Source organism: Hibiscus syriacus, unplaced genomic scaffold (assembly GCF_006381635.1).
Source record: "Hibiscus syriacus cultivar Baekdansim isolate YM2019G1 unplaced genomic scaffold, ASM638163v2 tig00113725_pilon, whole genome shotgun sequence".
NCBI classification, from domain to species: Eukaryota; Viridiplantae; Streptophyta; class Magnoliopsida; order Malvales; family Malvaceae; genus Hibiscus; species Hibiscus syriacus.
Genome location: NW_024063471.1, coordinates 19,956,553 through 20,028,641, shown reverse-complemented (window position 1 = coordinate 20,028,641; position 72,089 = coordinate 19,956,553). Strand labels below are relative to the sequence as shown.

Below are 72,089 nucleotides of genomic sequence, written 5' to 3'. Positions count from 1 at the left end.
TGTAATATGTATCCCGAATTAGTAGTGCCTCTAAATCTTTACGGTGAAACTACTGAAGAAAGTTCCAAATCATGGGTAGGATAGTTATGCTCATGTGGCGAGATGCATAGGCCACAACCTTCCCTTCTTGCATTACAACATACCCTAACCCATTTAATGAAGCATCATTAAACACGATCTAATCCTTACAAGATTTAGGTTGGATCAAAGCGGGTTCCTCGATTATGATAGCCTTCAATCGGTCAAAGCATTTTTTTGCTTATCATCCCACACAAACAAAAACCCCTTTCTAAAGCAACTTAGTCATGACATTTTTTATCATAAAGAACTCCTTGATGAAATGACGATAATACCCAGCAAGGCCTAAGAAGCTACGTACCTCTGACATATTCCTTGGTAGTTCCCACTCAACTACAACCTGAATCTCTTGGGGATCTACTATAACGTCGTCTCTAGCTAGTATGTGGCCTAGAAAGCTAACTTCCGACAACCAAAACTTGCATTTGTTAAACTTGGCATAAATTTGACGCTCTCTAGGCGTTTTCAATATAATCTGAAGATAACGGGTATGTTTTTTTTTCTGATTATAAATGCACAAGAATGTCTTCAATGAAAATTACTACGAAGTGGTCGAGGTACGGATAGAAAACATGGTTCATTAAGTCCATGAATATTACCAGACATTAGTGAGCCCAACTGACATTACTAGGAATTTATAGTGTCCATAACGAGTCTTAAAAGTTGTCTTTGCTATTTGGCATCCATTACTTTCAACTGGTAATATCTGAACCTCAAATCTATAATAGAAAACATGTATGCTCCTCTGAGCTAGTCAAATAGGTCATCAATCCTTGGGAGGGGATTTATTTTTTCACAATTAGCTTGTTTAATTGTCTATAATCAATACATAACCTCAATGATATATCATTTTTCTTCAAAAATAGGATCGACGCACCCCAAAGAGAGATGTTCGATCGAATAAAGACCTTTTCTATGAGTGCTTAAAGTTGGAATTTATACTTTCTCAACTCTATCGGAGCCATTCGATAAATAGCAATGGACATCGATGTTGATCCTAAAAAAACTTCTGTTATGAATTATAATTATTGGTCTGGCTGCAACCCTGACAACTTTTCTAAAAACACATTCCTAAAATCATATACGACTCAATTATCTCCTATTACTGGTCTTTGAATTTTTTAGTCAACTACGTGTGCTAAGAAAGCCTAAAAACCCTAATCTAACAACTTTCGAGCGGTCAACGAAGAAATAATATGGGATGTACACTTGAATTCCTTACCCAACATTACGACTTTGCTCTTATCAACCTTTCCCCACAGTCTAAGGTATGGCTTGACCTTCAGGTGTTTACAGCGTAGGATCCACAAGACCCATGAGAATCTATGAATCTCTTGGCTGAAGCCTGATGTCACGTAGCCTACTCAGATGCCCTTTGACTCTACCCTGTAGAACTATGCATCACCCTAGCTCTCATTCTCTGAACCTTTTCAATTGGTTTAGCTTGGCGAGTGAGCTTAGTGAAAACTCCCAGGGGATTGGCTGCCAGCTGAGTGTGAATATTTAGATGAATGCCCTCCTTGAACCTATGACACCTCAAATCCTCAGTAACTACCAACTCTTACATATATTGGCTCAAGCGAAGAAAGTCCCTCTCATACACCATTACTGATCTGCCACCCTGAGTCAATTGGGAGAATTGTATCCTCAAATAATCAGTGTGGGCCTCTCTAATATACTTTGTCAGAACACAGACAGGAAGTACTCCCAGGTGGGAGGCTCGAGTTCCAAGGCTAACTCCTCTGTCTCCCACTAATCAATGGCATCACCCTTTAGCAGAGCAGTGATGCACTCTGAGTTTCCATCAAGGGTGAGATGAAGCTAAAGAAGGGTATGCAGTGTCCCTCTCAACCACTGGTATGTAGCTATGGGGTCATCCTCCTCATAACCATAAAAATATGTCATCTTATACCAGCAAAGCCTCTTGAATGATGACTCTTGCAAAGGTGCAACAAGAGGAGCAGGTGTCGTAGATGGAGCGGCAGAGGCTCTCAAGATGGCACACACTATGTGGCTCAAGTCCTGGGTCAGGTCGTAGAAGAAGGTCACCTTATCGACCTCCATGTATTTTGGAACTTCAAATTCCACCGAGTCTGACACAAACTCATCACCTAGGTCATCCCATAGTAATTTGCGACTCATATCCCTTTCTTCGTTACTAAGAGCAGTATCGTCGGTTATTAATCTAAAATTCAGAGAAAATAAGTTAGTATCGGCATTCTAGAATTTTAAGTACTCTTGACACTTTAGAGGCATGTACTGATGAGTTTTTTATTTAGTTAATATTTTATTATTAATTAAACCGTGTTATCTCTTTAATAGTGCTAATGTTGGTTATTTACGTTAGATTATGTGTAGAACTCTACTTTCCAGAAAACAACAATTAAAGAGAGAATTAAAACAGGTTTATCCTATTTTCTGGGAGTATTCAGTACCAACTCCAATCAGAAGACTAATCTAGGTGCCAACTCTAATTAAATAATCCAGTCAGCAAGATCAAATGAGAAAAGCAAGGCTAACCACAATTCTTTAGGATTTAAAAGTTGTAATTAAATTCAAACACTTTAGATATTATTATTTTAATTAGGATTTTAATTCTTTATTATTAGGAATTTTATTTTACTAGTAATTAGGAATTAAGTATCTTAATGTACTTAAGAGTTAGTATTTTATTTTCATTGGGTTATCTCAAAGCTATAAATACCCTCTAGGGTTGAAGCTAGAGCTGGGTATACGGGCTAAGGCCCGCGGGCTACCCATTTAACCCATGATACGTGCAGGCTTCGGGCCTCAAAAATTGAAGACCATTTAAATTACTGGCTTTTTAGCCCGGACCGTTAAACCCGGAGGTTTAATGGGTATAACCGCGGGCTACCCGCGAAACCCGCTAAAGCCCGCTTAATTTAAAATTCATAATATTTTAGATAAAATAAACTTAGAGAATTTTATAAAAAAAATATATTACCTATAAATATGATGTTACTTATAACTATTGTAGTTCTTAAATTTATTAGGGCGTTAGTTATAATTTTACCGATGCTTGATATTTTTTTCATTTAGATATACATCATTATCATTTGGTATTTAAAGATTTATTTTATTTAATTTTAACCTTTATTTTTTTTCATGAAGTATGTTATCCATTTTGTTCTTTAATTATAAAAAGTCACGTGATATTCTAATAATATATCACATGACACGTAATATTTGGATTAAAAATAAGAAAGAAAAGTAAAAGAAAAAATTGAAAACATACTTTTCAACTTTTAAAGACTTTTACAAAATAAATATATTTTAACAAATTAATGACTTATATTTTATCAATTTTAGTATAATTGTATCTTTCAAATTTACTCTTATACTGTAAGTATTTTATATATTTTCATATTATATTTTAGTCTTTCTCTAAATATCCATAAAATACAATTATTAGGACCACTTGACAACTTTCTTGTTAGATTTGTATAATGTTTGACTTTGTTGAATTTTTATGTTTAAATTTATGCTTTCAGAATTCAGACACTTCTGTGTCTTCATATTATAGCCTTGAATAATCGTGTTTTATAAAAGTGTAATGTGGTTATTGTTTTATTTGTTTTTCAATTTGGTGATATAAGTGAATATTGTTTTTTTAATTTGAGTTTAAGTAATTATATCATTATATATATATATGTATTAATGATTAAAAAATTTTAAAAAAAATATTATTTTATAATCATTTTCGGCTATTTAAAATAAAAATTAAATATTATTTATTATTTTGACGGTGCTACCTTCCTTTTCAAGTTGCTCGATCATTTTTAAAGGTGTAGTAAGTTAAAACATTATTTTTTATTGCATTTAAAACATTTATAATTATTTTTATTAAACGGGCCGCAGGTTAAATGGACGGGCCGCGGGCCTTAAAATTCAAAACCGTTTATGAATGCAGGCTTTTTAGCCCGCTCCGTTTAAGCCCGCACCGTCAAAACCCGCGGGCTAAACGGGCGGGTAGCCCGTATACCCACCTCTAGTTGAAGCTTAAGAGATGTAAAAGTTTAGAATTCAGTATAGTATTGATTTTGACTATTTTTAGGGTTTAGTTCAATAAAATAATTTTTCTTCATCTTTTCTATCTTCCACGCACCAAGTATGAATTCTATCATACTTGGCTAAACTTTTACTTAGTTGATAGCTAAAATACGAACCAATCTGATCTCGTGAGAATTGCAGAAGTGCTTCATATCTTCATATATCTTTCTTGATTTTTGGCAGATAATGAGAGGAAATCGACCTTTCTTTAAACATATCAACATCTTCAATTCAAAGTGCACAATTGGCTTGATCGATGTTTTGAGTTACAGTTATGGAGGATAATCAACTTTTAGTAAATTCAATTCCCTAAGAACAAACTAAGTAGCGGTCCACAAAGGGACATCAAGATCGAGTTTGATTCCCATTGAGACATCATAATACGAGCACATGTTTTTCTAGTTCTTAAACATGCATTGGCATTAACATCGATAGTCGCTATTAATCCAAAAAATGGATAAATTCCAAGGATTGAATTTGAAAAATTGGTTCACCTGAGAGAAGAGTAAGTTACAAGGGTTGGGCCTTGTAGACTATAATCGACAAGTATCCGAAGTAAAACCTATTTCAATGATCGAGACGGATTGAGGCAAAGCGAAGCTGGAGGCTATCTCTCATCTTAATCAATTCTCTACAATTTACTTTTCTTATTTTTATTTGCTTTTACTTTAGTTTCATTTTATTTAGTTTACTTGATTATTCTAAACCCTCCATCTTTTAATTATTTGTTTTACAGATTTCTAGGTTTAAGATCAAATCAAATCAAAATTATAAATTTATGAATCCTTACTTATTTTAGAAAAATCGCTTATTTATTTGACAACTACGACGTTTTTCATGTACTCACTGACTCTTATTGACTCTAACCCGTTGGTCCTAGGAATGACTAAACCTGACACTTTAATACCATTAAATATAACGCTCTAATCTCGTCCAACCCGAACTCCGATGGATTGAATATCACACGGGACTATCGAAGTGGCTAACCCAAAAATTTTTTCTTTTTCAAAGTGATATTTTACATGATTAAATCGAATCCATAAAATAGACATGAGTTTAGACGATCAATATGACGTTTACAAAAATATGAGCTCGACTGTTAAAATTCAAAATACATAACCATAAGAAATAGAGTTTACGAATCAAATACAAATAAGGTCTCTGTGAAGTACATGCCAACTACAAAGTATCTGAGACTACTTTGATCAGAACAATCCATGCTGAAAGTCACTTTTGGAAATAACTCCTCAATCCGTTCTCTTAAGAACCTACGGACAGAAACACATTTCAAATGGTGAGCTCACAACTTTAGTGACACACAAATAAGTTTAACGTACTATATGCATTCATCACATGGGAATGCGAACGAGCATAAGAATGAACATGCAATCAATCCAACAAATGAAAAAAATGGGCATCATGGTGTAGTCGGAGGGTCACATAGCATCTCGGAACTCACATCCCTCAATCCTACCTAAGGTACCCTAGATAAGATTCAGGTCACTTAGCATCAAAATCTTCATCTAGAAATTCCATCTTGCCCAGTACCTAGGATGCTTCCAGGGTCGCATAGTATCAGAGCCTATGTCTTGCTAGTCTACTCCTCACGGTACTTGGAACGCCTGTGAGGTCGCTTAGCATCGAAGTCTATGTCCAACTAGAATTTAAACTACATAAGCACTAACTTTACACATTCGAATGACTAACCATACAAGATGATCATCATATATCTAAAGAAGTCCAGGTGTCCTTATCGATTCATAAATGTTAGACAAAAGCTAGTTTTATGTCATCTTCATGTATACCATTCTCAATATATATATATGAGGTTATTAATGGTTCTCACTTTTAGTCGTATTAAAGAAGTCTCAATGATCCTTAACACCCTTTCCAAAACTTTTGACATTTAATCGGGTTTCCTATCCAAACCATGATGATAATACTGGTATTTGCCGTTCAATATCAATACTAACCTTAGGGTATCGATACTAACCCGATTATTGATACCAATAATGTATTTGATGTTCTAAAAAATTACTCGGTATCAATACTTAGACCTAGAGTATCGATACTTTGATAGGAGGGTATTGATACTACCCTGAGTACCAATATCAAATTTGAGTTTGATGTTTTGGAAAATATCCTCGGTATCGATACTCTTACTGGAAATATCGATAATCTACCTATAGTATCGATAATACCATGAGTATCAATACCAAAATGGATACTGGAATCTAAATGACTATATCAGTATAGATACTAAGCCCATAGCATCGATACTCGTAGGACAATATCAATACCTCATATAAGGGTATCGATACTCTCAACTTAAAACACCTTTGTTTTAAGCTACACAAAGAATAATATTGGTATTGTTCGTCCAATACGGATACTCGAGCCTAGAAAACACATATTTTTCATAAAAATACAACCCCCAACACATGTACCATGCTTCTTTCGCCTTAAAAACGTCTAAATCCATGATCATATGAAATTTACAAAACATGCTCAAAAACTCATATAAGAAAACAATCACAATAATGACCTACATACGATATAAGGGAGTCATAAGTATGTTACCTTGATCCTAATCTTAACACCTTGAGTTTACCCAAGAACAAGTTTCTCATTTCCTTTGCCCTTGGTGCTTTCCCCTACTTCTTTCACTAATAAAAAAAAAGTAAAATGAGTTACTAACTCATCAAAGGGCTTAAGAATATTATAAACATGATTCCTAATCTTTAAAAACAGATAAGGGACACTTAGGAAACCTAAAATCCTTAAAACTCCCATTTATGGTTTTCCATGGAGAAAACTTAAACAAATGAGTTTGGGAAGAAGCTAGCGATTGAGGGTTTTATTTCTTACCTTAGCTTTTTGGATTAGGAAGGAAAACTTCATAAGGTTATCACATTTATCCAACCACAAGAAAATAGATGGATAATGGAGTTTAAATTGGAAAATGAAGAAGACAAAGAATGAATAAAAAGAGGTATGAGAAATTATGCCAATGTGACCTCATTGTAATAAAAGGATTTTAGCTTTGTTTAAGTTTAAGGGTTATTTGCTCTACTAGTCCTGCTCCATTCATGCCCAAATCAAAAACACCATTTTTATGCCTTAATGGGCTGAAGCCCAAACTAAAACAAGTCAAGTCTTAACCAAACACTTCTAAATGGTCTTTTGGCCTATTTAAATCCTACCCAAGTTTACCCATAACTACTAAAAAGGTTACAATTTTCTCTTAAGAAGACAACCAATAATCGATTTTTTGCCTCACTCTCAAATGTCCCCAGCATAGTTGTCAAGCTGTCGCAATGGTCCTTCGGGTGGCCCCAGGGTCACATCTCAACTTGAATCATATGGTGGAGTCACCATTGATCATTTTTAAATTAGGTGGATCGAACACCTCGAACTTAGCATTTACCATATTTGTGTTTTACATGTGATTTGTGAGATTCAGAAGTCGTTTACAATAAAGGAAGGATGAGCACCTTCGAATTGTCTTTTTAGTATCACTTGATTACCTGATTGTCTTAATTGCAAAAATTAGAATTTAAATCAGAATTTAAGTTTTCAAACCAAATTACTTACCCTTAATGAACTTTGAAATTTAACTGGGTTCCTTAAAAGAATAAATTTAACATTAGAGGAAAAAAGATAAAATAATAAAAAGGTGATTGAATGCTACAAAACAAAATTCATTAATATATCAATTTAAATAAAAAAATACAAAATAATAATTAAAATGTGCAAGTAAACATTAATAAAATTTATTTAGGGCCAAATTAAAAATTAAATTAAATCAAGGGTCCAAATTATAAGAAATTCAAAATAAAGCAAAAAAGAACAAAAACGACTTACACTACAAAAGTAGAGGATGACATAAAGGGTTTAAAAATATTATATTTAAACTCTCAATCCTTCTATAAATAGGCCAACTTTCTCCTTTTTCTTCATTTGTAACATTCCCTTAAAAAAAATAAACCAAAAACACTCTCAAAAGAGCTCCCTACTTTCCCTTTTTCCATATAGAAAACCGACCAAGAAAACTCCCCCAACCGTAGTACCGACCAACATTCCAGGCACCACACGCGGTGGAGAAAATCCTAAAAATTACCCCAAATCACTGTTATCGCTACCCCAAGCCCGAATCCAACCTCTAAATACCCATGCAACAGACCAAATAATTTATATCTAACAAAACCATTTTGCTTTCTCATCTTCTCCGACAATCGCTTGGATTCCCAATGACCAATAGCTTCCACCAAGCTTCTTTTGGAGACAAAAAGCTAAGTTTTCTCCCTTTTTCTCTCTATACTTTAAGTATTGATTATTTTTAGTGGTTTTTCGAAAGCTTCGCCCTTATCCCTTATTCTTATTTTGTTGGAGCTTTATATGAGGCTCAAAGTAGGTTTCTTTCCATTTCTTCATCCCCAAAATTGATAGAGTCCAAGGAGACATCTTTTCATTTTTTGTTTTGATTCGTTGTATTTTTTTTTTTTTGAGTTTCCTTTTTTGTTTTGATTGAGACTTAATTTGTCTCATCCTTTGGCTTGATTGGGTTTATTATACCGATTCCATGTTGATTGGGTTCGATGTTTCCTTTTTTACCTTTGATTGCACTTGATTGCCATTTTGTGTTGACTATTGTCATTTGATTTGGGAAAATTTCCTAAAAGAAATATGAAAATGCCTTTTGTTTGACGCGTAGCAGCACATATAATTGTTTTCATCGATGCGTAGTCTTCACATGTCGTTCTTTGTGGATCGACGATGTTTGGGTTCTTCTAATGTATTTGTGGTCGTTAAATCAAATGACCATATCTAACGACCCTCAATTGGTTTCACATATGGATAAATCTACTAGGCTTTTGCAACCCTAACCATCTTCGAATATGGCCGTTGATCTTTGTTATGAAACCCTAACACGTTCAGGCCTTCTTTACTAGGCTTGGTAGAGCGGCCTACTAGGTTAGACAAGCTGACCTGCTGGCTCTCCTCTACTAGGTCAGTCACACGGGTCTTTGAATATATATATATATATAATGCATACTATATATTATGTATATAATTGAAAACTATATAATATATATATACTACATATATTTTCAAAAACTATATATATTTTTAAATATACTATATTATATATATATTATAAATTATATTCTATAATGCAACATCCTCAATACCGGGTTAGTGACTAAATTGCAAAATTTCAGAATCTTGTGATTAAAGTTGAATAGTTGAATAGTTCAATTATTTATTTGGAATATTTCCTGAAAGTTGTTAGTAATTATCAAAGGAATTAAAGGGAAAAATAGTTATTTGACAAGAAAGATATTTTCCCCCTTGATAAGAATGAATCACGTGGAGGGAGAGTTATCTGGAAACTCTCTTTTTCTTATTGCTTTATTCTTCCCCCGTGTGCTCAAGCTCAAGCCAAGCAAAGGTGAGTTTTCTGATTATTTGTTGATTTAAAGTCTGGGTTTTGATCATTAGGTGATACTTAATCTTAAGGAAAGCTTAAGTTATCTTATAATCAAAAGATGAAGAAGTTATGAAAGATTAAAGAGAATAGGTTTCAAAGTGAATTTCTGAAAAAGAGTTAATAAAGGAACTTTGATATGGAATTTTGAGGTTAAGGATGTATTGAATGAGTATAAATTAGTTTAAGTACATGTACTTGAGTTAAGAATAGAAAAGGGAATGAAACATGAAGAATTTAAGCTGAAAATGATGAATTTTTGGGCTTAAAATACAATTTCTGTGCAAGGTGCATCGGTACACATTCAATATGTACTGATACACTCTTAAATGAAGAAACATCGAATGTAATAAATGTATCGATACACAGGTAGTGTACCGATACACCAGTGAAGGGATGTACCGATACACTATAGTGTGTATCGATACACTTCAAAGGAAAAATGGAAATAGATCTTTCCTTTAGTTTAAGAAATGAAAGATTAGAGTATGTTGTTTGAAATACTGATAAGTATTAATACATGATTGTGTAGACATCGATTGAAAGAAAAGTTCAGATGGGTCGTCAGAGTAAGATTCAAGAGAGAACAAGAGTTGGTATTGGCAAGTAGCTAAGATGAGTACATGATAATAAGTGTAAGTTATGCTATGGAATTAAGACTTGCGATAAGTCTATTTCCTATATTATAATGCATGAATTTATTATTATAAGCATGTGAATGACAAGATTCATATGTATGCATGATTATGTGTTGATATGTTCTTATATGAAATGATATGATTACGGGAATAAGAGTAGGTTGACATGGATGCATGTGATATGAATTATATAAGTATATTAAATGGGGATAAACAATATGATTATGAATTAGGCTAAAACATGATTGTGAGATAATTTAAGTGAACTTGTATAATAAAATTACATGATTAACTAAGAAGTGAAATAAGATAAATAGCATTTACTGTAGAATACTATGAGAATAGTATATAAATTAAGAGACATAGACATAAGTGATTATGTGAAAGTGTAAACTAAGTTATATTGAAAGTTTACATGATTAAAGGAAACTAGGATATGAGATAAATGGTAAAGATTTATGAAGTTATATGAGTTAGTATATTAAGTAAATATATTAAGCTAGTATATTAATGATGTGAATAAAGGATAGATGTTAATATGTTATGATATATATATATGAGTTAGGAGAATATTATATGATTTATACAAGGATAAGTTAGGAAACTACATGTGAAATGAAATGAGTACATGTGTATATGTGATGTAATGTGTGATTATATGAAAGTATGTACATGAATACATGTATAAGTTTATATGTTATTCCATGTGATATATGTTATATGATATGGACTTATATGATTACGTGAGAAAGAATATATGTCTATGAGAAGACATAAGAACAAGGTATAAGCTATGTGACATATGAATATGAATTATATGAAAATGTTCTACGTGTAAGTGAACTATGTGTTGATATGAATATGTGATAATTATAAAAGATAATGCCCATGTTATGTGTCATGAGATCTAGGGGTATAGTTGGCATGCCAAGAGTCGAGGGTCTACGTGGTCCTTCGAGACAATTCTACGTGGTCCTTCGGGACATATATGTATTCTTTAGAACATGTATGAGGTATTTTGAGACACCTACTTGATCATTGGTATATATATATGATTCTTAAGGAATTTCTATGTGGTCCTTATGAACAATTTTATATGGCACTTCAGTGTATTTATACAAGTTGTGGTGACAGCATTTGTGCACAATCTCAATGCACTCACATACCTTAAGTTCTCAAAAGTATACATGGGCTAATAAATTAATAATATAAATATATTGTATGTGATATGTGTATGTGTGATATCTTATGAAAAATGGATTACAAGGATCATAGATGTTGTGTGTGATTTTTTGTGAAATGATATGTGTGTTATATAATGTACAAAAATAAGAATGTGAATAATAACATATGTGCAAGTGGATAATTGTTTCATGACAGAATATATGTTGTTGTGTGTGTATTGTTTAATTGAGAATGATTAAAGAAAAATATGACTGATAATGGAATGAGGTAATGATGGAAGTGATGAGTTACGTATATGAATATATATTTAATTATATGAAATGTTATATGGTTTTGTACGATATGATAGTATTGATTGTACATGCATTGTTATAAGCAAGAGTTTATATAAGATGTTTTATATGTCTCACTAAGTCAATGACTTAGCGTGTGAGTGTTTCACACGTAGGTTTCGACGATCTTATAAAGTGATGAAAAGCAAGACATGTCAGTTTCTCCTTACTGAAGGTCAGATCAGAAGAGAATTGAATAGTATGTATTTTGTAATACTGATTGTGGTTGGCATGTAAATAAAGATTTGAATTCGATATGTTCTAATCGGTTTTGTAAAATCATATGATTGAGTTTTGTAATGTTTTAAACTTAATTATGTAAATGGTAACTTATAGTGATGAAAGTCTACATTTTTATAAGTTTATACATGTTCTACCGAAATTACTGTAGCAGGGTATAGATACCCTGTAACATTCTGTAATTTTTTTAGCATCGGTACTGTTCATTATTGTTCACATTGTATCGGTACTATTTGCATAGTATTGATACTATTTGCACAGTATCGGTACTATTCATACAGTATAATACTATTCATAAAAACATTTTTGTGACTTAAATTTGTTATAATGAAACATAATTCAACAGTGTATTATCGTATTTTCTTAATATAAGTTCAAATGTTCTATTATTTTATAAGAATGTTGTTTGAAAAAGTCAATGTAACATCTCGAACTCGTATCCGGGTCAGGTACGGGTGAGGGTGTTATATTTAATATATATATTATAGTATAAATATTATAATATATAATATAAATCCCATATTATAATATATACCATAATTACTATATTATATATAATATATAATAGATACTATATAATATATATATATATATATATATATATATATATAAACTAATATATAATACAATATAATATATATATATATATATATAGAAAGTCTCGAAATAAACCCTAGACGAAAATGGGTGTCTATAACCTAGATGAACAGATAATGGATTGCAATGTGCCTGATGGAGAATCTTACTATGCAACTGCACACTTGTGGGTACACACAATCGACCCTTAAAGAAATCACCTTGACTTGTCGGACCCCTTTTCATAGCTCAAAACTTGGTGCCTCTCCATGGTGGACTCGCTCTGCTCAAGCCTTTAAAGGGTAGTTATCACTCTGCAACCTTTTAACTTCACTCACGAACTTGGGTTCAATTCTTAACTGACCTAAAAAATCATCATCACTCATCAAACTCAAGCGTGCCAATAAGAAATAAATTCATACATCGATTTTCTGCTCAAGGCATCTGTAATTACATTTGTTTTCGTTGGGTGATAATTAATCACACAATCATAGTCTTTTAGGCACTCGACTCACTTGTGTTGTCTCAAGTTCAACTCCTTTTGTGTAAGAAAGTAGTTAAGGCTCTTCATATTAGTAAAGATGTAGCATTTTTCTCTGAACAAATAATGTCTTCAAATCTTCAATGCAAAGACCACTACAAAAAGCTCTAGTTCATGGGTGTCATAGTTATGCTCATGTGGCTTGATCTAACATGATGTATAAGCCATAACTTCACCTTTTTGCATAAGAATAAATCCTAATCCATTTAACAATGCATCACTGAACATGGTGAAATCCTTACTCAATTCAAGCTAAGTCAAAATAGGGGAATTAGTTAAGATAGCCTTCAACTGATCGAAGCTCTTTTGCACTTCTCCTCTTACATGAAAGGAACTCATTTCTGAAGCAATTTATTCATAGAGGAAACTATCATCAAGAAACGCTTAACGAATCACCAATAGTACCCGACAAGACCCAAGAAACTATGTTCTTCAAACAAATTCTTTGGCGACTCCCACTTAATTATTAATTGAATTTTATTAGGGTCTGATATAACTACTTTTCCACTCGGCAAGAATTTGAGTGTCGTATTTGATGAAAATTAAAAATATTTGGAAAAGGTTAGAGTCTCCATCGACCTTCGGGGTTAGGTATATCCAAGAAAACTTCTTTTTTAAATAATTTTAATAAAAATTAAAAAAGATGTGAGTGGTTTACGTTTTAAGAGATTCTAGGTATGTGAGTCTATTATGCTCGGGGAAGGATTAGCACCCGAAATTTGTATCATCAATTATATTATTATCCATATTATTAGAAATTTAAGAATTTGAATTTATAATCCTTTTATTCTCAAAATATTTTAAAAAGAATTTTAGAAAAAATATTAATATTATTTATTTTTGATTAATAAAGAAAGTAACTTCCTAGTTATGTTAAGAGAATTATTTCTTGTGTTTTAGTCGGAATATTAGAAGATTATTTGGTTTCTAATAAATTTGAAAAAAACTAAAAAAAATATCCATTATTATTTCTAATTAATGAAGAAAATAACTCCCTAGTTATGTTAAAAGAATTATTTCTTATGTTTTAATTGAAATAATATTGGTATTTTGAATATTTAAAAAAATTAAGGGAAAATATGACACAATTTATTTATTTTTAGTTAACTAATAAAGTGACTCCCTAGTTAAGTTATGTTAAGGGAATCATTTCTTATATTTTAGTTATAAATGTTTTAAAGAATGTCATTTGAAAAATTTAAAAAAAATAATAAAGACCTAAATAAACTAGAGATTAAATAATTAATCGGACAATTGAGGAAGGATGAGTTGATATATTTTATTAATTAATGGGACCTGATTTAATTTTAAGCAACCACTTAAAAAAAGATTTATTTATTTACTAATATTAAAATTGAATATCCAATTATTTTAGGAACGATCTTTTCAGTATTAGAAAATAAACAAATATTTTCAAATTAATCTCAATTATGTGCTTATAATGAGTTTCTAAAATTTTTAAAAGTATTTGGACTATATTAGAAGTAATTAAACTTAGAAGGATCAAATTTATTATAAATTAGTGATTAATATTAAAGAACCTAACCTTAAGGTCTTTGATCTAATCTATAAATTTAATCTAAGGATCTAATTAATGAAGTTCTAGAACTAAAGTTTAATTCTTAGCTTATGTTAAAATTAAGAACTAAATTAAAAGAATTCTAAAATTAAAAGGGTCTAATTAAGTTCTAAAAACTATATCTAAGGGTTTTAATTTAGAATTACACACATGACTAAATTAGAAAAACTAAAAACTAATGCACACATTCAATAAATAAACACATTAATGAGCAAATTGAAAGAAATCGAGACTGAATTGAATTGAATTGAAATGAAATCTAAAAGTGCTTGAATTACAATTTGATGATGACCACAAAAAAAGAAAGGAAATGCAAGAGACCACTAACAAAACACATTTCTCCATATATTCCATCTAGTATAAAAGCCACTTTTTTAGACAACCCCCATTTTTCACACAAAAAAATCTCATTTCTCTCCTAACTCTCTCAATCGTCCCTCTCTCTTTTTTTCTTCTTCTTCCAATGTTCTTTCTTGTTCATCTCATATTCAACCACAAGAACCCTTTTGATCCATCATAAACACCAAAAATATGAAAATTCATGTTTTTAGAAGATCAAACACTCTGAAAGCTCAAGAACATCAAACTTGTTCTTCACATCTTTCCCCTTTTTAATCCAAACTAACACCAGAAATGAAAACCCCTCATTTTTTTAGATCTAAAACAAAAACACCATTCTTTTCAACCTTCCTGAAATCTAAAAACTAAAATTCCAATAACATCCCCAAAATCATATATGTTCTTCCTCTAACCTAAAACTAAAACCTTGATTCAATACATTAGAACCCAAAATCCTCCCACCTAAGCTTCCCAAAAAATACCAACGAGCTTCACCGACCACCGCCGATCCTCCACCGACCACCACCGATAGTGACCTCAATTTTCCCACTTTCGAACAAAAATAAAAACTAAAAAACAAGTAAAATCACCTTTCAATTGTACTTTCGATGAATTTCCGAACTCTGACAATCTCCTCAACCTCCGGTGACGCCTCCGTCGATGAGTTTCTCTCACTTTCTTGCTCATTTTTCTTCCTCAAAGTGCTTACAATGATTCTATTATGATTCTTGCTTGAATGATCAAAGCTTGTTGAGAACATATTATGTGTTGAATCTCTTGATGATAGTTTATTTATAGTAACTAGAATGGCTCCAAGTTAGTTAATTCCCGCTTAAAAGATTGTTCTAACAGATTCTTTTAACAAACTTCAATTTTGGAGATGCTAGAAGCCTCCTTCTCATTTAATGATTTTTCTTTTATTTTTTATTATTTTTTCGGTTCAAAACGACGATTGACGTTTAGATAAGGAAACGGTAAGGTGGTGCGTGAGCTTCAGGCGCTCATTGACGATAACCACGTGCCTGCCACACTTCGACGACGATGACAACCTTTTGATGATGATGTGGCACTCTCCTGATCCTTGGATCTAAGTATGATCAATGGTTCATACTAGTTTTTGTTTCTCCACGTAGATTTCCACCTAATTAATCCTTAAAAGATGAGTCAATTAATATTTGTCTCATTTCAAAATACAAATCAAGAAGTTTTTCCCTCCCAATCAAGATGAGGTGGCGGCACAAAAGGACAAAACCTTATGGTCTTTTTTTATTTTTACAACATAGTGGACTTGTGTATTGGGCTTAGGGAATCAAATTGTAATGGGCATTTGTATAACGGGTCTTTATATGTTATAAAGTATTGGGTTTTCTTGTAAATTTACTCTATTACTAATGTACACGAACTCTATTAATTATTATAGACTATACTTATTTCTAAAATTGGGCTTATATTATACTATATTATTTAATAGACTAGTAAAATCTAATAAAACTATATTATATTACATAGGCAATGAAAACTTTATTTAATAAAAAAAACTATATACAACTTGTATTTAAAATATACTATTATACAAGAAAACTATATGATAAGAAAATCAAAATTACATATTATTTGTGTCTATAAAACTATACTATATTATTTACAAAAACTACTATATATAATAATATATTATATTTAATAATAGCCCACTAATAACGTCACCACCCGGATAAAATGGGTGATGACAAGGTCAACCCAAATGTTGTCTACTGACACAACATGACCTAAAAAGGAAACCTCTGAAAATCAAAACTCACACTTCCTAAACTTGGCATACAACTATCACTCCTAAAATGTTTTTAGTACGTTACGAAGATGTTGGTTATGCTCTTCCTCCGATCATTGGTAGATGAGGATGTCATTTACGAAAACCACCACGAACTGGTCTAGGTATGGTCGGAACACGCGATTCATTAATTCCATAAAAGTCTTCATGGAATTGGTGAAATCAAAGTGCATTATTAGTAATTCATAATGCTCATACCGAGTCTTAAAAGTCATCTACGCTATATCAGTAACTTTAACCTTCATCTAATAGTATCTTAACCTCAAGTCAATCATAGAGAACACACAAGCTCCCTTAAGTTGGTCAAAAAGCTCATTGATCCTTGGGAGGGTATAATAGTTCTTAATAGTCAAAATTTTCAACTATCATTAATCGATGCATAATCTCATTGACCCCATATTTCTTCTTGACAAAAAGTATCGGGGCTCCCAATGGGAATATGCTTGGTCGGATGAAACCCTTCTTTAGCAACTATTGGATTTGGGTCTTTAACTTTTTGAGCTCTTTTGGTGCCATGTGGTTGGGAGCTATGGACACTAGAGATGTAACCAACAACACTTCAATGCCAAACTCTAACTCCCGGTCTGGTGGTAACCCTAACAACTCTTCTGGAAACACATCAAAAAATTATTTCACGGTACGAATATCTCTGATTGTTCGAAATAAAACCCTAGTGTCGACAATATAAGACAAGAAGGCTTCACAAACCTGATCGATCATTCTTTGAGCCTTTTTGGCCGAAATAATCTTTGATGCACAACCCGTCCTTTTGCTACTCATCACCACCTCAGTACTGTCAACCATTCTGAACTTGATTTGTCTGGTTTTTCATCTCAAGATAGCAGTATGCTTGGATAACTAGTCTATTCCCAAGATCATATCAAATTCCTGAGATGACAACTGCATTAAATCAGCTAAAAATTTATAACCTTTGATCTCTACTAGACACTGACAGTAAACCTTGTCCACAAGGACGTATAATCCTAGGGGACTAGATACTCATACTCCAATCTCTAACTCATCAGTTGGGATTTTTCTTTCTCGGACATTGTCATAACAAATATAAGAGTTTGTGGATCCCAGATTTACTAGAACGGTAACTGGAATGGAAAATACTATAAATGTACCTTAGATCACATATGATGCGCCATACTCTTCCTAAGATCTAACTATATATTGTCTTGAGGCTACTCTAGGCTCACACTCAACAACTGGCCTAGCTATACACTCTAAGCCTTAGGGAAATATCATATAAAATAAACCAATGAACAATAGTTGAAACAACCTTTCGACCCTCACTGACGTATCTCAAGATGCCTCCTACCATAAGATGAGCAAACTGGATAGGATGGGGTTTTTACAGATCCTGTTGAGTTCATCAATCGACGAAATAGGCCAAAAAGGGGGTGAATTAGCAATAAAATTTCGGTGGAAGATTTTGCAGAAAATTGAAAATATTTGCACATCAATTTAGAGTGGTTCGCCTTACTCAACCAAAGTCTACGTCCACTACCTTAGCTATCCACACTAAGGATTTTCCACAAATTCACTAATTTGTCTTTCTTCTGAGGACAAAGAGTAACCTTACAAATCCCTCAAGAATTATACCCCAAATTCTTGAGAAAACTCTCTCCCAAACAGAACAATAGAAATTTTGTAAACTTACAAGAAAATCCTCACAAGGAAAGATGTTTGCACAATTCTATAACAAAGAAAGAACACTGAAGAATAATACAATTGAGCACAATAAGTGTTCTTGAAAGCAAAAATGAATATTGAATGGAATAGGCTTGAAAATGCTCAAACTTGAGGTTTGATGCTTTCTCTTTGATTCTCTCTTGATTCTTGATAATTATGTTGATCAATGGCTTCTAAGCTTGTTTAAATACTCCTCGGATCATTTCTGAATGTTGGGGATCATTAGTTGAGTTAATAGAGTCGTTAGTGTGTGAAAACAATTAATAAAATAGTTGGGAGCGTATGGTGCATCGATGCATAGGCCTTGTGCATCGGTACACTATGTGTAAAATTTAAATATTTCGATCGTTGGAAGACTTAGTGCATCGATACACTAGGGTGTGCATCGGTGCACAATTTTGCTTCGATGTGTCAAAAATAGCCAGGGTGCATCGATGCACAAAATCAATTCAATGTTTTAATAAAATCCTGAGTGCATCGATTCATGGTTGTGCATCGGTGTAGAAAATGCATTCGAAATGGGTGTGCATCGATGCATCAAATTAGTGCATTGGTACATCCCTTCATAAAATTGATTTTTGGCTTGTTTTTGGTTTGAAATACTTTGTGAAAATTGTTTCAAAATATTTTATAAAACACAATTGTATACTTTAGTAATGATTGAAATTTAACTTTGAAAGGCTTGGAGTAATATTTTGATATTCGAATAATTATATAGAATATACTTAGAAAATCATTTTTAAAATCTTAAAATTCTTTTATTTTAATTTGTTATATCGAAACATCAAAATGTTTTCAACAATCTCCCCCTTTTTGATATAACAAAACATTTGAGTAATTTTAAGATTTTAAACTTAAAATAATTTTTTAGATCAATTTTGAAATTACTCCCCCTTACTATAATACTTCTCACCCTTTTTGTTAAATCAAAAAGACTCTATAAAACATTTTGAAACAAGGTTTTTAAAAAATAAACATAGCTAATTGATACTTATAGATATAACTTAAGCTGCTAAGATCACAATTAAGAGAAAGCATAGCCATTAGTTTCATAATTCAATATTCATAAACAATGTGAAATGGAAAAATTGGTCATAATGCTACTAATATGTAAATGATGCAAAACTAACCAATACTAAGCTCAAATTGAAAATTCAAACCAAACCAAATATATATATTAAGTTAAAACATTCAATCATCCAACAAATTCAAACATCCAAAATAAAAATAATATATGAATATCAAAATGTTTCACAATTCAAAGTTTTGAGTTCAGGTTTCAATTCAAGCAAACTAAAGCAAGGAAGGACTAGTCGTCCGTAGGAAGATCGGGAGGAGGAGAATAATGTGCTCGTACTTCAAGTGTGAGAGAATCCATACGTTCACGCATCTCCTGTTGAAATTCAGTCAGCTGAGACTCCATGGAAGCAAACCTTAGATCAAATGACTACATAAATGTTCGAAAATATGGAGGCATTTGTTCCTCTTGCTGTGCTGGAGAGTCATCGTCGGGTACAAACTCATCAAAATCTTGCATCAGCTATTGAAGCTCTGGATCATCCTCCGCTGCCGGTGCCGAAGGTGGTGGAGCTCGTGAAGAGCTTGCTCCGGAGTTTGCTCAGTAGGTTGATAAACCCACTGACCAGTTTCCTTATCTTGTTTCCATCCCGCTTACTTTAAGGAAGTGAAATTGATTTGATTTTGGAGAGGGATTGGAATATCAAGATTGACCCTAAGACCGATTTTTATAAATAAGTTACTAAGGAGACAACCATAAACAAGATTTCTATATATTTTGGAAAGAACAATGTTTATGGTAACTACTAACTCACTAAAGATAATCTGTGGCAGATTAATCTTATTATTATGTTGGATACAATGTAACCACCATATATCTATTTTCCTAAGGGAGGAGTACCTACCTCCGCATGGTCAAAACCACCAAGAGATCAACAAATGTAGAAATCGATCGTGATGAGATAGTAAGGTACTAACGCTATCCTTAGACTTATAGGGTGATTTCACGGTCTCCTTTTCATTATATAAACCTAAGTTATCTAGTCCAAAATGGGTAGAGAATATGTCAAAGTCAATAAAAACGAATTGTCCTAAAAGATAGGAACAAATACCTATGGTTCCGGATTGACGTTAGTCTTGGACACATACTGCAATGGAATAGAAGATGCGGACTAATTGTTGATAAACAATAGGTTTGAGTTTAAAGAGATTATCAAACTTCCAGGATTTAAGAGTAAGAATATATTGAAAATTCATATCTTCCATAGCTTGGATCGAAGGGATACGCTCTTCCCAGATTTTGTATGACTCAAAACAAGTATGGTACCTATGGTAGAGATCCTGTCTACGACCAGGTACGTTGAAACATGAGTTCAGAATGGTCATATTTGGGTCATTTGGATTTGGATTTGGATTAGATGGAGGTATAAGAGCTCGGTTTTGGCTTGAGCAACTAGATGATGTCCTAGGTCGTTTGGGATTAGACATGGTTTAAGAATCGGAATGGAATAGGCAACCTGCAAATTTAAAAACATGTATGCAATATAATCAATCCCAAAACTCAATTGAGTCTGCAATAATCAAGGTTCTCTAAATCGAATCCTAATGGGTAAAGTTTTGAAAACTATTTGAAAAATAATGATTAAAGATTATAATCTGTATAGTTTTTATGAAAACAACATAATTTAATCAAAAACATTAATTAAAATAATAAATTTCGATTTTTTTATTTCAAAATTCAAAGAAAGTTTGAAAAATTATGTGTTTTTGATGAAATTGGTTGTAAAATCTAGTTTCTAAACACTAAACAATCAATGCCCGATAATTTGTTCAACCTAGAACTAATTAAAACTAGTCCTAAGTTCAAAAAATCAATAAAATAGAGGATTTTGAAATATTACCTTGAAAATTCAGAATTTGTGAGAATGAGATGTTGTTTGCACAATTTTAATGATATAGGCAGGATTAGGAGTTGAAGAATAGTTGGATTCCGACCTTAGAACGTTGATTTTGAAGTAAATTTGAGATTAGGATGAAAGAGGGTTGTTAAGAGGTTTTGGGGTTTTGAAGGAATAAAGAAAATAAGCATTTTAAAACCAAAAACCCGACTGGTGTATTGATACACAACAGAGTGCATCGATGCACATTCAAGGCGTGCATCGGTGCACCTTCATGGTGAATCGATGCACATTCAAGGGATGCTTCGATGCACTAACTAGTGTATCGATGCATTAAGCACAAAAATGTCAGAAAATCATTTTAAACACTCAAAATGCTAAATTAATTAGCTCTAGTGGTATTGGCAACTCATATATTGAAAATTAACTATGTTCAAACAATCAAATAAAATTCTTAAAATACATTTGAACATATAATTAATTCTCACTAAGAATCATAAACTCCCCCTAACTAATAGCAAATGCAATCAAAAGAGTTATTTTTATAAGCATTTTTTACTTCTAATTAAAAGTGCTAAAATTAATTTAAACACTAAGTGAAGATAGGTCAGTTAAACCTAATTCTCTCCTAAGTGTCCAAAATCTTTCTTTGTCTAAAGGTTTTGTAAAAATATCCGCTAATTGGTGTAAAGTATCAACAAACTCTAGAACTACATCTTCCTTAGCGACATGGTCTCTAATGAAGTGATGTCTAATTTCAATGTGTTTAGTTCTAGAGTGTTGTATGGGATTTTTAGTGAGACAAATAGCACTAGTATTGTCACACTTGATAGGTATGGTACCTACTTCAATTCCATAATCAAAAAGTTGTTGTTTCATCCATAAAACTTGTGCACAACAACTACCCGCTGAAATGTATTCTGCTTCAGTAGTAGATAATGCAACACAATTTTGTTTCTTTGAAAACCAAGAAATCAACATATTTCCTAGGAATTGGCAAGTACCAGAGGTGTTTTTCCTATCTATTTTACATCCTCCATAATCAGCATCTGAGAAGGCATGCAAGCTAAAGCTAGAGTCTCTAGGATACAAAAGTCTTAAATTAGGAGTGTCCTTAAGGTATCTAAAGATCCTCTTAACAACTAGTAAATGTGATTCCTTAGGGCATGATTGAAATCTAGCACATAAGCAAACACTAAACATAATGTCTGGTCTACTTGCGGTTAGATAGAGCAAAGACCCAATCATTCACCTATACAATTTAACATCCACACATTTACCTCCTTCATCTTTGTCAAGCTTTGTTGATGAGCTCATTGGAGTGGCCTGAGGTTTCCCATTTTCCAGTCCAAACTTCTTAACCATATCCTTGACATACTTAGCTTGATTAATGAAGATGTCATATTTTCTTTGATTGATTTAGAGTCCCAAGAAAAATGAGAGCTCCCCCATCATGCTCATCTCGAATTCACTTTGCATTAGCTTAGAAAATTCTTGGCAAAGAGCATCATTAGTAGAACCAAATATTATATCATCAACATATATTTGAACTACTAATAAATCTTTACCTTTATACTTTAAAAACAATGTAGTGTCAACCTTCCCTTTTTCAAAACCTTTTTCAATTAAAAATTTAACAATCTTTCATATCAAGCTCGAGGAGATTGTTTTAAACCATAAAGTGCTTTTGTCAATTTAAAAACATGATTTGGAAATTTTTAATCTTCAAAACCAGGAAGTTGTTCCACATACACTTCTTCTTTTATAAAACCATTTAAAAATGCCCTTTTAACATCCATTTGATATAATTTAAATTCGTTTAAACATGCAAATGCTAATAACATTCTAATTGCTTCCATCTAGCTACGGGAGCGTATGTTTCATCATAGTCTATGCCTTCTTCTTGAGTATACCCTTGAGCAATAAGTCTAGCCTTATTTATCACTATATTATCACTTTCATCAAGCTTATTCCTAAATACCCATCTAGTACCTACAGTAGATTTATTACTAGGCTTTTCAACTAATGTCCATACTCTACTTCTTTCAAATTGATTTAATCTTCTAGCATAGCCATAATCCAATGTTCATCATTTAATGCTTCTTTAATATTCTTAGGCTCTATGCATGAAATAAATGCAACATAATTACATATATTTCTAAGAGAAGATCGAGTTGTTACCCCTTTTGATGGATCACCTATTATTTCACCATCCTTGACATAGTTGTATTCCCTTGGGTAAGAAACTTCCCTTTCTTCAATGGTTGGATTCTCGAGAGGATCTTGAGTTTCCTCATCTTTCGTTTCTTCCTTTGATGATGGTTCTCCAACGTCATGTCTAACGTCATTTGTATTTATAATACCTACATCATCATTCACACAAGAATCCTTCCTCGGAAGGGGATTATCATCGAAAACAACATGTATACACTCTTCTACAACTAAATTTCTTTTATTAAATACTCGATAAGCTTTAAAATTTAAGGAATAAGCCATAAAGATTCCTTCATCACGTTTAGCATCAAATTTGCCAAGATTTTCTTTACTGTTGTTTAAAACATTTACATCCAAAATGATGAAAATATCTAATGTTAGGCTTTTTATTTTTGAAAAGTTCATATGGAGTTTTCTTCAAAATATGCATAATCATTACTCGATTAATAACATAACAAGCGGTATTTGTGGCTTCCGCCCAAAAATATTTTGGCAAATTATTTTCACACAGCATGGTTCTAGCCATTTCTTCTAAAGTTCGATTTTTCCTCTCAACAACTCCATTTTGTTGAGGGATTCTAGGTGCTGAAAAATTATGGCTAATACAATTAGAATTACAAAATTCAGTAAATCCAAGATTTTCAAATTCAGTTCCATGATCACTCCTAACACTAGTGATAGAGTAACCTTTTTCATTTTGGATTACTTTTGAAAACGTGATGAATTTTTATAATGCTTCATATTTAGTACTTAAGAATAGAACCCAAGTATATCTAGAATAGTCATCTACCAATACAAATGCATATTGTTTTCCACCCAAGCTAGTGGTTCTAGATGGCCGAAAAATATCTAAATCGATCAAATGTAACACTCTACTAGTGGGCACGTCATTAATGGATTTAAAAGAAATTCGCTTTTATTTTCCTTTAGCACAAGCATCACAGATTTTATCATTATCAAATTTTAGTTTAGGCAACCCTCGAACTAAATCTCCTTGAATTAACCATTGCAAAATATTCATACTAGCATGTCCTAGTCTCCTATGTCATAACCAACTATCATGCTCATCCTTAGCAACTAGGCATAAGTTAGTCATATCTATAGAATTTAAATGAACCATGTATATGTTTCCTATTCTATGACCAACAAGCATAATCCGATTAGATGCAATGTCAATGACTTTACAACCATTAGTTTCAAACATGACTTTACAACCATTAGTTTCAAACATGACATTGAATCCTATATCGCATAATTGACTAATACTCAATAGATTATGCTTTAATCCATTCACATATAAAACATTCTTAATTTGTATGGAAGAGGTATTACCTATAGTGAGACCTTCAATGTGACCTTTTGAATTATCACTAAAAGTCACCTCTCCTCCATTTTTGGCGTTAAGCTTTATGAATCGGCTCTTATCTTCGGTCATGTGTCTTGAGCATCCACTATCAAGGTACCATGAATTTGAATTTTTTCCCTTTCCTTGTAGCAATGCTTCTTTTCCTATAAACATAGATTAATTTTTTATTTTTGGTACCCAAATTCTTTTGGGTCTATATTCATTAGTATTCAAAATCCTAGTCCCCATGGGTATCCATTTATGTAGGATATCCTTATCTTTAGTAGTAATGAGTTCTTTAGGAACCCATATACTTCTAATGATTTTTTCATTTGAGATTCTTTGGAGACTTCTACGATTTTAGTTTTTAAAACTTTTTCTAACAAAGTTGGATTTTGAATTTTCTCCATTTTTAAAACGTTTTGTTCCAACTTTATCAAAAGAAGCTTTAAGATCGTCAACTTTCTTTTGATGATCATCATTGACCTTTGAAAGTAAATTTTGCAAATCATAAACTTTTTTTAAACTCTTCTAGTTTGATTTGCAATTATTTGACCTTACTTTCAAGATCATTGTTGGTTTTGGACATAAGACTATTTTCATTTTTCAATTTTGAAATATCATTTTTATATTTTGAAAATAAAGTCTTATAATTCGAAGCCAACCCATTATAATCCTCTAACAACTCATCATAAGATAAATTATCTAAATCAAATGAGTTAGAGGTTACCTGAGAGTTTTCCCCGATGGTCATCAAGCACAAGTTTGCAACTTCTTGTTCCACTTCATCAGAACCTTCTTCATCGCTCCATGTAGCCATATGAGCCTTGTGCTTCTTCTTTGATTGACCATTTTTCTTCAATAGAGGGTAATCATATTTAACATGCCCTGGCTTTCTGCACTCATAGCAAATGATAGGGTCTTTCTCTTTCGGTTCATTTTTGAAGCCTTCATTGCATTTGAATTTTCTTCCTCGGTTGGGCCTCATCAATTTTCTGAACCATTTGAAAAATAATGCCATCTCCTTGTCATCGTCATTTTCATCCGAATCACTCTCATCTTTTGTGGATTTGAGAGCAACTCCCACGTTCTTCTTCTTCTCCGTCTCTTTTTTTATCTCGTCCATCTTTTCGAGGTCTACCTCATCTTGAAGCATTATTTCATGAGTGGCGAGAGAACCAATAAGCTCATTGAGAGTTAAGGATTTTAAGTTCTTAGCCTCGATGATCGTCGTCTTCTTTTATTGCCAAGATTTTGGAAGAGAGTAAACTAACTTTCTCGCAACCATCTCATTCGAAATGATCTCTCTAAATGATTTGAGACCATTGACAATCATGAAAAATTTATCCGTCATAGCTTTGATATCTTCATCCGGTTTCATCCTGAAATTTTCATAGCTATGAGTTAGAAGACTAATTTTATATTATTTTACCTCGTTTGTACCTTCATGAGTTACTTGTAGTTTATCCCATATCTTGTTGGCGGTTGTACAAGATGAAACTCTCCCGTATTCATCCGGTCCAAGAGCACAAAAAATAATATGGATAGCTTTGGAGTTGAGTTGGAATATTCATGTCTCTCATTCATTCCACAATCTTGGATGAGTGGAAGGTTTGATGTATCCATCTTCTATAATATTCCATGCTCCCATGTCACTTGCTTGAATGAAATACATCATCCTATTCTTCCAATAAGCATAATTAGCTCCATTGAAGAAATGAGGCTTGTTGACGGGCAATGAATCAAGACCGAAGTCAGAGTTTGAAGTGGAGGTCATTGATGACTTGATTATCGATGTAACTCTTCCCGAATTGACTCAAGAGGCAATTAAACCTTCAAATGAGTGAGGCTCTGATACCAATTTTTGAGTTAATCGATCGACGGAATAGGCCAAGAGGGGGTGAATTGGCAATAAAAAATTTTTTGGAAGCTTTTGCAGAATATTGAAAATATTTGTACAACAATTTAGAGTGGTTCGACTTTCTCAACCAAAGTCTACGTCCACTACCTTAGCTATCCACACTAAGGATTTTCCACAAATTCACTATTTTGTCTTTCTTTTGAGGACAAAGAGTAACCTTACAAATCCCTCAAGAATTATACCCCAAATTCTTGAGAATACTATCTACCAAACAGAACAATACAAATTTTGCAAATTTACAAGAAAATCCTCACAAGGAAAGATGTTTGCACAATTCTAGAACAAAGAAAGAACACTCAATAATAATACAATTGAGCACAATAAGTGTTCTTGAAAGCAAAAATGAATATTGAATGGAATAGGATTGAAAATGCTCAAACTTGAGGTTTGATGTTTTCTCTTTGATTATCTCTTGATTCTTGATAATTATGTTGATCAATGGCTTCTAAGCTTGTTTAAATACTCCTTGGATCATTTCTGAACATTGGGGATCATTAGTGGAGTTAATAGAGTCTTTGGTGTGTGAAAACAATTAATAAAACAATTGGGAGCGTATGGTGCATCGATGCATAGGCTTTGTGCATCGGTACTGTAATCACCATTTTTAGCCGCCAACAGTTTCACCCACAAAAGCAGCCCCTCCACGTCAGTAGCTCCACCACAACAGATTCCAGTAACTTCCACCCACAAAAGTATCCCCTCCACGTTTCAGTAAGCATCCCAGCAGCCCCTCCACGCGCATCAACAGCAGCCACACATACAAGGAGAAAGAAAATATCATCTCTGATTCTTATCATGTAAATTGGGGCTATAAAAACCCCATAACAATATGTAAATTGGTACGGAGGAATCAAGAGCAAATACACAACAAATTGGAAATAAAAAAACACTACAAAGGTTATTTTTACATTTGGTTTTATTTTTTCAGCTTTATATTTTATATTTATTTATTTTTAAAAAAATAAGTAAGTTAAATTAAAAAAAATAGAAAATAGAAGAGTTGGAAGCTTTGGGGTGTTCTGCTTGTGAAATAAAGAAAATGAATATGAGTTTTTATAAAAAGTTTGGGTAAAACACGCGTGAGGTCTCTGATTTTTGGAAGTTTATTGTTTTATTCATTTAAAATAGGGAAAATCACTAAATAATCCCTATAATTTAGGCGCATATTTACACTTTAGTCCTTGATTTCTCTTTTTTAAATTATTTCAAAATTGGCTACTATATTTTATTTTCTTTTATTTTGATCTCTTTTCCTTATTTTATTATCATTTTAGTAATTAATTTAGGGGATAATAATGAGAGTGGTCTCCCAAATTTGTTGGTCATTATTTATATCCTTTTTATTTCACTAACTTTTAATATGACCTCCTAACTTTATTTCTATTTATTTGCGTCCCTATTTATAGTAATATACGTTTATTTATTTTTTGTGCCCTTTTTGTTTTATTTATATTTAAGTCTCTATTTTTAACCAATTTATATATTAGTACCTTTATTTTATGTAATTTTAATTCAAGTATTAATTTTATTTTTATGTTTTTATTCTTTATTATTTATATTATAGCATTTAAATTTCTATATTTTTTACTCTAGTCTTTTATTGTGGCAAATATATTGCAATATTTTTATTTCACTTTATTTTCTATTCATTATATTTTAGTCCTATGAAGATAAATGAAAAATTCATAAGAATAACTTGATCAATTTCATAATTTGATTAAATGATAATATTTATTTATTTATAATTATTAAGAAAGAGTTGTCTTAAAGTAACTAGATGTCATATTCTGGTATTTTAAAATAAATCAATATCTTGTTTATAAAAATCTAAAAAAATATATTTATTTTAGTTTTGGTGATATCAAATTATTTTAGTATTGAATTCTTAGAATTTTTTATTAAATAAAATTATGCGATTGAATCTGAAATAATATGATCGTAAATTAAATTTATATTTGAATTCTTAAATTTCCACTAATAGAAACAATTTATAATCAACGGGTACCAATTTTGAGCGTTGTGGGGATGCTAATCCTTCCCCAAATGTAACCGACCATGAATCCCTTTTTATTACTAAAAAGAATAAATCTTTGTTTATACGCAGACTAATTTATCTTTTAAATGATGTTTTATTCAAAACTCTTTTAAAAGATGATTTTTAGGTATTTGACCTACCTAACCCAAAAGGTCGATGGTGACTCCAAAACATTTCAATAAAAACATTTTATTTATTAACATAGCTTTTCCGCCAAGAAATATTTCGTGCCCGGGCGAAAACCGGTTACTACAGCTTGGCGACTCCGCTTGGGACCTTTGCTGGTCAAGCCTTAAATCGATTATATATTGTTTCTATAAGTTAGAGATTAAGAATTTAGATTTATTTAATTTACAATTCTTTTGATTTATTTCAATTCTTTATTTATTATTTTATTTTATATCCTTATATACTAAAATTTATATTTGATTGATTTTCAAATATTAGTATTCATTTTTAATGGTTGTTTGTTAAAAGTTAGAGAATTTCCTTTCACACACTATGCACTGCATTATCATGACATGAGCTAAAACCCCGCTCTATCCTATTTAGTTTGAATGAGAAACTACTCTCTCGTGTGGTTTTCACCTCCGTATGGGATAGGGGACCATTCTTTGAGCTCACACCTTATGTTCCTCGTGTGGTTTTCACCTCCGTATGGACATAAGGAAGTGTGTTTCTTCGATTTGAACTCGATCTGAAAGTCTGTAATGGACCAGGATTGAGGGTTTGATAGCCCAAGGGGGCACCAACAAAGGACAATTCGATGACCCTTTTTACTTTAGAGCCAAACTTAGCATATAATAAACTTAGAACTTAAGTTTAAGCAGAGCCTAACCCGATTAGCTCTCGTAAGGTTAACACATAAGGGAAAGTTTATTAAGTTTTTATTTTTACATAATATTACTTTATTTTCCAAACAAAGTATGGAATTAGATTGCATGAAGCTAGGATTTTTATGATTATTGACTACTTATTTTTTCGATTTGTTTTTGTTTTGCATTACATTTTTCATACCATGGTGTTGATTTATGATTGATGTCCATATAGAAAGCTAGAAATATGGAACAGAGAGTTTATGAAGTATAAGATAATGCAATTATTTTAAGATGGTCTGAGCAATCTCAACTTGTCAAGGGAAATAGTCTATCACCTAGATACGTGTCAGATCTGGTCAAATATACACATATCAACGTTCGCCAAAATATTCAGGGTGAGTTGAAAGAAATCTGGGAGAAATGGGAAACTGCGGACAAGCAGCTATTTTATCAGCTATATAGTGACATTGCTTATCTTTTGGACATTCCTACTGACCCACATTTGGTCAGAGCTCTATCGCAGTTTTAGAACCCTGTCTACTCTTGCTTCACCTTTGGTAAGGTAGATTTGACACCCACTATAGAAGAATATCGAGCTCTTATTCATTCTCTAATATTCTATGAAGATAGGGTATATATCAAGTCACCTAATACTGCTCCATTTAAGAAGAAAGTGCTTTTATTGACCGGGATGAGTGAAGAATCAGCTACAAGAAATATCAAGAAGAAGGGTAATAGTGAATGCATTACTTGGACAACCTTGAAAGAAGTAATTTATCGCCATCAAGACAAAAGAAAACATATTGATATGTTGGCTTTAAGAATCTATGGATTAATCATTTTCCCAAAGATTTTGGGGCATGTGGATATATCAACTGTAGACCTGTTTGAAAGATTAAACAAAAATACAGATCCAGTTCCTGCCATATTAGCTGAAACATTTCATTCCTTGAATTCCTACAGACGAAAAGGAGAGGGATGTTTTATAGGATGTGCACCCCTATTATTGGTATGGATTCTGAACCATTTTAAACATGAAGAAAGAGCTCCTGGACAGGTATTTCTAGAAGGCTTCTCACCTCTACAAGATTTCCTTTCTCGTAAATGGCCCGGAGGTTATGACGAAGGAAAATGGATGAATATCTTTCTAAATCTTGAAGATAATGACATATTATGGTGAGCCTCGTGGAATACTTCTTCAAACATAATGTATAAGTGTGGAGAGCACGATTAGGTTCCCTTGCTTGGCATATGGGGTTCTATAGGATATACACATTTGTTGGTCTCTAGACAATATGGATCAAGGTAGTTTATTTTTGCGACATCAGGTTTATCCGAATCAGAATTTGCATTCAAAATTTATTTAATTTCAGTCAAAAGCTCTCACCCGAATATGAGCAATGGAGAATTAATCTAGTCAACGACAACATTCTAGTGGTTAATTTTGAAAATGTCCAACCCATCATAGAATATTTGAGAATTATACTATCTCAATTAGAACTGGCAAAGCAAGACTTTGAGATCGAAAAAAGCAATGGAGAAAAACTCTTCAAAATCTGGAAGAGGAAGTATACCCCAAAGAAATTGAGATAGACATCCATAAAGGATGAGCAGATCAAGTTAACAAGGTTGAAAACAAGCTCAGGATAGATTTCAATGATCTCCAATCAACCTACCAACGGGTGGTAAAGACTCATATTGCCGAAGGATCAAGCAAACAAGAGTTGACAAGTCTGAAAAGAAAAGCTGAAGAAGGTAAAGATGAGCTCAAACAAAGCAAACACCATACCAAGATGATTGCTAAAGAAAATGAGACATTGGAGCAAAGACTATTGGAAAATCAAGCTCAAAACCAGAGACTAAAAAGCAAGATTGAAAGGTTAGAAATTGCACTGCGAAGTCAAGAAAATAACTCAAAAGCTAAAAATTTAAGGAAACAAGTGAATGAAATGGAAGCCAAATTCCAAGATCTTCAAAGAAAGGTGAATCAACTCCGTATTGTCACTTATGAAGGTATTTTGCAATGGCGTTATCGCTGGGAATGCGCTCAATGGAAAGTCAAACAAAGAGACGACCTCATTGCAAAGTATATGGAGCAAGTTCAGGGAGTGGCACAATATTTAGTGGACTTGGAATAAGAAGCTATCACTTTGAGTGAACAATTGGAGCCAGGAACCGAATAAGCTCATAAGGTCTTTGAGTTACTTGAACATATACAACAATTAGGGGAATTTGCTCAGATGTATCTATAATGTTGTACTTGTAAAAGTTTTTAATAAAACTTCATTTCCAATATAAAAGTTATTCTAAGGAATCAATTCAATATCAACACCTTTTTGCATACATTCATTTTGCATACATTCATTTTGCATACATTCATTTTTCATACATTATTCATTAAGCAAAAAAATAATTCGAAAAAGATTTTCAATCGCAATTATCCTGGCCAAATAAGAAACTCAACACCCATATGGTACTAGGAAAGTAAGTAAGAGAATGGAAGATAAGATAAACCGTCTTGAGGAACAACATAATAAACTACAAGCAGAAATGAGAATGAAATTAGAAAAGATTGAGGCCAGTATTGCAAATTCACAAGAAAATATGATGCAGAAAATAGAGGATATGCTCAAGAAGCAAGCTACTACTGGAAAAAGTTAGGTTGAAAATCATGTATCTCATGACCAGGAACCTATATATCCTCTAGGTTTCACACTAGAATTGGTTTATCATCCTGGCTTCACACTTGTGCACATCCATGCTCGCACTTCAGTACCTTCAGAAGCTAGATCTAATAAGAATAAACCAGTGGATCCCACTTCTTCAAACAAAAATCCGCTTTTTTCATATGTGAATGAGTTAGCTGAGAAAGAAAAATCCAATAAAGAATTGACTCGACATATCAAGAGTTTGGAAGAAAGAATAAAATCCGTAGAGGTAACTGAATCATTCTATGGGTTTGACGCCAGTGAGTTAAGTTTAGTTCCGGACTTAATCCTCCCTGTTAAGTTTAAAGTTCCTGAATTTGAAAGATATGATGGTACTACATGCCCTTCATCCCATATCACAATGTTTTGTCGTAGAATGGTCGGTCATGTGAAAGATGAGAAATTATTGTTTCACTGTTTTCAAGATAGTTTGGAAGGACCAGCCCTCAAGTGGTATACTCAATTGTCTAAAGCTCATATCAGATCATGGAAAGATCTAGAAAAAGCATTTATAGAGAAATATCGCCACGTTATTGACAAGGTTTCTGACAGATGGACTCTCCAAAATATGGAGAAAAAGTACACTGAGACATTCAGACAATACGCCCAAAGATGGCGTGATACAACGGCACAAGTTCAGCCATCACTGTCAGAAAATAAAGCAACATTGATGTTTGTACACACTTTAAAAGCCCCATACTTAGGCCATTTAATGGGAAATGCAACCATAAATTTTGTTGATTTAGTCATTTCTAGAGAACTCATTGAGAATGTCCTAAAAAGTCGCAAGATTGAAGCAGAGATGAAGGATCCAGTACCAAAAAGCCCGTGTATCGAAAGAAGGGAAGTGAAGTTAATAATGCAAATGTCTACAATAAGGATACTGCAAAAAGTGTCAAGATAACCCAGCCAAGGGTTAAGAAGGATGAGATGAACACTAATCGAAATGAATTCAGAGGACATCGCAAAGAGAATGAGAGGTTTTCCTTTACACCATTGCTAGTACCTTATTCGAAGATATATGCTTCATTATTAAAGGCAGATGTAATACGTCCTTATCTTTTGACTCCTATGTGCCATTCCCTTACTGGTATGATGTAAAAGCACATTGTAATTACCATGGTGGAATTATTGGTCATTCCATTGAGAATTGTTTATCCTTCAAAAGAGTAGTGCAAAATTTGATTAATGTTGAAAAATTGGAGTTTAATTTGCCAGTGGCGTCAAATCATCCATTACCTAATCATGAAGATAAAGGGGTGAATGTAATCCATGAGGAGGATAAGAGGAAAGCAAAGGTCAATGTTTCTAAAATTAAGTCTCCCATCAATTGGGTATTCCAGTAACTTTCCTAAGCTAGTATGATTCATCGAGAGTTTAAGCCAAAGCCTAATGATTGTGGAGATTATTGTGAATATCATCAGGAAAAAGGACATAAAATTCAGTTGTGTCTTGAATTTAGAGGATTGATACAAAAGATGATGGAGAATAAAGAGATATAATTCTTTGAAGAAGAACCAAGAAAAAGAGAAGATGATGTCTGCACATCAGAAGATTCCAAACCCATGCATAGAAAAAGTGAGCCTTTGATTATCACTGTGAAATCATTTGCAATGAATCTCATGCAAGCAAAACCAAAAGTGGTTATCATAACCCCTTTACAATTCCCATATAAGGATACCCGCAAGGTACCTTGGAATTATACTGTCAATATTTCAATGGTAGGAGGACCTATTTCTTTGGAAAAAAATAGAAGAAAAAGAGAAAGCACAGAGAGTCGACTTGACATCCACAACAGTGAGTGAAGTAGGGTTTTTCATAAGAAGTGGGAGGTCTTACACTCCTAAGACATCGAAAGGCACAGACAAAGCAAAGGCAAAGGGAAAAGCTGCAGTAGTACCACAGAAGGTATTTAATGATGAACCCCCACCAACAATAAATGAGCCCGTAACTGAAACACAAGCACAAGAGTTTTTGAAATTATTGAAACATAGCGAGTACAGTGTAGTTGAGCAGCTACACAAACAGCAAGCTCAAATTTCAATTCTGGATTTGTTGATGAATTCGGAAATACATCGAAATACTTTGATGAAGGTACTTAATCAGACATTTATCCCTGAGGATATATCTCTAAACAAGCTTGACAGGATTGTGGGCATATAGCTGTTGATAACTACATAACATTCACTGATGACGAAATACCTGAATGTGGGGTGGGATATGTGAAAGCTTTGAATATTACTACACATTATCATGGCCATGTTTTGCCATGGGTATTGATTGATAATGGATCTGCTCTTAACTTGATGCCATTAGTCACACTTCAAAGGATGCCTGTGGATAAATCACATATGAAGAATTATCATAACATAGTGAGAGCATGTTATGTCACTCAAAATGAGGTATTGGGAAAAATGGAAATACCACTATTGATAGGACCAGTAGTGTACAACATCGATTTTGTTGTAATGAATATCCACCCTACATATAATTGTTTATTGGGGAGGCCATAGATTCATTCGGCATGAGTTGTTCCTTCTTCTTTACATCAAAAATTGAAGTTTGTTATTGATGGTCAATTGATATATGTGTGGGAGCTAAGGAAGAAATCATCGCTTATGTGATAAGTGATGCTCCTTATATTGAAACAAATGACGATGCTCCTGAGTGTTCTTTCTGAACTTTGGTGTTTATCAATGCAACCTTTATTGTTGAAGAAGGCAAATTTCCACACCCTAGATTATCTGATTGCACTAAAATGGATGTATGACAAACTTTACGCATAGGAGCTAAAATTGGAAGAGGTTTCTGTAAGAATCTTTAGGGAAGTTCAATTCTTGTATCTGCGAAGATGAAAAAAGATCGTTTTGGGCTTGGATTTAAGCCCAACTTTGAACAAATGAGCAAAGTGTTGAAAATGAGAGGTGAAGATAGAAGAGCAAGATTGAAAGGAGAAGAAATTCCATAAGGACCTATGTCTTTCCCTCATTTGAAGCTCACATTCAAATCTGGAGGATCGGATAATGTGAAACAACAACTGGTGGAAGCTCTTAAGGAAGAAGAGTTGATGAAAGATCAAAGCATGATTGATGAAGCTATAGAAGGATTGTTCATCAATATGATCACAAATGACCACAAGGTTGGTAGATACTTGGATGGGATTCGCCCTTGTCTTCCTAGAGAAACACTAAATAATTAGACTGTGGAGGATTTCCCTGTAGTCTTTAGTATTAACTCAGAGTAATATCCAGAACCAACCTTTATGTTTTAGTCTAAGAATATTAATAGTTTTTGTTATTTTGTAAGGATAGTTATGTTAAAATTAAATACAATATGTCTTTTTGTAAATTCTCAAATAGAATTATTTCTTGAAACTTTTCACATTTTTACATTATTTCTTATTTTTTTTCATCAATTCAATATGTTTATTCTAAAATATATTCGATTTAAATTTCCTTTGCATGTGTCATAACGTTAGTAGCATGATTATTCCTGAATTTAATCTTGAGATAAATTTATAACAGCCCATATGTTTGGAAGAAATCAATGAGTGTGATGATGAAGTAGAATGTGATGTCCCTATTGAACTGTTAAGACTGGTAGAAAAAGAAGATAAACAAATCTTACTTCACAAAGAAGAGATTGAGACTGTAAATCTGGGAACCAATGAAGAAATAAAAGAAGTGAAGTTTGGTACTAATTTGTCAACCCAGATAAAGAGAGATTTGATAAATCTCCTCCAATAGTTCAAAGATATATTCGCTTGGTCTTACCAAGATATGCCTAGTTTGAGTACAAATATAGTGGTGCACAAACTTCCGATCAGTCCAGAATATAAACATGCTCAACAAAATCTCAGACGAATGAGGCCAGAAATGTCGTTAAAGATTAAAGAGGAAGTGATGAAGCAAATTAATGCAGGTTTTCTATAGGCATCCAAATATCTAGAATGGGCAGCCAACATAGTTCTAGTACCAAAGAAGAATGAGAAAGTTCGAATGTGTATAGATTATAGAGATCTTAACAGAGCTAGCCCAAAAGATAGTTTTCTGTTACCTCATATAGACATATTAGTGGACAATATTGCAGGACACGTATGGTTTTCCTTCATGGATGGCTTTTCAGGGTATAACCAAATAAAAATGAATCCCGAGGACATGGAAAAAAACATTTGTAACCATGTGGGCACTTTTTGTTACAAAGTAATGCCATTTGGATTGAAAAATGCAGTGGCAACATATCAGAGAGCAATGGTAACTTTGTTCCATGACATGATGCATAAAGAAATTGAAGTATATATGGATGACATGATTGCTAAGTCTCGAACTGGAGAATAACATATTCAAAATTTAAGAAAGTTTTTCCAGAGATTGAGAAAGTATCAATTAAAGCTTCACCCGCTAAATGCACTTTTGGGGTGACATTAGGAAAACTTTTGGGATTTTTAGCAGTCAAAAAGGAATCGAGATTAATTCAGATAAAGTAAAGCAATTCAAGATCTTCCACCACCCAATACAAAAAAAGAAGTTCGAGGCTTTTTAGGGAGATTAAATTACATATCTCGATTCATTTCTCAGTTAACTGACAAATGTGATACATTGTTCAAGTTACTTTGAAAGAACAATCCTGAAGTTTGGAATGATGAATGCCAAGAAACTTTGGATATTATTAAGAAATATTTATCCAAAGCCCCCATTTTAGTATCACCAGTTCTTGATAGATCGTTAATTCTCTATTTAACAATTTTTGAAAACTCAATGGGATGTGTACTGGGGCAGCATGATGAATCTGGAAGGAAAGAAAAAGCCATTTATTATTTGAGAAAGAAGTTTACTGATTATGAAATTCGATACACACCAATATAAAAATTATGTTATGCTTTGGTGTGGGCTACTCGAAGACTCAGGCAATATATGTTATATCATACTACTTGGCTGATATCCAGACTTGATCCCTTAAAGTTCTTAATGGAATCACCAGCTTTGACAGGCAAAATGGCTAGATGGCAGATGTTATTATTTGAGTTTGATATCATATATGTCAATCAAAAAGTAATAAAAGGATGTGTCATAGAAGATTTTTTGGCCAGTTGTGCATCAAATGATTATCATCCTTTGAGTTTTAATTTTCCAGATGAGGATTTGTTGTGCATATCCATAGATGAAGAAGTCAGATTAAACAATGAATCCTGGAAGCTTTATTTTGATAGAGCATCCAACGCCCTGGGACGAGGAATTGGAGCAGTATTAATTTCTCTAGAAAATGTCTAATATCCTTTTACAAGTAGATTGGAGTTCTTTTGCACCAATAATATGGCAGAATATGAAGCTTGTTTCATGGGATTGAAAGAAGCCATAGAAAGAAAATTTTAATTTCTAAAGGTATATAGAGATTCATCGTTGGTGGTGTATCAACTACGAGGAGAATGGGAAACAAAAGATCCAAAATTGTTGGAATAGCGAGATTTAATCCTCGAATTAGTAAAAGAATTTGAAAGAGTTACCTTTGATTATTTCCCTCTAAAAGATAATCAAATGGCAGATGCTTTAGCTACATTAGCTGTTATGTTTCAAGCAAATAAGAAAGTTGATGTGATGCCAATTAGAATGCAAGTATATGAAATTTCAGCAAATTGCTACAGTGTAGAAGAAGAGGCGGATGGCAATCCATGGTATTATGATATCTTGTAGTATATCAATTATCAAAGTTATCCAGAAAATGCATCTGAGATTGACAAAAGAACACTCAGAAGAATGGTTATTGGATACTTTCGTGATGGTGAGACTTTGTATAAAAGAGGCAATGATCAAATGCTATTGAGATGTGTAGATACTAGAGAAGCAAAAAGCATCGTTGAGGAGGTACATAATGGGATATGTGGAACACATACAAATGGTATTTCTATGGCTAGAAAAATAATGATATATGGGTATTATTAGGCTACCATACATACAGATTGCATTGATTACGCAAGAAAGTGTCAAAATGCTAAATATACACAAACAAGATTCATGCACCTCCATCGTCTTTATATGTGATGAAAGCACCTTGGCCATTTTCTATGTGGGGAATAGACGTCATTGGGGAAATCACACCAAAAGCATCAAATGGACATCATTTCATCCTAGTGGCAATCGATTATTTCACTAAGTGGGTTGAAGCTACTTCATATGCCAATATTACGGGATCTACAGTTTGTAAATTTATAAAGAAAGAAATAATCTACCGGTATGGGCTACCAGAGAGAATCTTTACCGATAATGCTTTGAACTTAAACAATAAAATGATGATTGAACTTTGTGCACAATTCAAGATCAAGCATGCAAACTCAGTGACTTATCGCCCAAAGATGAATGGGGCATTTGAAGCAGCAAATAAGAACATCAAGAGGATCATTACAAAGACCACTAAAACTTACAAGGATTGGCATGAGAAGTTATCTTTTTCTTTATATGCATATCGAACTACTGTGCAAACATCTACTGGGCAACACCTTTTTCTCTAGTCTATGGGATGGAAGCAGTTTTACCAATTGAAGTTGAGATCCCATCACTTTGAATATTGAATGAGATAAAATTAGATGAGGCTGAATGGATCCAAGCTCGATTTGATCAATTAAACCTTATTGAGGAGAAGATATTGAAAGCTATTTACCATGGACAAATGAATCAGAAACGGATGATGAAGGCTCGTGACAGGAAAGTTCATCCAAGAGAATTCCAAGAGGGTGATCTAGTTCTTAAAAAGATCTTGCCTATACATAAAGATTTCCATGTGAAATAGATGCCTAATTGGGAAGGGCCATATGTTGTAAAAAAAACCTTTTTCGGAGGAACATTGATTTTGGCAGAAATGGATGGAAAAGTTCAAAGAAACCCAATAAACTCAGATTCTGTCAAGAAATATTGTGCTTTAAGAAGAAAAAAAAAGAAAAAAAAGTAAAGAAAAGAGAAAAGAAAAGAAAAGAAAAAAGATAAAAAGGAGGGTCAAGATGAAAACCTGCAGAGGGTGTCTTGCAACCAAAGGAAGGATTTGAGTTGAAAACCTGAAAGGGCAGCTTAAATGCATGTTGATATTATGCATGTTGATATTAGGCATCTGGAAATTAAACCCTCTATAGAGCTTGATATTTTTGGAGGAATTTCACATCTACAAACATTCTGACAACGTTTGGAATCTTCCAAATATAAGCTCTCCTCAGAGCTCTAAATTATATCAAGTTGATTAATTTAGAAATGCTCATGCTAATGATTTGTTGGGTCATTTAACTTTTATTTCTATTTCCTATGATTTTCATGACTTTGAATAAATTTTCCTATATTTATCAATAAATTACAAGTTCATCTTTTCGAGGTTCAATTTATTCTTTTATAAGTCTTATAAGTGGATTAATAATCTTAAGATAAGTAAAAGATTTATGGTTATCACTTTATGTTAATACTATTGAGTGCATGGAATCCAAGGTAAATCTTAATATCAACAATTGTAATCGTTGTTGAAAGGCAAACAAGTTTTTGCTGCCATAAAGTCATTTGAAGACAAATAAAACAGAAAAACAACAAAAGAAATTCTCAGCAAAAAGAAATTGATGGAGTGCTTTGGGAAAATAGATTTAAGTGAAGAATCTATGAAAAGAGCAAGTCAAATCCAATCAAAGAAGAAATCTCAACAAAGATAAAGATTTAGCGAAGAGAAGTTCACAATTTTAAAACTATATAATGCATCATATTTAGGCATTTGCAAAAATAGGGACATTTCCATTCATTTTATCAATGTTGAATATTTGACAAGAATTCCAAAGATTAGCAAATATTCGAGTCCATCACTCGATGGATTAACATTTTCACAAGAAGTTCATAATAAGAAGAACTCGTCTGAAGAGGAAGAAAAAGTTCATAATCTGAAGAACTTATTCAACCTTTTGCTTGACTTTATCGCAGAAGGAGATAGAGTAGCATCATCATTTCCAGAAGAAGTTCGTAATAATAAGAACTCATCTGAAGAGGAAGAAAAAGTTCATAATCTGAAGAACTTATTCAACCTTTTACTTGACTCTATCGAATAAGGAGATAGAGTAGTATCGTCATTTCCAGAAGAAGTTCGTAATAAGAAGAACTCGTCTGAAGTGGAAAAAGTTCATAATCTGAAGAACTTATTCAACCTTTTTCTTGACTCTATCACAGAAGGAGATAGAGCAGCATCGTCATTTCCATAAGAAGTTCATAATAAAAAGAACTCGTCTGAAGAGGAAAAAAGTTCATAATTTGAAGAACTTATTCAACCTTTTGCTTGACTCTATCGCAGAAGGAGATAGAGCATCATCGTCATTTTCAGAACAAGTTCGTAATAAGAAGAACTCATCCGAAGAGAAATCAGAAGTTCATAATCTGAAGAACTTATTCATTTGACTCTATCGTAGAAGGAGATAGAGCAGCTCAACATTTTTAACATAAAGAAAGGAGATAGAGCAGCTCAATATTTTTAATAGAGAGAAAGGATATAGATCAACATCAACATTGTTCAACCTTTTGTCAAATCCATCACAGAATGAGGTGGATCGTCATTCCTAGTAGAAGAGTTCATAATGAGAAAAACTCATCAGAAGTGAGTGAAAATTTCATAATGAGAAGAACGTATAACTCAGAAGTTTGAACAGTCCAAGCTAAAAATGGTGCTTTATGTCTTTGCTCCCTTCTTGTTCCACAGTAACGAGCAAAGAGGGGCAGCTATAATCACCATTTTTAGCTGCCAGCAGCTTCACCCACAAAAGCAGCCCCTCCACGTTTCAGTAAGCAACCCAGCAGCCCCTCCACGCGCATCAACAGCAGCCACACATACAAGGAGAAAGAAAAAATCATCTCTGATTCTTATCATGTAAATTGGGGCTATAAAAACCCCATAATAATATATAAATTGGTACGGAGGAATCAAGAGCAAATACACAACAAATTGAAAAGAAAAAAAAACACTACAAAGGTTATTTTTACATTTGGTTTTATTTTTTTAGCTTTATATTTTATTTTTATTTATTTTCGAAAAAAAGTAAGTTAAATAAATAAATAAAAATAGAAAAGAGAAGAGTTTGAAGCTTTGGGGTGTTCTGCGTGTGAAATAAAGAGGAGATATATGAGTTTTTATAAAAAATATTTGGGTAAAACACGCATGAGGTCTCTGATTTTTGGAAGTTTATTTCTTTATTCATTTAAAATAGGGAAAATCACTAAATAATCCCTATAATTTAGGCACATATTTACACTTTAGTCCTTGATTTCTCTTTTTTTAATTATTTTGAAATTAGCTACTATATTTTTATTTTCTTTTATTTTGATCTCTTTTCTTTATTTTATTATCATTTTAGTCATTAATTTAGGGGATAATCATGAGAGTGGTCTCCAAAATTTGTTGGTCTTTATTTCTATCCTTTTTATTTCACTAACTTTTAATATGGCCTCCTAACTTGATTTCTATTTATTTTTGTCCCTATTTATAGTAATATACGTTTATTTATTTTTTGTGCCTTTTTTGTTTTATTTATATTTAAGTCTCTATTTTTAACCAATTTATATATTAGTACCTTTATTTTATGCAATTTTAATTCAAGTATTAATTTTATTTTTATTTTTTTATTCTTTATTATTTATATTATAGCATTTAAATTTCTATATTTTTTATTCTAGTCTTTTATTATGGAAAATATATTGCAATATTTTTATTTCACTTTATTTTCTATTCATTTTATTTTAGTCCTATGAAGATATATGAAAAATTCATAAGAATAACTTGATCAATTTCATAATTTGATTAAATGATAATATTTATTTATTTATAATTATTAAGAAAGAGTTGTCTTAAAGTAACTACATGTTCTATTTTGGTATTTTAAAATAAATAAATATCATGTTTATAAAAATCTAAAAATATATTTATTTTAGTTTTGGTTATATAAAATTATTTTAATAATGAATTCTTAGAATTTTCTTTTAAATAAAATTATGCGATTGAATTTGAAATAATAGGATCGTAAATTAAATTTATATTTTAATTCTTAAATTTCCACTAATAGAAACAATTTATAATCAACGAGTACTAATTTTGGGTGTTGTGGGGATGTTAATCCTTTCCCAAACGTAACCGACCACGAATCCCTTTTTATTACTAAAAAGAATGAATCTTTGGTTATACGCAGACTTGTTTATCTTTTAAATGATGTTTTATTCAAAACTCTTTTAAAAGATTATTTTCAGGTATTTGACCTACCTAACCCAAAAGATCGATGGCGACTCCAAAACGTTTCAATAAAAACCATTTATTTATTCACATAGCTTTTCCGCCAAGAAATATTTCGTGCCCGGGCGAAAATCGGTTACTATAGGTACACTATGAGTAAAATTCAAATTCTTCGACTGTTGGAAGACTTAGTGCATCGGTACACTAGGGTGTGCATCGGTACACTAGGGTGTGCACCGGTACACTAGGGTGTGCATCGGTGCACAAATTTGCTTCGATGTTTCAAAAATAGTCGGGGTGCATCGATGCATGACTTGTGAATCAGTGCACAAAATCATTTCGATGTTTCAATAAAATCATGAGTGTATCGATGCATGGTTGTGCATCGGTGCATAAAATGCATTCGAAATGGGTGTGCATCGATGCATCAAATTAGTGCATCGGTACATCCCTTCATAAAATTGATTTTTGGCTTGTTTTTGGTTCGAAATACTTTGTGAAAATTGTTTCAAAAATATTTTAAGTATAAAACACAATTTATATTTTAGTAAGGATTGAAATTTAACTTTGAAAGACTTGGAGTAATATTTTGATATTCGAATAATTATATCAAATATACTTAGAAAACCATTTGTAAAATCTTAAAATTCTTTTATCTTAATTTGTTATATCGAAACATCAAAATGTTTTCAACAGATCCACTAGTGCTTGCCTCATAAATTGTTGATAAGGGTATCTTATGGGGCTCAAACTGGATTGGATGAAGTATTTGAATGTCTCACAAGCTATAAAGCTCTCCAACTTTGTCCCACTAAACCACTTGATACCCTAACTCTCGTACTTTGAACCCTTTCAATCACCTCCAAGATGGTCAGTCGCTAGAAGCATGAGGATATCGAGGTGAAGGCCCTCCCTAAACCTCTTATAACAATGGTCCTCAATCGTCACCAACTCAAGTGCATATCAACTCAAACACAAAAACTCTCACTCATACTCATATACTGATCGATCACTCTGAACTAGATACAAGAAATGATCCTTCAAATCATCAGTGTGAGCCTCTCTAATATACATATGTCAGAATTCAGAAAAGAAGTACTCCCATATCAGTATCTCTAGCTCAAACATCATCTATATCGTCTCTTATTAGTTTATGGAATCACCATTCGATAGGGCGATAATGCACTGAAGCTTACCCTCAGTGGTAAGGTGCAGTTGACAAAGTGTGTAGATGGTCTTTTAAAGACATTGATCGGCTATAATGGGGTCATCGTCCCCAGAACCAATGAAATATATGGTCCTGTATCAACGGAGCCTTTTTATCGATACTCTTGAGGTGCTACAACGGGTGGGGCTAGCGGTGTTAGTGCGATAGGTTGAACAATTGATGCTCTAGGGATAACACGAACAATGTCCCTAAGTGCTTAAGTTAGGTCCCTAAAAAATACCACCTCATTGACCCTTGTATCCCCCAAAACCTCAAACTCTAAATCTGGGACATATTTTTCATCGATGTCGCAAGCTAAAGAGGTGCGACTCTCGTATATGTCCTTATTACTAGAAGCTGAATTATCGACCATAATTTTTTTTAAATTCAAACGAAATGTGTGTTATTATTGACATTTCGGATATTAAAGTACTCTTGACGCTCTAGAGGCATCTATATACAAAGAAGCTTACTAACTTTAACCCACGAATCTTAGAAACGACTGAACCTGATGCTTTGATACCAATAAATGTAACATCGTAATCTGATCCAACCCGAAAATCGAAGGACTAAAGCATTACACTGGACCATTGAAGTGGCTAGCCCAAAAATTTTCTTTTAAATCTATGTCAAAATCATCATTAAAATATCATAAATGAGTATAAAAGTTTACAAAACTATGAGGGCTCTCAAATACATCCTAACATATGAAGTAAGTATTTCAAAAAAGTAGAGTCATGACTTGAATACACAATTTCTATGAACAATACATGCCTTCTAAAATAAACTTCAAGATGTACTTTGCCATGAACGTTCTGGAATTCAATCTATGTGATAAGCTCCTCAATGATCCTTCTAGAAACCTACATATGAAAATAAGTTTCTAACGTTAAGCTCACAAGCTTAGTGCTACACAAAATTAAAATAACATATTATGATCTTCTTACTCAGAGGATTGATTCGAGAATCAATTATGTTTAAGAATGACTAACACCCAAAACACCCTTTTGTTACTTGATTGATTATGTTGTTGTCTTAACAATAAAAATTATGAATTTTAATTTTAATTAAGGGTAAATTACATTAGTGGTTTCTTATGTTTTTAGTCCATTCAATTTTGATCACCGAATTGAAAAAAGTTTAGTTCTAGTCTCTTACATTGTTGATTACGAAATTCTAACTTACATTTCAAAAATAAAATAAAAACCAAAACAGTCACCCCTGTTGTTCTAAAACATGAAAGAAACTTAAGAAGAAGAAGAATGAAATGTGGTTCCCACTGCAGCAGATTTATGACTCGGAGAAAAAAATGAGGCGTTCATGGATTTTAATCGGAGCCAAACAACCATGATTAAGAGGAATATCGACATCAACTAAAACAACGGAGGCAGTAAATGACAGCAGAAGCAGTGACTACTTGTGAAGCATTCCAATTACAGGTTCCACTAAAATCAGAATTTGCTTCTCCTTTGTGAGAATCAATTACATGCATTAATCCACGTTCGTTAGAAAAATAAATGCTTTTATGAGAGCTCCTTCCTATATAGACTTCGAAAATGGAATCATGCTTTTAGGTGTAACAGCTCTAGTCTCTCCATGCCACGGTATCCTTCCTTTCTTCTTTTTCTTTATGCTCCAGAATAAACTCATAATAGGATTTTTTTTAATCCTAAATTCTATGTGGATTTCGTTAAGAATCAATAGAAGAAAAAAGAGAAGTGAAATTTAAATGTTTTGGTTTTGATCTTATCGCAAAATATGATCGATGACGGGTGGTATATAGTTATCACTTTGGCCAAAAAGTGAATGGGAAAAAAAACTTTTTTTAAATTTTCAATGACAACATATATAAATTCCTAAAGTTCAGTGTCTAAAATAATGTCGTTTTAGACATCAAAACAATCGCACCAAAATAATGTCATTTGTATGACATGTCACATCAACAATTATTAATCATGTCATCGTCTTGTCACTGACTTCACTATAGAGTGATATAAATGAATATAAAACTAAGATTAATGTTATAATTGATAAATTAATTATATAAATGAATCAACGAATCAAGTTCATTGATATGTGAAGTAATTTTCCCTAAATATTATATGGGTAAATTACACGTTTAGTATCTAAACTATCAGTTTTGGTCTGTTTTAGTACCTAAACTTTCATTTTTTTTTCAAAATCATACCTAACGTTTAGTTTTGGTTTCATTTAGTACTCGTTAAAAAACTCATCGTTAAGTTTTGAAAAAAATGAAAGTAGGTACTAAAACGGATCAAAATTGATAGCTTAGGTACTAAAGAGTTAAATTTTTAACAACGAGGTACTAAAATAAAATAAAACTAAACATTAGGTATAGTTTAGAAAAAAAAATTAAATTTTAGGTGTTAAAACAAATCATTTTAAGTACTAAATGCATAATTTATCCTATTATATTATATATATATATATATATATATATATTATAGGTGTCCTTCTTACTAGCCAAATCCCTATTTTTTCTTTAAATTGTAGGCTTAGTTAGAAAATAAATATAACTATACCACTTTTCTCAAATAAGTGTCTAAACTTTTTTTCAATCTATTTAGGTTCTTAACATTTCAAACATTACCATTTTAAGTGAACGGAACGATCGTTAAATTATGTTGTTAAAGGAAACATGTCGCTTTCAAGTACTTTTAAAATTTTTATTTAAAATAAAAACTTAAAATTATATTTTTTAAAAAAAATTGAAAATCTTACAAAAATTCAAAGTTTGAAAACACTAAATCTAATCCATATACCCACGCTCCCGCCGTCGTTGTCGTTAACTGAACCTACCCTCAACCTTGCCTCCACCGAACGACCACTCACGCGACAAACAACCACTGTTGAACTCGAATCACGATTTAAAGGAGAAAACATTGAGATTGAAAGTGGTTTGATTTAGGCTTGCCTCTGTGCGAAAATGATCAGGCTTTGTTGTTTGGCAAACGATGGTGACTACGGGAGCGACGACGATAAGTCGATGATTGGTTAGCGGCGACGACAATGGTGGTGATCGACGGCAACAAAGATAAATAAGGACTAGGTTTATGAATTTGAGATTGGTTTTAGGGATTTGGGGTTTTTTTATAACTTTTAGAAAAACTAGGGATTTTATAGATATAATAACACTTTTAAATTTTTAATTTAATAAAAAAATTAATATTTTAGAAAGACGACATGTGTCTTTTAACAAAATTTTAACAAAATTTTAACAGCAGTTACGGCCCGAGCATCTAAAAGTATGTAACGTTAGGTATATAGATGAATGAAAAAAAAAAGTTCGGACACTTATTTGAAGAAAAAAAAATGTTTGTTTGCCTACTTTTTTTTCTAATTAGGCCTAAATTGTATTCAATTTTCAATCTATTCCTTTATTTTTAGCTCAAATTATCAATCGATTTTAGAGATTTTTTTTTTTAAATGTCGAAATTGATGATCGAAATGCCTCCAAAAGGCGGGTTTAGCTTCGATCTTTGTAAAAGAAACGAGATGCTTGCGAAGAAAGGCGTTAATCCACCATCTATTATGAAAACTGGTACCACAATTGTTGGCTTGATCTTCCAGGTTTGGGGAATAAACTAATTCTGGGTTTTAATCTTTTTGTTCGTTTTACCAAGAAAACTTGTATTATTACCTGATTTTAGTGTATAACTTAGAATCCAATTTGGCTTTTAATTTGTTTTTAGTTTATTATTTAGATACTGTATTTCGGTTTTTGGCTATTTGTGTCTTCGCTGCCATGACTTTAAGTTCAAGATAGTTGTCCTTGCAAACAAATGGTGAATCGAATAGAGTTGTAGGTTAATACATGCAGCAGAACTTGAAAATAGCTAGAAATGGTATCATTGTGTTGTCAACTTCTCAATTGTCCTATCTTTTATTTCATCTTCAATCATGTGGGATATAAATATGCAGACCGTTTGCATAGGATGGTCTAATTCTGATAAGGCAATGCCATCGTTCTCACTTGAAATTTTCCGTAGGATGGTGTTATTCTCGGGGCAGACACAAGAGCAACTGAAGGACCTATAGTTTGTGATAAGAATTGTGCGAATATTCATTACACGGCACCAAACATACTGTCGTGGAGCTGGAACTGCTGCTGACACAGAGGCAGTGACCGCTACTTTCTGAAATTGGTTTTTCGTATGGTTCTGCGAACATCGGTAGTTTATTCAATTATCATGTTTGAACAGCTCGGTTGTAAAATGTTATATTTACAGCCTCATGTTACTGTAGCTAACCCATTGTCATGATCTTGTACATATCCCCAGACATGGTCAGCTCACAGCTCCAGTTACATCACTATCACACTGGTAGAGAGTCCAGGGTTGTTACAGCACTCACCCTTCTTAATAAACACCTTTTCAAGTAAAGTTTTATGCTGTTTTTGATATTCTTCGACCAACTACATACCTGTACGTGGTCTATGGGAAGCATGTGTTTCTAACTGCTTTGCAATTTGTACTCCAGCTATCAAGGTCAGGTTTCAGCTGCTTTAGTACTTGGTGGTGTTGATGTCACTGGACCACATTTACATACTGTAAGTTTTCCTTCAACTTATTGGCACTTCAAGATGACATCAGCTTATTTCTTCTCTATTGGTTTGGTTTCTTATCATTACAATGGTTAAATTTTGCAGATATACCCCCATGGATCAGCTGACAAATTGCCATTTGCAACTGACGACACTTAATTTCGTCCGTCCAAATTATAACATATATATATATAAAATATTATTATATGATATTATAAATCATATATGTTTATTTACAATTTAACATATTTGTGTACAGGTCCAAGACCAACAAATCAGGGACAAGGCCCAGCAACCAAAACCCAAGCAACCCAGACCCAACAGAAACCCTAATCCCATCTCATCCAAGCCAACGTCGTTTCCTACGAGGACTCTTCCTCACCCGTGCCTTCGGTCTTCACGGCCACACTCCAACAGCCCGAGTTCTCCGACGCAAGGATCTCGCAATCAACACCAACAACTGACGCCAGACAAAATAGTGATTATCCTGTAGGCTAGCTCCGACAGACGATTCACAAGAGAAAATTCGCCCAAAAACCAGAGAAAAAAAGTCTCTAGGGTTTAATAAAATATTATAAAATCAAAAACGATCCCAAAAAGCAGTCCACAAGTCGGACTGTTATAGCAAAAAAATCGTCTTTATTCGAATTTTGCCAAAAATAGCAAAATCCCGAAAATCACTCTAAATTGAAATTCGAAATAAAATAAGCAATCTCCCAAAAATCCGGCCTAAATCGGATTTAAATTGACTTCCTAATTGACAATCGAAATATTACCATAAATAGTAAAAAAATATCTAAATCTAGTGATTCGGAGGGGAAAACGGCGGAATTTGAGGTTGAAAAAAAGGCCACATGGAGCATAGCTCAACGTGGAGAGCGTGCGCGTCGAAAAGAGCTTTCCGGATTGGGGTCTTATGCGCGATTCTGACACCTGTAGCCAAAGTTATGGCCAAAAGACTGAAACATACTCAAAACGACCCCAATGAGGAACATGTCACAATCAATTCCCGCCTTTGCGCTGATCTGCCAACTCATGGTATCTCAGCGCCATCAACGTGAAATCTGACAGCTCAGCATCATCTGTCTCGGATCCCCCTGCATCAGTCACCCCGGGTTGAAAAGAACTCGTCCTCGAGTTCAGAGTAGTGTCATCAGGATCCACAAAACAATGACTCAGGTGCTTCACATTAAAGACATCAGAAGTCTTCAAGTGATTGGGAAGTCGCAACCTGTAAGCATTATCATTGATCTTCTGCACGACCTCACAAGGTCCAATCTTGCGATCCTTAAGCTTATTATACTCACCAACAGGAAAATGATCACGAGTTAATACAGCCCAAACAAAATCACCAACATCAAAAAGTACCTGACGACGATGATTATCGACCCGAGTCTTGTACTTGGTATTGCTCTCATGAATGGTCTGTTTCACCTGCTCATGGATACCCCGAAGATACTTTTCCATCTCATCTGCTTTAGGACTGAAACGTCCTATACGTGGAATAGGGGCTAAGTCCAACACCCCGGATGGGTTCTGACCATAGACAATCTCAAATGGGCTTAAACCTGTGGTTCTGTTTTTTGATCTGTTGTAGGCAAATTCTGCCTAAGGCAATGCCAAATCCCACTGCTTCGGCTTCGTTCCTTCCAAACACCTTAAAAGGTTTCCCAAACTTCGGTTCACCACCTCAGTCTGGCCATCCGTCTGGGGGTGGTAGGCGCTACTGAAATTCAATTGCGTTCCCAGTTTCCCCCACAGGCTCTTCCAGAAATGACTGATGAACTTAGTATCACGATCTGAAGTGATGGATCGAGGAACACCATGTAAACGTACAATCTCCTTGAAATAGAGATGGGCAATCCGGTCAGCATCCATAGTCTTTCTGCAAGCTACAAAATGAGCCATCTTGGAAAACCTGTCAACCACAACAAAGATAGAATCAGAGGCCCTTTGGGTGCGGGGTAAGCCTAGTACAAAATCCATGCTGACATCGAACCAAGGAGCTTCAGGAACAGGTAAGGGAGTGTACAATCCCGCATTGGTGAGAACTCCCTTAGACCCCTGGCACACATAACAACGGTCCACATAATGGGCCACATCACTAGTCAACTTGGGCCAATAAAATTTAGAAGAGATAAGGGCCAATGTCTTATCTCGGCCAAAGTGTCCCTCATTATGGAGTTCACTTATAATTTGCTGCCTCAATGAACAATCTGGAATGCACAATTGTAATCCACGAAACAGATACCCATTATGCAAAACAAAATCATGACGGTGACCCTCAGTTACCTCCTGAAATATCCTTCCAAAGGAAGGATCAGCTGCATACATATCTGTGAACGTCTCAAATCCGGCAACTTTAGTACTTATGGTGGTGAGAAGTAAGGTACGACGGCTCAGGGCATCTGCGACGCGGTTCAAACTCCCTGCTTGGTGCCTCAGCGTAAAAGTGAATTCTTGCAAGTATGCTACCCACTTGGCATGACGTCTACTCAGCTTGTGTTGGCCATTGATGTACTTCAAGGCCTCATGATCGGTAAACAAAATAAACTCCTTCTGTACTAGGTAGTGACGCCAATGCTTCAGGGACTGAACTATGGCATAGAACTCCAGATCATAAGTGGAATAATTTTTCTTTGATCCCGATAGCTTCTCACTGAAAAAAGCAACCGGAGGACCTGCCTGACTCAAAACACCACCAATGCCAACGCCAGATGCATCACAATTTACCTCGAACACTTTGTCAAAATCTGGAAGTGCCAAAACTGGAGCCTCGGTCATCTTCTGCTTGACCAGTTGAAAACTGGCCTCTGCCTCCTCAGACCACTGGAAATCACGCCCCTTGAGGCACTCTGTGATAGGGGCGATCAGAGTACTGAAATTTCTAATGAATCGACGGTAAAAAGACGCCAAGCCATGGAAACTTCGGATGTCATGTAAGGTTCTTGGTCTGGGCCACTCCAAGACTGCATCTATCTTTGACTGATCTGCATGAACACCATCAGTAGACACAACAAAACCAAGAAAAGTCACAGAAGTAGTGAAGAAAGAACACTTCTTTTGATTGACAAACAAGCACTCCGTTTTCAGCATCTCAAAAACAGCACGGAGGTGATCGAAGTGTGAAGTCCATGTCGGACTATAAACGAGGATATCATCGAAGTAAACTACAACAAATTTCCCCATAAAAGGCCGCAAGACCTGATGCATAAATCTCATGAATGTACTGGGCGCATTGGATAACCCAAAAGGCATGACCATCCACTCATACAACCCTTGTGGCGTTTTAAACGCCGTCTTCCACTCATCTCCAGGCCTTATTCTGATTTGGTGGTAACCGCTCTTAAGGTCAATTTTTGAGAAGATCTTAGAACCAGATAGCTGATCCAACATATCATCTAGACGGGGAATTGGAAACCGGTACTTCACTGTAATTCTGTTTATCGCTCGGCTGTCAACACACATACGCCAAGAACCATCTTTTTTTGGCACTAACAGAGCAGGGACTGCACATGGGCTCATACTCTCTCGGATATAGCCCCTCTCCAACAACTCTTCCACCTGTCGCTGCAACTCTTTGGCCTCCTTGGGACTGAGGCGATATGCTGGTCGATTTGGCAAACTTGACCCAGGAACAAGGTCAATTTGATGCTGAATATCCCTCATAGGTGGTAGTCCAGGAGGAAGATCCTCTGGCATCAAGTTAGAGAATTCTGCTAGCAGCCGCTGCACCTCTACTGGTAAATCTGTATCCACGTCTACTGCATTGTTCTCGCAAGGTAGCAAGGCATAGACCACGCCGCCATGCTCAATCTCATCTAAAAACCTGGACATAGAAAGCAGATTAGTATTATGGGTTACTGGGGTAGGAGTAAGTCCTTCCCGCCGGGGTGCCAACACAATCTTTTTTCCCTTGATGCTAAGGGAATATGTATTCTTTCGTCTATCATGAATGACACTGCGATCATACTGCCAAGGTCGACCCAACAATATATGACACGCATCCATAGACACAACATCACACCAGGCATTATCAAAATATTTTCTACCAATTGAAAAAGACACGAGGCATCGCCTATCAACTGTTACCTCACTGTCTTTATTTAGCCATGACAACTTGTATGGCTTAGGATGACGGTCCGTCTTCAACTGCAATTTCTGGACAACCTCCTCGGACACTACATTCTCAAAACTGCCGCTGTCAATGATCATTTTGCAGACTTTATCTGCAACTGTGCAAGTCGTGTGGAAAATATTGGTTCTCAACCAATCGTCCCCTGAATCGCCCTTGGGGGTAAGTAGACTCTTGCGAACGACCAGAGTCTCATGACCATCTCCATACAGCACATCATCAGTCTCATCATCGTCATACACGGGTTCGCCAATCTCCTCAGTCTCGTCTTCCACGTTTTCCTCAATCAACAAATTTTTACCCTTTTGACTAGCAGGCTTCCTGCAATCAGTCGCCCTATGCCCTTGTTCACCACAACAAAAACATCTAATAGTAGGGTTAGAATTACCCTGCGGTGGCTGCTGAGCAGGACGAGACTCTTGAGGGCGAACTGGTTGACTGTTGTGATCGCTCCTGATCACTGGTCTCCTGTTTTGTTGTTTTTCAACAGCAAGTGCACGCTGGTATGCTTCTGAAACACTCCACAATGAATGAAGGCTGAGGACATCTTGCAAGGGCTTGCGTAAACCCCCCAAATATCGCGCCACCATCTGCTCTTCCGTCTCAAATAAATCGTTCCGGGTGACCAATTGGTAAAACTCCTCCGTGTAATCATCGACTGATCGCGCACCCTGCCTCAACGCATGAAGTCGCTGAAATAAGGTTTGCGTGTAGCCGAAGGGAAGGAAGTGGCCCTTCATCTTCTTTTTCATCTTCTCCCAATCAGTGATCTTGGCTTTGCCCTGTCTTTCTCGTGAACGTCGTAACTGTTCCCACCACGCAGATGCTCTGCCCTTGAGTTTGATGGCGATCAGTTTCACTTTCACACGATCGGGGACTTCCTTATATTCAAAAATACGCTCCACTTCATTAATCCAATCCACGAATCCCTCGGCCTGTAACGTACCAGAAAACTCAGGGAGATCGACCCAAAAACCGAGGTCTCCATGACGCTCCTCCCGACCACGGTGCTCCCGGAATCCTGCGCCCCAGAATCCTGCTTGATTGTGATATGGGTTTTCGAAATTGGAATTGGTATCGTGATCAGAGGCCTCACGATCCTCGAAATCCTGCGCCGCCAGGCGCTGGGTTAATTCTGCGACTTGCCTCTGCAAATCCGCAATCATCACATCTTGAACGCTGCGATCACGGCGTTGGGCTTCCTCATTCGGAACCTACTCACGACGACCACGACCACGACCTCCAGCCATTGAAACTGGTGAAATTTCCCAAGAAGATGTTGAAGCTCTGACACCAACTGACGCCAGACAGAATAGTGATTATCCTGTAGGCTAGCTCCGACAGACGATTCACAAGAGAAAATTCGCCCAAAAACCAGAGAAAAAAAGTCTCTAGGGTTTAATAAAATATTATAAAATCAAAAACGATCCCAAAAAGCAGTCCACAAGCCGGACTGTTATAGCAAAAAAATCGTCTTTATTCGAATTTTGCCAAAAATAGCAAAATCCCGAAAATCACTCTAAATTGAAATTCAAAATAAAATAAACAATCTCCCAAAAATCCGGCCTAAATCGGATTTAAATTGACTTCCTAATTAACAATCGAAATATTACCATAAATAGTAAAAAATAACTAAATCTAGTGATTCGGAGGGGAAAACGGCAGAATTTGAGGTTGGAAAAAAGGCCACATGGAGCATAGCTCATGTGGAGAGCGTGCGCGTCGAAAAGAGATTTCCGGATTGGGGTCTTATGCGCGATTCTGACACCTGTAGCCAAAGTTATGGCCAAAAGACTGAAACATACTCAAAACGACCCCAATGAGGAACATGTCACAATCAATTCCCGCCTTTGCGCTGATCTGCCAACTCATGGTATCTCAGCGCCATCAACGTGCAATCTGACAGCTCAGCATCATCTGTCTTGGATCCCCCTACATCAACAACCCACGAAGACAACCAAGTTAGAATAGGAATCAAATGCTTAGCAAATCCTAGGCTATAAATAACGTATGTAATCACCACACAAAAGGGGACGAATTTCATACGAATACACTGGAAATCACGAGAGATTACACACGATATCACTATGTTTACTAGAGGCAAAAATCACACACAAGTTTGTACACAATAACACACGATTACGCTCAAAGAAAATACACCAAAAAGCAAAGGCAACACCCGAAGCAATTGTATTTTTCGAAATAGAAATAAAAAAGGTATTGTTTGTTACCTATTTCATCTCGGTTTTTGTTTGCATGCAACCTTTTTTCTTCGTTTTTTACTCGGAAAACCCAAAAAGGGGTAAAACGGCCGAGGACCCGGGGAGAGGTTTTTCGAAACTTCTTTTTTATATTTGCTCTCCCCCGAGGCCTATTTTTGAAAACCATCGTGATTTTTGGAAAGAGAAAGGAAAGAGCGATCGAAAGATGTAAAATTTTTATGGCCACCGCCGATGAACAGTGGCCGACGCCGACGTACGGCGGTCGGCGAGGCGGTGGCCTGTCGGAATCTGGGTTTTGGGGGCAGTGTTCTTCGTTTTCACGAAGAACGCCAAGAACAGTTCAGAGCATTTGGTGTTCTAGCATTTGATCTCTTGAAATGAGGGAAAAGTTATGAAATTATGTTAGAGAGGTTGGGCTTTATACCCTACCCAAAGATCGACCCACGACCCGAGCGGATCCCTTAGGGGATCCGCGTGTTTTCCAATTAAAATGGAGAAACCTCCATTTGGTCTCCCTTCTTTTAAAGTATTTAATTTTCCCCTAATTCGATGTTTTCTCTTCGAAATTGGCCACCTGATTCGTTTTTCTTGCAGATCGGTCCCTTCACGTTTTAACTTTATTTTTTTTCCTTATCTTTATTTATGTAAATATTATATTTAATTACAAATATATTTTATTATTATTTCTTTTTTCATCATTATTTATATATATATATATATTACTTTTATTTTGTTTTCCCTTTTTTATTATTATTATCATTATATATATATCTTTCATTTGTTTTACTTATTTTATTTTATTTTAATTATTTTGTTTTCTATTTATATGGTACTTATTTTATTTACCTTTCTTTTTTATGACCTTTATTTTATTTTAGTTTATTTATTTTATATTTTTTATCTTTTATTATATCTTGATCTCTTTTTATCTTTGTTTCGTTTGTTTATTTTCTTTATTCTTTGTACATATATATTTTATCTTTATAGTACTTATCTTATGTATCCTATTTTCATTTCTATTTTCTTTGCTTCATCTTACTTATTTTCTTTGTTATATTTTCCCTTTTCATGGCCTCTTAAGGGTACACTTTTAAAACCAATCGGAAGTAAATGATCAGGATCGTTCTTTTACCATTTAATTTAAACTTTCAACTCTGTTGATTAAAGACAACTGGTGATTACGTAGTACCGAAAGGGCAGTTCAAGGGTGCTAACCCTTCCTTGACTGTAACCGACTCCCGAATCTGACATATCTTTGGTAAGACGCAGATCAGGTAAGAAATAAGGTATCCGGTCAACCTATTTGTTTTAAAATAAATGATCGGTGGCGACTCCAATCCACATTTTCCAAGTCAAAGCCCAATTTCGGGCCCAACCGAAAGACGGTTGCGACAGCCTAGCGACTCCGCTGGGGATATAGGTAAGTGAGTCAGGCTAAGGTAATTTCCAATTGTCTTTTTAACGAAAAGGGTAAGTTTAAATTTTAAGGTAATATTTTGATCCTTATTGCTTACTTTTAATTATATTTTTCGAGTAAATAGTTGTACTAACCGTTTTCTAATTATTTCAGCCCCTAAAGATTTTTCACTTAAGGCTCTAAGCCCGAGCTCTGAACCCTATTTAAGTGGGGGTGAAAGCGACGCCTTCGTGTGAATTTATTCACTGTACAGGCCTAGCAAGTAGTCTTTGGGATTCATATACCTTATGTCTCGAGTTTAACTTAGTCCACACAAGCATGTGATGGGTTTAGGACTAAGGGTCTGGTAAGCCCAAGGGGGCACCAGCAAGGAGAACTTGGGTACCTTTTTAGAACCTAAATCGGGAGACTATGGAGAATTAGAGCCTACCCCGAAACCTCATTCCAAACCCTAGGATATTTTTACCCTAACCATGCAGCTTGCCTTTTTCTTTTTACCTTTTTACTTTCATTACTATTTTTCTTATTTTACTAACTCTTTTGCTTTTATGTTGGTTTTTTTTATCATTCACATCTTTCGAAAGAGGTGTTGATCCACCAAAAATGTGTTCGTTAGACATAAATAATTTGCATTAATGGACAAAGGGGTTGTAATACAAGAGAAGAAAATACAGAGGACAGTAAACAAGGCGACTATGTGTCACATTCAATCCCGAAGACGTGGCGCCCATAATTGAAGAGAATATCACTCTGTTACGTTATAAAGGACTCAGAATGAATCGGGTCTACATCAAGCACAATGAAAGTCTATCTTGGAAGAACTGACTGGTAGAGGTTACAGGAGCAAGATGAAGGTTACTGATCTTGGGAGTCCCTTCAAAGACAATAATGGAAAAATGATAGCTGAAATTGGAGACTATTGCTGACACAGGAAAATGAACTTCACATAGTTCATATCACTTGAGGGCTCCAATGACGTATTCATTGGGAACAGACTCAAAAAAAGATAAATGTCAGAGATGCAGTCATTCGAGACTTCTTGGGCCAGTACAAAAAGCAACTCAACATTTGCACGGTTCATTCAGAGAAGCCGGAGCAGTTCGACGGGTTATTCAACTGATGACAGACGAAGGCAGAGGACTAGTCAACCTGTCAGAAGCTGTCATGATATTTTTTGTCTCTTAAAAGATAAAACACTTTTGTCCCCAATAAGGATTATTCATAATAACAGACACATTTTTTGGATCAAGGCCTTGAATATTTCATGCATCATGCATTTAGACATATTTTGCATTTTGTTATTTTCTTTGCATTCGCATTAACTAACGAAAGTGTGCTTCAATAAAGGAATAAATATTGGATACACCACCTCAAGCACTGTACACACCCCATCCGCATAACACCCGCTTGAAAAAAAGGCGAAAGGAGGCTAGAATCATTCAGATCGAAGAGAATATGGCAAAATTGCAGAAAGAGCTGAAGGATAAGATGGCTCAGAATAGTCAAAGTACCCTGGAGTCCATCAGGAAGAACCAAGAGTCCTTGGTCGATCAAATTATAGCCAAGTTATCGGGTCTCCAACAAGCCAGTATATCGGGGGCATGTTCATCTAAAAGAGTAACCATACCACCAACCCCACAACTGGTTCTCTCATCTGTGATCTTACCCGGACTGCAATGTGACTCATTTTCCACCAAAGGGAAGGCATTATCGGTTGCAAATGTACAAACTTCTGTAGCCAACCCTGGAAGTCATCCGAACGACTGCCCTATCCCAGATTTTGACGAGGATAAGGCAAAGAAGATGGAAGAAAATATCAGAATGTTAGAGGATCAGATGAAGATGGTCCAAGGGGACCATGATTATTATGGATTGGACGCAATGGAGCTGAGCCTGGTTCCAAATTTGGTGCTTCCACCAAAGTTCAAAGTCCTGGAGTTTGAGAAGTTCGACGAGAATAGCTGCCTTTCAGCTCATATCACTATGTTCTGTCGAAAGATGACAGGATATGGGGGAAATGACCAACTCATGATTCATTACTTCCAGGAGAGCCTGTCTGGTTCAGCTATCCGGTGGTACAACCAGCTCAGCCGAACTCATATTAAGACATAGAAAGACTTAGCCAAGTCTTTCTTGGGGTAATACAAGCATATTAACGATATGAGACCAGACCGTGTTATGCTACAAAGCCTGGAGAAAAAGCACAATGAAAGTTTCCGACAATATGCACAGCGATGGAGGGATTTGGCTGTGCAAGTTCATCCACCTTTGGATGAAAAGGAAACGAGGAAGTTATTTGTACAAACCCTGAAGGCACCTTACTTCGGGTACTTGGTGACAATCACATCGGGAAGTTTCTCAGATCTAGTTATGGCTGGTGAGATGATCGTGCTAGCTATAAAAAAAGGAAAAATTGAGGGAAGTGACTCCAGTGAGAAGCCTCCCATGAAGAGAAAAGAGCGAGAGATCAACAATGTCAATGCCTACAACGCTAACAAAGATGTTACGATCTCAACCACTACAGATGTACAGTTCGGTACTTCTAAACGAACTCAGAGAGAACCAATGAATGAAAGGGAATTTTACCTGACTAATCTGGGATTAGACCTCATAATGCCTTCCATAAAAGGACTCACATCAGTCCAATCCCAATGACATATGAGGAGTTGCTCCCAACGCTAGTTGAGAAGAATCTCGTGACTCTGGTTCAATCCAAACCTAGAGAGGCCCCATATCCTGAAGGCCATGATATTAACGCCATATGCAGCTATCATATTGGGAGCTCAGGGCACACCACTGAGAACTGTGGGGCATTGAAACGTAAGGTCCAAGATCTGATCAATTGAGGGGTATTGACTTTCAATGTGTAATGGGACATTCTGATCAAGAGTCGGATGGGGCATCCATCAAGAATTTTGTTGCATTTTCAAGTATATCTGCTTGTTTGAACCTTTTTTTCCTTTCGTACTTCTTATGTGTGAAATTTTTTTAAGTCATTTGACGTTCAAACATTTTAAATAAAATGCTTTCTTCTGAGGAAATGAGCAAATTTTAATCTTGAATTCCTTGAATATCACCTTAATTAAAGGCTTTTTAATAATTAAGGTTGTAAATCTTTGATAAATGACAAGATTGAACCTTGAAAAACAAAGACCTCTTGATCCTAATTTAAAAGATACACCAGACTACATGCTCTTCTCTTACGAGGACCGAGCTAGTTTTCTCTTCTCATGAAGAGTCCATCTAGGGTTTGGCATTCAGACATGTATTAGGAGCGGATAAAATGGGGCATCTAGTACATGAAATGGCAAAGATAGTTGGTTTCTACTTATGTTAATGACGTTCAATGATGATCATGATCTTCTCAGATGGAATGGTCAAGTAGGTGAATCTAGTTTAGGTCAGTTGCTTGGGAATTGAACTCTAACGATGAGCTGACTTTCAAAAACACCTAGACTATAATAGGTTGTTCTTAACAAACTTAATAAATTGGACTCGTATACCCACATTATAATATTATATATATACAATAAAGCTTAAGCTATCCCTCTAAATCAATTGGTTAAATGCCCCGACTTTATGGATAAGATTCAGCTAACCTGATAAAGGTGATTATAATATACAATAAAGCTTGAGTTGTCCCTCTAGAGCAATTGGTTAAACGCAGCGGCTTTATGGATAAAATTCAGCTAGCCTGATAAAGACGATTATAATATCTATACAATGATATTAATTTGTCCCTCTAGAGCAATTGGTTAAACACCCTGGCTTTATGGATTCAGCTAGCCAGACAATGGCAAATTTAAATAAGGAGTTTTGGTAAAAATGGACTAAGGGAGTTAAGGAACACCTGTTATAGTCAACTTCATACGAGCACTCAGGAATTTCATTTTTAGACCGATATTTATGCATTGTCTTTGTTAGAGAAGCCTACGAAGCTTGAACAAATGGAAGATTTCAGAGAACTGAAACAGAAGTGCTCTGAAAGGTCTAGCCATTGATTACGCTAGTTGTGTCATTTTGTTCATCTCCGATCAAAATGTCAAATCAAGAAAGAGGGGGATGCCATGGTCTTCACGATAACCAAATCGATGAAACAAACCTTAATTTAAATTACCCACATTTAAACCAACATTTTGATCTTGATATTTGTCAAAGATTTGCAGCTATCAAAGCTTAAAAGAGAATTTGATTCTTTTGTTATAAACTCTTGTTTAATGATTTGCTTCAATTATGAAACCTAGAAGGAGGCAATATTTTCAAAACTCTTTCTGATATTTTTAAAATTTTGAAAATCCAAAGGAAGAAAAGCATTTTCAAACAAGATAAGTTCTTCGGGAGCATGTCTTGGAAATCAACGAATATCTCTCCGAAGCTCAAGATTGAAGTTGGGGCAAGAGAAGCCACATTTTTGGGACAAAATTTATTGGGGCAAGGAAAATAAATTATCTTAGGTTCAGGTTTGCAAGAGTACATCCTAGTGGAAATGAAGACAAAATGAGTCAGAGATAGAATGAAGACTGCTCACGTAATTATTCCCTCACAGATCAACATTTTGTACATCGGATTTAAGCATGTTGAAGAATCCAAGATCAAGAATCAGAAATTCAAGATTCCAGCATCAAGAGTTATCGAGACTGACAATCAAAGATTGAGATTTATCTCCAAACCCTAAAATAACATGTTTCGCATATACATTTTAGGCATACATAATAAGAGCATCACATTCATAGCATCGTATATGTGCATAATTTTGTAGATTTATGCTAGAGTTAATTTCAACTTCACATCAAAAGATATTGAACTCAAAAGAAGTGCAATTTAAAAGTGTAGATTTTAACTTCACAACGAAGGACATCCAATTAAAAGCTCAATTTCACGACGAATGAGCCATCCACGATTTCAAATTCACAAAGAAGGATATCGTGCCCGATGAAGTGTCACAACAAACATGTCATCCACATATTTGACTTCCTTAAGTCAACGATTAAAGCTTCTGAAAGGATTTATTTAACATGCATGAACAAGAAGATTATCGATCACCTTTGAGATTGTTTCTCTCGAAACAAAGGGTCGTCTCGCTCAAATCTAATTTACTCAAAACAAAGTTTTGTCTCTCTTGAGACAGTTTCTCTTAAAATAATTTTTGTCTCTCTTGAGACATTTTCTCTTAAAACAAATTTTGTCTCTCTTGAGACAGTTTCCCTTGAAACAAAAAACTTTAAATCTGTTTTCCTTGAAACAAATTTCATCTCCCTTGAGACAGTTTCTTTTGGAACTTAGTTTTGGCTCTCTTTAGACAAATTCTTTTGAAACAAATTTTGTCTCTCTTGAGACAGTTTCTCTTTAATCAAATTTTGTCTCTCTTGAGATAGTTTCCCTTGAAACAAAATCTTTGAATCTATTTTCCTTTAAACAAATTTCGTCCCTCTCGAGACAGTTTCTTTTAGAACTAAGCTTTGTCTCTCTTGAGACAGTTTCCCTTGAAACAAATTTTGTCTCTCTTGAGACAGTTTCCCTTGAAACGAAATCTTTGAATATATTTTCCTTTAAACAAATTTCATCTCTCTCGAGACAGTTTCTCTTGAAACACAAAAAAACCTTTGAAAATGTTTCTCTTGAAACACCAAACCTTCGAGTTCAATTTCGCTCAACTCAAATGCACATCATTTGCAGCATAGCTTAAGTCAAGAAAAGCTATCTATCAACGAAGACCTTTTGAGTTCGATCTCATTCATCTTGAGTGCCTATCAACCACTTGGTGAAGTCAAAGAATTATTTTTCGGTTGAATGTTCAAACCAAGGTCTTTAAACCGAGAAGAATATCGGAGTTGACTACAATTTTGCAACGAGAAGCCACATTCCGATTCAAATTTTGGATTGTGGCTTCAATTCCAATTCAAGATGGACTCGACTCCGCAACTAAGGAGTCATTCACAACTCAACCTCACGACGAGGGAGTCATTTCAGGATTCAATTCAAATTGACAAACCACTCTTAACATCGGATTTCAACTCTCCGACAGAGGACATTCGATATAGACGAAATTTGTGTCTTTTAATCTTTGCTCTATTTTTGTTACACGATAATGAGAAAAGAGGGGCAGCTGACGACACTTAATTTCGTCTGTCCAAATTATAAATTATATATATATAATATTTTTATATGATATTATAAATCATATATGTTTATTTACAATTTAACATATTTGTGTATAGGTCCAAGACCAACAAATCAGGGACAAGGCCCAGCAACCAAAACCCAAGCAGCCCAGACCCAACAGAAACCCTAATCCCATCTCATCCAAGCCAGCGACGTTTCCTGCGAGGACTCTTCCTCACCCGTGCCTCCGGTCTTCACGGCCACACACTCCAACAACCCGAGTTCTCCGGCGCAAGGATCTCGCCATCAACACCAACAACCCACGAAGACAACCAAGTTAGAATAGGAATCAAATGCTCAGCAAATCCTAGGCTATAAATAACGTATGTAATCACCACACAAAAGGGGATGAATTTCATACGATTACACTGAAAATCACGAGACATTACACACGATATCACTACGTTTACTAGAGGAAAAAATCACACACAAGTTTGTACACAATAACACACGATTAAGCTCAAAGAAAATACACCAAAAAGAAAAGGCAACACCCGAAGCACTTGTACTTTTCAAAATAGAAATAAAAAAAGGTATTATTTGTTACCTATTTCGTCTCGATTTTTGTTTGCATGCAACCGTTGTTCTTCGTTTTTGACTCGGAAAACCTGAAAAGGGGTAAAACGGCCAAGGACCCGGGGAGAGGTTTTTCAAAACTTCTTTTTTAGATTTGCTCTCCCCCGAGGCCTATTTTTAAAACCATCGTGATTTTTGGATAGAGGAAGGAAAGAGAGATCAAAAGATGTAAAAATTTTATGGCCACCGTCGATGAATAGTGGCTGGCACCGACGTACAACGGCCTGCGAGGCAGTGGCCTCTTGGAATCTGGGTTTTGGGGGCAGTGTTCTTCGTTTTTATGAAGAACACCAAGAACAGTTCAGAGCATTTGGTGTTCTTGCTTTTGATCTCTTGAAAGGGGGGAAGAGTTATGAAATTATGTTAGAGAGGTTGGGCTTTATACCCTACCCAAAGATCGACCCACGACCCGAGCGGATCCCTTAGGGAATCCGCGAGTTTTCTAATTAAAATGGAGAAACCCCTATTTGGTCCTCCCTTCTTTTAAAGTATTTAATTTTTCCCCTAATTCGATGTTTTCTCTTCGAAATTGGCCCCCTGATTCGTTTTTCTTGCAGATCGGTCCCTTCACGTTTTAACTTTATTTTTTTCCTTATCTTTATTTATGTAAATATTATATTTAATTACAAATATTTTTATTATTATTTCTTCTTTCATCATTATTCATATATATACTTTACTTTTATTTTGTTTTCCCTTTTTTATTATTATTATCATCATATATATATCTTTTGTTTGGTTTACTTATTTTAGTTTATTTTAATTATTTTGTTTTCTACTTATATGGTGCTTATTTTATTTACCTTTCTTTTTTATTACCTTTATTTTATTTTATTTTATCTTTTTATCTTTTATTTATATCTTGATCTCTTTTTATCTTTGTTTCGTTTGTTTATTTTCTTTATTCTTTGTACATATATATTTTATCTTTATAGTACTTATCTCATGTATCCTATTTTCATTTCTATTTTTTTTGCTTCATCTTACTTATTTTCTTTGTTTTATTTTCCCTTATTTATTTCTCTATCTAACGCTTTTCATGGCCTCGTAAGGGTACACTTTCAAAACCAATCGGAAGTAAATGATCAGGATCGTTCTTTTACCATTTAATTTAAACTTTCAACTTTATTGATTAAAGACAACTGGGAATTACGTAGTACCAAAAGGGCAGTTAAAGGGTGTTAACCCTTCCTTAACTGTGACCGACTCCCGAATCCTACATATCTTTGGTAAGATGTAGTTCGGGTAAAAATAAGGTATCCGATCAACCTATTTTTTTTAAAATAAATGATCGGTGGCGACTCAAATCCACATTTTCCAAGTCGAAGTCCAATTCCGGGCCCAACCGAAAGACGGTTGCGACAGCTACAATGGGTTCTGGTTCTCTGGCTGCAATGGCAGTATTTGAATCAAAATACAAAGAAGGCCTTACTGTAAGTTTACCTGTTACATTCTTGTGGTATCTTGACGATTGAAGAGAGAAAACACTTTCATGTTTTCCAACTATAAGTTTTTTTGGGGGTAAAATCTTTTTTAAGACAAATTGTTCATGCATTCATGGTGTAAAGTAATTTAATTCGGTGCAACAGTGTTATATTCTGATTTGTTGATTCTGGGTCACTGATTCTTCTCTTTGCAGAGAGACGAAGCAATAGAACTTGTAACTGAGGCTATATGCTCGGGTATCTTCAATGACCTAGGAAGTGGAAGCAATGTTGATATTTGTGTAATAACCAAGGTTTGTCGTTTACCACCAGCCACATTTTGTTACGTAAGCACATCCTATGTTCATTTTGGAGTTTCTCATTTTTGAATTACATCTCATGGTGGAAAAGAATACTTGAGGAACCATCTTCAACCTAACCCTCGCACTTACACTAGTTCCAAGGGCTATTCTTTTCCCAAGAAGACAGGTCAATAACAATAAGCTTTACAATGTCGATCCTTTATCACTGTATATAATTTCCGTGGTCACTGTGCTAGACTGTTTGATTTCGTTTTATTGTTTCCTTAATTTCTATGGTACAGAGGTCCTCTTGACAAAAATTACACCTTTAAAGGAGAAAGTCGAGATCATCGAGGGAGGAGATGTAATGGAAGAGTGCCACACTTATTTACCATTGTTGGATCAGCTTCCTTTTTAGCTTTAAGCTCTGTCAAGGTACTGTTTATCAGTATTCTTGAATTGTTATGTTTTACTTAGGATTTTGTTGTTTAATGGATTGTTTGAGGTGTTTAGACATTTTAGTTATGATATATGATTCAAATGAAATTATCATTTGTGCATTTCGAACCACCCCAAGTTCTTTCGCTATCTAATTCAGTAGCTTTTGTATTCCTTGTTTTGACGGGCATGCTGCCATTGTTATCATCTGTCATGGGTACAAATTTGAAACTGAGTTCAAATAAATTTAATCAAGCTTTGAATCTCAAATTTGAAACTGAATTCAAAGTCCATCCCAAGCAATCGTAAAATCCAGTTACATTGCTGTCACTCGATGATATGAAAGCATTTAAGCATCATGCACCTGCATGTATGCTTCTGCTAGTAGGCACGAAGAAATTTCTAGTCACCAGAATATCCACTAAAAATTTGAAAGCAATTAAAACAATCACATAAACATGGTTTATCCATTGGAGCTTCGCAAGGTCTTTTTCATAATTTGTATGATCCTTCGGACTATCTCAATGGTTTAAATATGGGGTGAACTACACAAATGGTCACTTATGGTTGAGTAAATTTTTGTTTTCCTACTAAAGTTTCAAAAATAATAAATTGGTCACTAACGTTATTGATTTTTAACAAATCAATCACTCGACATTAACAACTGTTACTGTACTAGGTGGCAGAAAGCAGATATCGCGGGTTAACTATTAACCTGACACCATTTAACTACGATGTGGCGGGTTAATTGTTGCTTGACACCGTTTAACTACGTTGTGACGGTTAACCGTTGACCTGACACCGTTTAACTACGTTGTGACGATTAATTGTTAATCTGACACCGTTTAACTACGAGACAACCATTTTGACCAATCTTTCACCTTTGATTATCTAATCCTATTACAAAGAGACATAAAGATTTAGTGCAAGTGGAAAATGTGTGCATATTTTTTTAGCTTCTCTAACATTTTTTCCCACCATTTTGTCATTGATCTTCAAGCTGTATTCAAATTTTATTTTATCCGTAAAAATCTCTTTTTTAGCTTCTAAATGTTTCCAACTCTTTTTATCATACGAAATACAAAATTCAATCAAAAGATGAACACATAAGTATATTAAAACATTAAAACACATGTGGAATTTATCAAAAACATATTCATAATTACGTTCTAACAAGTTCTCTTGTACTTAGACAATGCATGTTCTCAAGCATATCGTGGTTCAAAGTTTTAAATCCAATTAGTCAAGCAAAAAATGCAACAAGAAATAATTTGTTTAAATTAATGTCTCCTAATATATTTATTTTATGAAATTTGTTAGATCATATAAATTATTCATTATTTTACTTCATGAATAATTTAAAAATATTTTTTCAGAGTAATATGATGTGATAAAATGCATAATATAAAATGTTTATTTATTCATAAAATAATTACAAATGGGGTAAATTCTTTTTCTATTTTGGGCAAAATTTTTATGGTACTCTGAAAGTGGAAAGGTTTGGTAGGATTAGGGAGTGGAAATGAAGCTAAAACAGAAATGCCACGTAAGCTAGTTCCCGCGCAATTCGCTCGCTTCCTTCACAGCAACAACATATAAAAGGAATAGATAAATAAAAGCTTAAAAAAATCTTGCTTTCGTTTTGTTTAAAGTTATCAGATAATTTGATATCGAACTTTCATCGTCTTCCGTTTGATAAATGGATTCTGAAAAGATTGCTTCATTAAGATGTGGATTCAATGATCATATTCCAGTCGAATCTAACGGCTTTGATCATCCAAAAGAATACAATAAGCAACCATTCATCATCGGTTCCATCTCTTTTCAATTCTTCCATACATTATTTTTTGTTTCTTTAATTTTTATATTGTTTTTACTCTCTTTTTTGGATCTAGGAGTTGCTGGAGGAACCGCATCGGGCAAAACGACAGTCTGCAACATGATCATTTCACAACTTCACGATCAACGTGTTGTTCTTGTTAATCAAGTAAATCTTCTCATTTCTATTAATTTTTGCCTTTTTTTTTACTATTTTTCTTTTTTTTAATTATATTTATTCAAATTATTAGGATTCGTTTTATCGCTCACTCAACGAGGAACAATTAGTGAGCGCTCACGAATACAATTTCGATCATCCCGGTGAATCCTTCAAATCAAAGTTCTCCGATTATTAACCTTTTATATGATATAATTTTGAAGTAAATACTTCCGTTTCCTTTAACAGATGCTTTTAATACTGAGCTTTTGCTTTCATGTATGGAAAAATTGAGACAAGGAAAACCAGTTAGCATTCCTAACTATGATTTCAAGACTCATAAAAGCATCGAACCGTCACGTCTGGTAAATGGAAATATTGTCTTTCTTTTTTTTCGCAAGTGAATTTTTATTTTTTTTAAATGAAATCAGAATTGTGTAAGAAATTAGATTTTTGTGTTAATGTAGGTTAATCCTGCCGATGTTATCATTCTAGAAGGAATTCTGGTTCTTCATGATTCTCAAGTTCGAAATCTTATGAACATGAAGATCTTTGTTGATATAGGTTTAAGCGTATTTCCTAATGGTTTTGTTTACTTGATTTGCAAGATAAGTTAGCACTGATATACAGGGTTTTAACCTGCATTGCTGCATGCAGTGTTTTGCTCGTATTGTGATGTATTGAATGCTATATCATAATCAATTTTGATAAATTTTAGTATATTGGAATTAGAAAGGAACGGTAGATTTTTGAATGCCATTAAAATCAAACATACTATACAATTCATTTATCAACATGGCTAACAGATTCTGATGTGCGGCTTGCAAGAAGAATTCAGAGGGACACAGTGGAAAGAGGAAGGAACATTTCGAATGTGCTTGATCAAGTTAGTACTGGTTCTAGCTCGTTTGTCTCATTAATTAATTTATACAATGGCATGGAAAGCTGGTAATATACATGTTTACAGGTTTCAGTAGTGCAGAATCTAGATTGGCATGCAATTAGTGGTTAGGTATTTCTTACCAATCCTTGTATCATTTTTGCAGTATTCAAGATTTGTAAAGCCTAGTTTCGAAGAATTCATACTACCATCGAAAAAGTTTGCAGATATAATCATCCCTAGAGGAGGAGATAATGATGTCGCCGTTGATTTGATAGTACAGCATATTCTTACCAAGCTTGGCCAGCATGATCTGTGCAAAATATACCCAAATATTAATGTTATATTTTCAACATTTCAGGTACAATTCTCTACTATATTTAAAGTGTTTGGTGGCTTCAATGATGTTTTGGCACTGTGTACAGATTCGTGGAATGCACACCCTTGTCCGTGATGTCAAAACAACAAAGCATGATTTTGTCTTCTATTCAGATCGATTAATTCGCTTGGTAATGAGGTCTAAATGAATTGAAATTATAAGTCAAGAGTAATCACAAATCAGCAGGATACAGAATGGTCTCAAAATCCATATTTCAGGTTGTGGAGCATGGCCTAGGGCACCTTCCCTTCACAGAGAAACAGATCATCACTCCTACGGGTAACTGCTAGTATCATGTACAGCAATTTAAACACATTTTTGGTGGCTTCATATCTCCCTGATTTCATGCATGCAGGTTCCGTGTATTCTGGTGTTGTGTTCTGTAAAAGGTTATGCGGAGTCTCGGTTATAAGAAGGTCTAGAATTCGAATCCCAATTTTTTCTACCTTTCTTTTATACCTAGACTGTGTGACCTCTTTGTATCAGAAAAAACGAAGTTGCTTGTAAGTTGTAAACGATATTAACTGAAGAGTTTCCTGATACCAGTGGAGAAAGCATGGAGAATGCACTAAGAGCATGCTGCAAGGGAATAAAAATTGGTAAAATACTCATCCATGGAGATGGAAATAATGGGAGGCAGGTAGGTTGAAAAAAAATAAAATCTGTGTTCAAAGAGTATTCCTCCTATACAGGCACACAATTTCTCATTTGACCATCAACATTTGGTATAGTTAATTTATGAGAAGCTACCGGCAGACATCTCAAGCCGCCATGTCTTGTTACTAGACCCTGTTCTAGCTTCAGGTTAGACAACATAAACTTGTCGCTTTTCTTCCAATTCTACTACTTCTTTTCTCAAATTCTATGAACACTTAGGAAATTCGGCAATCAAGGCTGTATCTCTGCTTCTTAGTAAAGGCGTTCCGGAAACCAGCATCATCTTTCTTAATCTTATATCAGTAAGTTCAGATACTTTCCCAAATTCATGTGTATATACTAAGCAACTGTGTATCCGTATCCTTTTCGTATTATGTTTAAATATAATCTTTTTGTATCGTAGTTGTTGAAAATATGAATTTTGGTTAAGTGCAGGCACCAGAAGGCATCCATGCTGTGTGCAGGAAATTCCCGAAGCTAAAACTTGTGACATCGGAGATTGATTCATCACTAGATAAGAATTACAGAGTGATTCCAGGTATGGGGGAGTTCGGGGATCGCTATTTTGGCACTGATTAATTATGATTTTGGTTCCTATGAATCACATTGAATCTACACCATTAAAACGTACTTTTAAGATATCGACTCTCTCTAGCTAGTTTTGCTCAAATCATCCCAACTGTGCGTTTATCTTTTCTACCCGGACTGGACAAGAATTCTTATGAAACAAAAAAATATATCATTGTAAGTGCAATTTTTAACACTTGCATTTCTTTTTTATTTAAGGCTTACTGGATGGTTTAACTTCGGAACTATATTTGTCTCGCTTCACACAATAATTTTATTCTGTCACAATTTAATACTTGAAGTCTCATATTGCTAACTAATTTATTTTGATGGTATTCAAAAATCAAATAAAATGTGTAACTTCTCAAAACCGACCACTGACATTTTTAATTAAATGAAAAATGATACTAACTTTGATTATTAATCTTAAAAGTTATATTTATTTGCACAAACCAAACAATCTCAGTGGTTAAAAGAATGATTATTATTCTTAGAGGTCCCGAGTTAGAGTAACAACAATAGAAATATATTTAAACGTTTATCGTTAAATGATTGAGAGTTTTTAGAATATATACTACCACTTATAAAAACCCTAGATTAATTTAAATTTGTTCAAAAAAATCTTAAAAAGTTAAATATTTTAAAATTAAAAATACTTTTTGAAATGAATATTAGAAAACACAATTAACTTTCACAATCCATTTATCATTTTTTATTTTTTTTGTTTTTTATTTATCTTTTAGAAATTATATACAGATTTGTTTTCGGAAAATTACCTTTTTATATTTTTTAGAAAAATAAGAATTTTAAAGCTATTTTATCTTTTATAATATGTTTTGTATTTTTCACATATTGTTAATTTATATTTATATATTCTATAATTATCTAAAAATTAAATTCTTTTAATTTTCTTTAAAAATTTCTGAACTTTCATACTTTTAAAAACTATTTTAAATTGTATATTATTAAAAATAAAAAAAAAAAGAAGGTAAAGAGACACATGTGCGTCACCCGTGAAGATTTTTTTCCATCGTCGTTGATTAAGGGTTCGTTTTTTTTTTTTTGACTAAAATAAATTTTATAATAAACTAAATTTTCTCAAAAATAGTTTATGAAAATTATTTTTACGGTATTTGAATGAGGTTGTGTAAATTATTTCTCACTAGTTGGTAAAGTTTTTAGAAATAATTTATTATAAATATTAAATATAATAAATAATATTATTTATTACAAAAAACTTATTATTATTTTTAAAATATTATAATAACTTATTTAATATTATTTATCAAAATATTATTATTAAAATATTATTATTTTATAAATTTATAAATATCATATGTAGTAAATATTATTATTTATTATAAAAAGGATCGGTATAGTTTGAAAAGAATTGATCTCTGGGACAAAAGGATCAATGTCTTATTCTCTATCTAAATTTTTTAGAGCTTAATGAAATAAAAAATATCGATCCCTCAAATTGAAAATCGTAATTTTTTTTTAAATTGTTCTTTTAAAAATTAAATAAAATGTGTAACTTCTCAAAACCGACCACTGACATTTTTAATTAAATGAAAAATGATACTAACTTTGATTATTAATCTTAAAAGTTATATTTATTTGCACAAACCAAACAATCTCAGTGGTTAAAAGAATGATTATTATTTTTAGAGGTCCCGAGTTAGAGTAACAACAATAGAAATATATTTAAACGTTTATCGTTAAATGATTGAGAGTTTTTAGAATATATACTACACTTATAAAAACCCTAGATTAATTTAAATTTGTTAAAAAAATCTTAAAAAGTTAAATATTTTAAAATTAAAAAAGTTTTTAAAATGTTTTGGGAGTCACCATCGGCCTTTTGGGTCAGGTAGGTCGAATACCTAAAAATTATCTTTTAAAAGAGTTTTTAAGAAATATCAGTTAAAAGATAAATTGATCTTCGTTTAACCAAAAATTTATTCTTTTTAGAAATAAAAAGGGATTTGTGGTCGGTTATGTTTAGGGAAGGATTAGCACCCCTACAACGCCCAAAATTAGTACTTATTAATTATAAATTGTCTCTATTATTAGAAATTAAAAATTCAAAGATATATTTAATTTATAATCCTGTTATTTCAAATTTATTAATATAATTGAAAGAAAATATATATATATAATAACATATTTATTTATTTAGAAATATCAGAAAAGGGTTTCTAGGTGCTTTAAGACAGCTCTTTCTTTTGATATTAAAAAATAAATAAAAAATAAAAAATTATTTTAATATAGTAAGATATTTATTTATTTAAAAATATTAGAAAAGGGTTTCTAGTTGCTTTAAGACAACTCTTTCCTTCAATATTAATAAATAAATAAATATTAAAATATGTAATAATTTTTCCTAAAAATAATTTAAATAAAACTTA

At 33.9% G+C, this 72,089-nt stretch overlaps 2 protein-coding genes across 4 annotated transcripts; both read left to right on the top strand.

Moving 5' to 3' along the window:
* Positions 1 to 47,357: 47,357 nt before the first annotated feature.
* Positions 47,358 to 65,373, top strand: LOC120187448 (proteasome subunit beta type-7-A-like). 2 transcript variants are annotated; one of them, XM_039191157.1, is made up of 9 exons: positions 47,358 to 47,574; positions 47,994 to 48,132; positions 48,284 to 48,381; positions 48,484 to 48,553; positions 48,653 to 48,688; positions 64,424 to 64,492; positions 64,699 to 64,797; positions 64,885 to 64,972; positions 65,088 to 65,373. In XM_039191157.1, the coding sequence occupies exons 3-9, from the start codon at positions 48,287 to 48,289 to the stop codon at positions 65,201 to 65,203; spliced, it is 573 nt and encodes a 190-aa protein (XP_039047088.1). In that variant the 5' UTR covers positions 47,358 to 47,574; positions 47,994 to 48,132; positions 48,284 to 48,286; the 3' UTR covers positions 65,204 to 65,373. The 2 variants fall into 2 exon arrangements, with proteins under 2 accessions (XP_039047088.1, XP_039047087.1); XM_039191156.1 differs by lacking the exons at positions 47,358 to 47,574; positions 47,994 to 48,132 and having other exon boundaries at positions 48,144 to 48,381.
* Positions 65,374 to 66,911: 1,538 nt separating this feature from the next.
* LOC120187434 (uridine kinase-like protein 5) lies at positions 66,912 to 69,734 on the top strand. Of its 2 annotated transcripts, none has more exons than XM_039191147.1 (14): positions 66,912 to 67,034; positions 67,119 to 67,210; positions 67,293 to 67,362; positions 67,448 to 67,563; positions 67,666 to 67,762; positions 68,005 to 68,084; positions 68,245 to 68,439; positions 68,504 to 68,587; positions 68,676 to 68,736; positions 68,813 to 68,873; positions 69,004 to 69,097; positions 69,189 to 69,261; positions 69,334 to 69,416; positions 69,550 to 69,734. In XM_039191147.1, the coding sequence occupies exons 1-14, from the start codon at positions 66,923 to 66,925 to the stop codon at positions 69,691 to 69,693; spliced, it is 1,362 nt and encodes a 453-aa protein (XP_039047078.1). In that variant the 5' UTR covers positions 66,912 to 66,922; the 3' UTR covers positions 69,694 to 69,734. The 2 variants fall into 2 exon arrangements, with proteins under 2 accessions (XP_039047078.1, XP_039047079.1); XM_039191148.1 differs by having other exon boundaries at positions 69,545 to 69,706.
* Positions 69,735 to 72,089: the final 2,355 nt, after the last annotated feature.

Coding starts and splice junctions, on each gene's coding strand:
- LOC120187448 (XM_039191156.1), top strand. CDS start 48,263: ATGATCTTGTACATATCCCCAGACATGGTCAGCTCACAGCTCCAGTTA. Junction 48,382..48,483: donor CTTAATAAACACCTTTTCAA/GTAAAGTTTTAT, acceptor TTTGTACTCCAG/CTATCAAGGTCAGGTTTCAG. Junction 48,554..48,652: donor CTGGACCACATTTACATACT/GTAAGTTTTCCT, acceptor TAAATTTTGCAG/ATATACCCCCATGGATCAGC.
- LOC120187434 (XM_039191147.1), top strand. CDS start 66,923: ATGGATTCTGAAAAGATTGCTTCATTAAGATGTGGATTCAATGATCAT. Junction 67,363..67,447: donor ATACAATTTCGATCATCCCG/GTGAATCCTTCA, acceptor TTCCTTTAACAG/ATGCTTTTAATACTGAGCTT. Junction 68,874..69,003: donor GGAGTCTCGGTTATAAGAAG/GTCTAGAATTCG, acceptor TCCTGATACCAG/TGGAGAAAGCATGGAGAATG.